The 72,089-nt window shown below is 41.1% G+C and overlaps 1 protein-coding gene across 2 annotated transcripts; it reads left to right on the forward strand.

Moving 5' to 3' along the window:
• Positions 1–1,093: 1,093 nt before the first annotated feature.
• On the forward strand, positions 1,094–28,668 carry VGLL3 (vestigial like family member 3). 2 transcript variants are annotated; one of them, XM_074813335.1, is made up of 4 exons: positions 1,094–1,206; positions 10,444–10,699; positions 15,774–16,274; positions 22,801–28,668. In XM_074813335.1, exons 1-4 carry the CDS (start codon positions 1,102–1,104, stop codon positions 22,842–22,844), a joined length of 906 nt encoding a protein of 301 aa, XP_074669436.1. In that variant the 5' UTR covers positions 1,094–1,101; the 3' UTR covers positions 22,845–28,668. The 2 variants fall into 2 exon arrangements, with proteins under 2 accessions (XP_074669436.1, XP_074669444.1); XM_074813343.1 differs by lacking the exon at positions 22,801–28,668 and adding an exon at positions 17,328–17,531.
• The last annotated feature ends 43,421 nt before the right edge of the window (positions 28,669–72,089 follow it).

Genomic DNA, 72,089 nt, shown 5'->3' on the forward strand with positions numbered 1-72,089 from the left:
CAATTTTTGGCCACTATTAAATGTACGTAAACTTCAAAACAAATTTTGTGAAAAAGAAGCTAGAAATAATTTGTCTTGGGCCAAATGAGAAGAAAACAAGAGCAAACAAGTGTAGTCATTCCCAGGCTCATAAGCTGGGATAATGCTAACAAGCCACAGGCGTAGTCTTTTCCATGTGAGGAATGGCATCAAAAGCCTTCAAGTGTGGGACTGCAGTGGAGCAGCTTGCTGGCAAAAATGTGTGTACAGAGGTAGGCCATGAATGTATTTGAGTAGGATTGGAGCCATTACAACCAGATCCTGGTTTTCCGCATATTTTTCAAGTACAGGAGTATGCTTAACCGATTTTTTTTATTTTTTTTTTTTTTTTTTTTTTTTAAAAAAACGTTGAGGAGCGAATGTGGGGAGGAAAGAGACTTCCCAGGCTAGCCACAATTGCATCCAACCTGCCACCTTCTATGAAGGACAAGTGGGTTCCTCCTTCCTCCCAGATGAATTTCCAGGATGAATCCCCCGGGAGGTGAAGCGCGGCTGATGCAGGTGACACTTGCCGACGGCGCGTCCGCGCTGCTTAAACTCGGCCGAGCTTCCCCGGCCCCGGGGCGCTTCCCGCTCCCAGCCAGCAGCAGCGGCGGGGGCTGGCACCGAAAGGGGGTCGGTACATCCTCAGGGGGCCCAGACCTGCCTCGGAGCGCGGGACGGCCGCGGGACCCCCGCCGCGGGACGCGACGGGACAGGCGCAGGTGCTGCGCGCCCGCGGAGCCGCTGCGCGGGGCTGCGAGGGAGGACGAGGGGGGGAGGACGGGGGGGGGGGCGGCGGGCGGGCGGGGCGCGGTCCCCGCCCCCGCGGGCGCTGCCGCCACCGCTGCCGCCGCCGGGGCGCCCCGGGCCGCCGCCGCGCTATAAGTGCGGGCGCGGGGCGCGGCGGGCGCCGAAGATGCGCTGGCAGCCGGGGCTGCGCGGCGCCCCGCCGCGGCCGCGCTGCGCGGAGGAGGAGAAGGAGGAGAAGAAGAAGGAGGAGGAGGAGGAAGAAGAAGAAGAAGAAGAAGAAGAAGAAGAAGGGGGAGGCGGCGGTGGCGCGGAGCGGCCGCGGCCGCGGCCATGAGCTGCTCGGACGTGGCCATGCAGCAGCCCGCCCCGGCGGCGTGCGGGGCACCCCGCTATCTGGCCGGTGCCGCGGCCGCGCCCGCGGCGGGCTGCCCGCAGGTGAGCCGCGGAGGGGAAAGGTTGCGCGGAGAACCGCGCAAGTTGTGCTGGTTGGGCTGACTGGGGGGTGGGGGGGCTTTTTGGGGAGGCCCCCCCTCGCCTTAGCGGGCTGCATAGCGCATCGCTGGCTGGCCGGGGCGGAGACCTCCGCCCCGGCCAGCCAGCGATGCGCTATGCAGCCCCCAGCCTGATTTGGAGATGCGGGGAGCTGGTGAGGGTGCCCCGGAGCAGCAGAGCCTGGTAAGACCTTTTTTTAAAAGACAAGTAATTTTTCCCCACATTCTTGTATTTGGGGGGTGGGTGTTGGCTCGCTCGGCTGGAGCGGGGCAGGGGGAGAGAGTTATTTCTTGCCTTCTTCCCCCCTTTCCTCTCCGCCGTCGCTCCTTACTTGACGAGTCTCACTGCTCGCCCGCTTTGCCGGCGCAGAGCTGCGCCTTTGCCGCCCGCCGGTGCGGTGCGGTGCGCTCCGCGGCCGCGCACACGGGCGGAACCTCCGCCCGCCGGCGGGAGGGGACCCGCGCTGCTCCCCGCGGACGGGGCGCGCCGCGCCGCTCACCCCGGCTCTCCTGGAGCATCGGCTCCGGCGAGTTTCCAGCAGAATTTGGTGATCAGATGTATTTTTAAAAAAAAAAAAAAGAAAAGAAAAAAAAAGTGAATCAGGAAATTCTTATCAGGCTGACAGCATTTTTAGACTATGCAGTGCGTGGGTGAAGTGGGACTAATATTGACTTGGCCCTAATGTAGTCATCTGAGAATACATTTTTTGGTTGTTGCTGCATTCCATAAGGTTTTATCATTATTATCCATGAAGATTGTTTTCTCCGTACATGGGAAGTGACCCCTAATATCAACTTGCCTGGGAGACACGAATATGGGCTAAAACATTAAAATTCCTATTGCGTGTTATTGGTGTTTTTCTTTATTGGGGGAGAGAGCCCGTTTGCAGAAATGATACCCCAGCCAACTTTTCCAGGTTGCTCACGGTGTGCGAGTTCTGGAAAACTTGTGAGTTTTGTCTGTTGCAGCGTGCCTTCATTATTATTTCTTCTTTAATCTAGATCACAGCTTGCAGACCCTTCCATCTCTTCAGTAATTTTAGTTACAAACTTTGTATTTGAATATCTGGAGCTCCAGTTGTTAGCCTGCGTGGTTTGGAGGGAAAATGAATAAATAATCTCAAATAACTAAGAGACCTAGAAACTGTAGTTGAAACTTTGTGAACTTTTTGGCATTTAACTCTGTAGGTGATTGGCTGTATTTCTCTTCCAGATCTGGAGTGTAGAACACATAGTACACGAAAATCTATTAAACGATCGTTAGCAGCTGTGTCACGCTCAAGTGCAATTGCTTTTTATTTTTAAACAGAATCATGCAGTTTCTCCATCAGTTGAAAGCAGCACCATGTATGAAATGTCCCAGAGGCACCCTAATGAACGCCAAAGTTTCTTGAAATTTCATTTTAAATAAACCGAGTTCTTGTGGGTTATACTATTTGAGAAAAGTGGAGGTAGATATGCAAGGCAAGAAACGTAGATAGGTCTGTTGAGCCAACACAGCTCATGAGTCGTGGCCAGCACCATATATCCTGTTTCCACCAAAAAACATCTAAACCTCACTATCCTCCATGCTATTGACAATTTGTTTTTGTTAATCCAGCTCGCGCCAGTTTTCCTGAAATATTTGGAGCTGGAGAGTCTTCACAAACTAGTCAAATGTCAGACTGAAAAACCAAGTTGTCGTTGCTGAACTAAGAATGTTGCACTCTCTAATTCTAACAGCTGCAAACTTTAGAGCAGTTTATGTATTTTCTCTGAATCCAGTGGTTTTTAAATAACAAAAAAGTAAACCTAGAATGAACTCCTCATGCATTGTAGTGCAAAGATTTATTGTTTGGGTAACATATGACATTTTGCAAGTCTCTGTTTCTTCAGAATTGTCCTGTCAGGGACATTTAATCAACTGGTAAAGAGCATAAGAAGGAAGGGTAAAGTATCTGTTGCCAGGTTTTTGTTTCTTCTTACACATGTGTTCAACATGTAAAACGCTCATGCACTCTTCATGAGGACGATGACCATTTTAAAGAATGTTCTTCTTTGCCGGAATTAAAACTGTGGTTTAAAAATAACAGTGAGGGAAGATGAATTAGTCGGATATCTTAAAAATAAAACTCTGCATTGGAGCTGATAAAGCAGAGCTCACCCTTAAAATATCTGAGCACTCCATCGAAGCATTTTTCAGTGTTGTTGTACTACTCTGGTGTCTTTCAGTATCCAGTAAATGGTTTGTTTTCTGAGAGAGAAAGCTCCTTGGTGCTGTGCTTGGCTTTCCTTTCCTTCTTAGTGTGAGGAGACGTAGGTGTGTTGTTCTAACTAAAGCTTGTGCATCTTCATAGGTATTTGTAATAAATCTGTCACAAACGTGTAGTTGGTTATATCAGCTTTTGGTATCAGTTTTGTATCCTTTAAAGAGAAAAGCAAGCTCCTTAGCTGTGGAGCTGCCGTTGCAGATGTATAGGCTCAAGTTCTGGTCTGCAGTGTCTCTGTGAAGAGGTAACCTCATCACGTTTCTATAGGTCGCATGCTGCATACATGGGTCAGGAGAAGCGTCTCCAGCAAGCGCCTGGCATTGTGTCACTGCTCTGCAGTGAAAGGGTTTGGAATGGTTGTCTTTTTTTTTTCCCCCCCCTTTTTTCTTTTTTTTTTTAAATAACAGATCTTGGATTGCTTTTAAATGATGGACTAGCATGCACCTGGGTTGTGCAGAAGTGACACATTATCTCTTTTTTTTTTTTTTTTTAGAGGATGGTTCATCATGCCTTTTTAAAATTACCCTACTCTAAAGTTATTCCCACATTTCTGTATCTGTAGTTTTCACTCCCTTAAAATCAGTGCAGAACTGATTTCTGCCTTGCACAGAAATGCAGAATTTCTGAAAGCTTAACTTTCACCAATCCTTAGCCAAGAAAGGACTTGCTGGCAAATTAATTTAGATGGGACTTTTCTGAAAAGCGCTTAATGGACTGAAGCCTGAATTCCTATTAAATGTTAATGAGAGCGGAGGCTTAGCACCTTAGATCTTTGAGGTTGCTGAAGTCCAGGGTGTTTGCTGGAGGGAACTAAGTGGAATATGGATATATACATGCTCATACAATGCCAGAAGGAACTGATGAAAATGGGGTGTGGCCCTAATTCTGCAGCTAAATCGGGGTTTCCATATTCCTTTGCCAAAAGACAGAGCGTGTGTGTGCCGGTGTTACAATATGAACTTGTTCCTGTGCATGGTAAGAAGCCATGCCTGCGGGAGGGTAAAACCCTGCAGAACAGCAAAATTAAAATGCTCTTCATCGTACACTTTCCTGAGGGGCTGTGCAGCTGTAGTAGTACATTTCGGCTTTCTTATGGGTAGGGTGAGGAATGGGTGTAACAGAACTGCTCATTTATAGAGACTCTGGAAACACATAATTGGTGAAGAATCCTGTTGTGTTCTTGGTGCACACAAAACGCCGTGATGGCTTGCTATGCCCTGTCAGTCTAGGTACAGCAAGCTGCAGAGCTGAAGCTAAGGTAGGATTCACCCAGGCTCACTAACAGCTGAGCTTAAGACCTTTGAAATGGGAAGTTACAGTAAATGGTAGTTTTGGAATTTCTCCATGGTATGTAGATGTAGAGAGCTAAGCCAACACCATCCTTGCTAAATCAAGTCTTGCATAAAGAGTTGTGATGTGCTCAAGTCAGACTTTCTGCCGTTCTGTAGACAGACTTTTTCCAGATAAGGGCTTGTCTTCATTAGCAAATTAGGTCGCTAACTCAACTCTTCCTTCCAAACGAACAACATTGCAGACAAGGATAAGTCGCGTTTAACGTTGTGTCAGCTGGCTGTAGCTAAACCCTAATTCATGTACTGTAACTTAGTTTTTCAGTAAAGTTCTTTGTATCACATGCTCACAACTTTGAGGATGGGTTTATTATACTGCTTTTACTCTGTGGCAGTCTGCAGTACCTTAACACAGCAGATAGAAGCAGAAGATGGCTTCATATTCAGTTTTTGTAGTTCAGATGCTTTCTCAAGGCTTGTTCTGAAGCCTGACTTTTGCCCTACTACTGACTTGTCTGGAAGTTGAATCTTTAAAGGCACCTCTCAAAACCCTTTAACAGCACCTCTTGGAACCCTTTAAAGGCTACTCTCAGGTTTAGAGGATGCAAACCCTGGATTAAGTCTTGCCCTGTATGTGGGACTTTTGTTGTTTTGTTTAATCCCATAAAACACTGCTGTTTTAAAAAATTTGGCTTGCTATACTTTGTTGTTCTGATTAGGACCAAATTCTATTTGATCTTCCTCTATTTATGTAAAAATAGAGCTTCAAACTTTAATGGTACACCTCTGTTTAGATGTACAGCAAAAGATGTATAAATTCATTCTTTTTCTAGTGCTTCCCTCCATCAGCAGAGCATAGCAGGAGCTCCAGGCTCTACTGCTACAAATCCAGTGGTTCACCTGAAAGCAAGCGTGTGGCTTTGCTCTTGGCTTGTTCATTTGCAAGGGTAGAAGTTAGCCTTTCTTGTTTTCAGGGCATGCTGTAAATACTGCTTTCAGGCCCAGCATTTGATGCCCTGACTGCTTGAAATTGTCTTCTTCCTTGAATACTTTCTGTGTTATCAATAGGAGCCTGCTTGGCAGACAGCTCCGCAAATGGAGGACTGTCCGTGATTTGCCTCAAGTTTGTTGCTGAAATTCCTTCTCAGAAGCTTATGTCAAATGACAGCCTTTTTCTCAGGATAGGGTCATATAGTATTTCCTCAGCGTAGTTATTCTTTATTTTTGGTTCCTGTTCTTTCTCTCATAATGGAAAATCTGTAACAGGTGGCCACAGGCACACCAGACTTTCATGCTTGGGAGCATAAAGGACCATATGCTGTATGATGGTATGTATGGAGATAATAAGTTGAAGGAATAGGCAACCAGCTTATATGAAAAATAAGAGCTGGCCTGAATTTTCAAACTGGCTAAACTAAAACTTTCTCTGTCCTCAACTGTGCTTGGTTGTTTTTCTGTTTTGCTGCTTACTAGCTGGTTTCAGCTGGAAGCGAATTTTTTTCAATTTGTGAAGAGGAGTGTTCTGACATTTTTACCAGACACCCTGGGTGAGACCCGAGAAGCCTTCAAGTCAGTTGAACTTTTGCCATTGGCTTTAACGTGGCCAGAATTTCACTGCATGAGAACCATTTTGCTTGGTTCTGCATAGGGTATGTTAGAAAATAACAGGAATCTTCAAGATGTGGGTTCTGTGTGAGATTTTGGACCACATGCTTTCTTAGTCTAAAAGTGGTCAGTTTTCCTCCAGAAGACAGAATGATGCTTATCCAGCATAAACCTTCTCTTTAAAATTCCCGTATTAGCGGTGATTTGCTACTGACCTTTAGCTTCCTTTTGTTAGACAACCTGCAGTTAAGAGTTTAAATTCTCTTTGGAAGACTCTGTGAATAGATGAAATAACAAAAATAACGTTGGTTTAAGCTGAATTCAGTCCATGCTGTACAGCACTATTTACCCAGAGGTTGTGCCACTCATCCTTCAGCCACAAATTGGGGCCTATTTTCTAAGCTGGCATCAGGTGCTATAGACACTGAATTTCCCTATTTCCCAGTATGCTAAGCTGGCTTTTAATTCTGTGTTCTGAGTCTTGGCCAAGATGAGATTTTGTGTGTTTGTTTTGTTTTTCAGAGGCTGCTTAATGTCAGCCTCTAGTTTGTAAGGAAGAAAGAGGTGGATTTCATGAATATATTAAAGTGTTTGTGATCTGAATATAGGCAAGAAATAACATTGTGTTTGGTCAGAAAATACTCTTCGTAAAGATCTTACAGATGCTGTTGACTACTTAAATATATGCCAGAACTGATCATATGATAAAAGTACAAGTGAAACTGGGCTAGCCCAGATTCGTTATCAGAAACTTAACCTGTTTTTTTTTCTGTTTTGGTCTCCCCCACCCCATGATGGTGGGACAAATTCATTTAGCAGCTGATGATCTTGCATACTTTTCCACTCACACAAGTGCAGTCAGAAATGCTGTGAGAAGATTCTGTTAAGGTCAGAACAAGTAATATGGAATTTTTATGCAGAAAGGATATTTTAAGGGAGTTCAGGGGAGAAAAACATTATTAAAGGATGTATACAATGGAAAGGATGTATATACATTGCATACAAGGAAACTTGTTGAGTCACTTTATCTCACTGTAGTCTCTTATTTAAAGAGTTCTGTAATTACGGACTGATAATTTATTCCTGAAATACAGATTAATTAGATCTGTGTCTGATCACAGGCTTGATACTGTTTTGAAAAATCTTTTAATTTAGAACTCTCATCTTTTGCAAAAAACTCGCCACAAAACACAACTTTTCACTGTAAATAACTTCAGTCCTTACACAAGACCTTGTACTTGTCCATCAGTTCTACCATCTTTTTTACTTTTTTTTTTTAAACAAAAAAAAGGTCAGATTTGGTGTTTTCAAAAGCAGCAAGTGCTCAGAATATCTTGTAATGACTGCCCATGAACTGGAAGGGAAGGGAGGAGAGTTGAAATGGAAAATGAATTAGATTCTTAGACTGTGGAAGGGGGAACATTCCTGCACAGAGAAGCGACTCTGGAGATAAGTTTTAATTTCCTGAGCTCCAGTCTCTATATAGGAACATTGAAAGACTTCCTTCCTGATAACCAAGTCAAGCCAGGGGCTGGATTAGACGATGTGTTTCTGTATATAATTGCGTGCTTGTATATATATTTGCATACTTGCAGTATAAATGCAAATAGTATACCTATAATGATAGAAGTCAACTTTTAAAGTGTGTTGCACATATTCAAGGTCTGGCATATACACTGCCTGAGATGTTGTATTAGATCAGAATCTATTTAGACTGCTATAAAGGATCTGTTTCATACTTTGTCTCTACTAAAAAAACAAAACCCAAGCAAAAACCAAAATAAAACACCCTCCCCAACCACTTGTCTTGCATTTTTAACAGGATCTGGGTTATGGTGCACCTTTAAGAATGATCCAGTCACTGAGGTAGATGTGTTACAGATTTCTAATGCATATGTCTCCTGTATATGCAATATTGTTATAACCATTTCTGCCTTACTAAGGTCTCATCGCTTTGTGATTACTTAGGCAAAACCATGAAGTTCACTATGAGTGACATCTTAGTAAGAATTTCAGGAACAAATATTAGGAGACTTTTTGTTTGTTTGTTTACAGAAGGCACAAAGCATACACCAAAAAAGTATAGGTCGCCCCAAGTTCTGCATTTGCAAAAATATGTTTCAAAGCCTAAGATTATGTTTCATTTTAGCAATTTTAGTTTCTAGTAAAACTGTTTTAATTTACTGTTTCCATCTTTTGTTCTTTTTTTTTTTTTTTTTAAAGTGAATCCCACAGTTTTTCTTTATCTGTCTAAATATGTAATACTCTTCTAAGCAGAGCCATGGTATAACTTGTTTTGTGAAGCACAGATTTACTTGAATTCCAGACTATTGTCTGGATATCCCAAACTGTAAAAGAAAATTACTTACATCCCTCATTGCAGTTCGTGCAACAGCATCAGAGTTAAAGGTATTACTGAGCTGTTTTATGTTCTGTACTGTAATGGCAGATGCATCGTTTTAATTCCACTTGTCAATAGCTCTTTCTTACAGGTGTGGGTTTTTTTTTTTCATAACCATTCATAATTAAGACATAGCAACAGAGTATCTGTTTTGTATTACAATGAGAGAAATTGTATCAGCTTATACGATTTTAGGAAGCACCGAATGTAAATATATTGATGGTATACAAGATCGGAAAATGACTTTCAATTGTTTCTAAATCAGACAAGTGTATTGTATAAATGCAGCTTTATAGACTGTGTAGTTGTTTAACTTTTTCTATAGAACAACTTTGGAAAAAGGGAAAATAGCTGTAAACTTAAAGAGATTCTGATGGCGCTAAAGTGTTGCCAAGCAAACCATAAAAGATAAGTCAAACTGTAATTCTATAGAAAAGCTATGAAATACTTCTACATATGTGCTGTAGTTGTTTTTGGGTTCCTGAAGCTGCTTTTGTGTAAAGTCAGCTGTGGAAATGGCTGGCTAGCTAAAAGCTATGATTCCTGCAGCTTGACTGTTGTGGGGAGATTTTTTTCTGTGAAAACAGTTGTAAAGTGGAACATCTGAAAAATATGTTCCATGCAAAATGGATCTTCACACACATTTATTTTGACATTTAGGTTTGATTTGAGAGAGAGAGAGAAGATTCTGAAATAGCCATTCACAGATGGCTTGTGCGGGTTTTATTTTTTTATATGCTTCTCGGTGTTTTTGGTTTGGGATGGATATTTTTGCATGTGTTTGCAGACTTGTCAATCCCCCTTTTCCCCCAGATCACATGTTTAATTTTTTATGACTTGAATTTTTGTCCTTTTTACCAGAAGCTGGTGTTTAAAAAGTAAAAAGAAAAAAAGGAGGGGAAAAAAAAAAAACACCAAAACAAACCAAACCACCCCAACCCCAAAACAACAAAACACCCCAAACCAACCAAACAAAAAAACCCTCAACCCCTCCTCAAACCCCAATCACCACCCTAAAGTATAGCTTCTTATGATAAAAATTTTCTTGGCAGTGAGTGAGAATTTATGTATTTTGTGGACTTAATACAGTGGAAAATTTTTTGGGGAGCACCAAATTCTCCCATTTTTATGCCTTCAGCAACAAGTAGATGTGGGGAGTCCAGAAGGCCACATACTCTCAGCTGGGGGAGCGCAGCCAGCAAAACTGGGTGCATGCTTAGCTAAATGGGTGAAATGCAGACATCATGTATCTGGCCACCCCTCCGCAGGGCTGGATTCGACCTTTGTAGCCTTTACTGATGGGAATATCCTTTCCAGGTGGGAGTCAGGAGTGAATTGTTTGAGCCTGTCTGTTTTCTTTTGAAGGTATTGGGTGAAAGCTGTTGCCAATGAATTGTGGTTGTGAAATGTGCCTGAGAAGCAGGTTCATCTGTGTGTGAGGAATAAAAACTCTTAAGTGGCACTGGTAATCTCTTCTTTGTGAAATATCGGTGTGAAATATCCTGGTATTCCAACTGTAATGTTATGAAATGAATATTCAATATATTCAGTTATTTTTGTTTAAGGAAACCAGATGTTGAGCTAGCACTGAATGCCGTTAGTGATACATCTCTCATTTGTTTTGTTTTTAATCCCAGAAGAAGTTATCTGTGTACAACAAGATGCAGGAGTCTCTGGAAGTGACCCTTCCCAGCAAGCAAGAGGAGGATGAGAAAGACCAGCCCACCGAGATGGAGTACCTTAACTCTCGCTGCGTCCTCTTCACTTACTTCCAGGGAGACATTGGTTCAGTAGTGGATGAACACTTCTCAAGAGCTTTGAGCCAAGCCAGTAGCTTCAATCCAGAAACTGCCCTTACCAAGAGCAAGGCAGGGCTAAGTCCTCTGTGGAGAGGTAAGAGGAGCAGTAACTTGCTGTCTGTGGTGTGGCTTACTCGATCTGTGTTGTGGTAATGCATATTGCATTGCAGCTGAAATTTTGCTCCTCTGTGGAGGTGGAAAAATCCGCCTCAAATTTGAAAGAACTGAGGAGCTTTTTGGGCTTGAGTGATCTGAAGTGTTAAAGGGGGAAAGAGGCACCAAAGGCGTGGAAGAAGCAGGCACCTCTCTTCCTTGCCATAGCCCACGGCTCCACCAAGGCCTGGAAGGAACAAGGCAGAGCTCATGTGGCTTTATGAACGTCTGCTGCACGGTTGGAGCCTTATTTTTTAAGCTCCAAGTGTGAAACTTGGCCTCTGAGGCATGAGCAAATCTGTTTGGGATGCTGGCCTTGGACACGAGGAGACTGAACCTTCTCGGGTGACTTTGCCAGGCAATTAAGATTCGTCTATGTCTGCTTTCCAGGTAGGGAGAGGCCAGCACGGGCTGGAACAGGCTCGGGTGCAAGCCCTGGCCCACGTGGCTGCAGCTGTGTGTTGTGGGGCATTGCAGCCTGCCCATAGGTGGAGCTCACAGAAGAGATATGGCCATCGTAACTGGCTTACCATGTGTAAAATGGGGATGATGTTACTCTGCTTCTGAGCAGGGAGTAGAAACATGGTAGGTACTGTGAGGCATTTGCATACTGCCGTAACATTTCTGTCATGCTGTGCATATAAGCATGATCAGTTTAACAAAGAGCAAATCTTGCCAGGTGTATTAGGTGGACTTTACAGATAAAGTTTCAAAATTGGTGACTGGAGAAAGCGCTATTTCCATTTTGTTGAATGTGCAGTCTGGGTAGTCTTTCAGATCCACAACTGCATTATTTCTGATCGTGCCCTTACGTGGGCTGGCAAAAGACACAAACTAAATATGGTGAGCAATGGCCTTGCATCGTATTGAGTGACAGAGATACCGTGAGGATCCTTGTAGGTGTGGTGGTGTTCATAATCAGTGATGTTGAGGTAAGAGTGTATTGATGAAAGTCACAGATAATAAAGAGAGACGGAATTTTTGGAAACCACTGTAAAGAGAAAAATAGCACAGAAGGACTTGCTTTCCAGAAAGATGATGACAAATCCGAGGAAGTTTAAGCAAAGGTCAGCACAAGTGGCTAGGGAGCTAGAGGAATTTATGGCTTGAGCCGGGACCATTAATGTTAATGGGAAATTTTCCGTTGACTCGACTGAGAGCAGGATTGAACCTATGCTTACTAAAAAGGAGACTGGAGCATTTATAAATGGCCCAGACAGGCTGTAAATGTTTTAGAGATGGGATAAAGGCAGTCCCCAGAGACCCCATGCCTACAGCAAGCCCTCTTCACTGAGCTTGGAGACATACCATGGGTGAGGTTGTGTGTCTTCTCTTTGGCCTCAGACACCCTGCTGTTTTTCCCTGGCTCCCACCTCCCCAGAGGGCAGGGAACAGGGTGGCCTGGCGTTAGGGTTCTTCAGCCATGCAGCCTCCTGACCCTGTGTACCTCATGCCATCGGTGGGGAACAGAGGTCTGCATGTCCTGAAAGCCTTCCGGGAATAAAGTAAGGGGATATGCTCTCTGCCGTTGCTGCACCTGCTGAAGCAGTCTGAAAATCCCCGGGGAGACTGCTGGGCAGGGCTGCTTGGTTCTGCACTGTGGACACTAAGAAAGCTGAAGGTATTTGCTTCTCTGGAGAAGAGAAGCTGACAAGAGTTTTATCAGGCCCAAATGAGTGTCTGAAAGATGCCTGCTTGAAAAAAAGTGGGGAAAGAACCATGCTAACGCCTTGGTCTTCTGGTTCATGTACAGGTGTCGGAGATGCTCTGTTACAACAAATGGATGTGAATTTGTATCCCATTACCTAAAGAAATTAAAATATCATTAGCCTGAAGATCTTTTATCAATAACCTTCATGGGTAGACAGAATTTTTGTTGATAAATTACTCAAAGACAAATTAAAACAAAAAAAGCTTTTGCGTTTTGGAAGGTACAGATTTAAATGGAAAGTGTGGGTATGAACTGGCTACTGAGCTCACTGTGTTATTTCTCCTTTACACGAAAGGAGGGATTAGTAACATTTTCTGCTTTTTTTTTTTTTTCATTTTGTTATGGAGTTTTTTAGTGTCTTGATGGAAGAGCAAACTGTAATTTCATGATTAAGGTGATACTGTGGGTTCTTTTGTTTCAAGGAGGCTTTTGCTTATGTATAGAAAATAGAACCTGTTGTCTTGAAAAGAGCAAGTTTTTGTCTTTTGTATGTGGTAAATTCTGATCAGTTTAGGCTAAAACTAACTTCAAAACACATTTGATAAAATACAGCTCCCTACAACAGGCTCTGGTAACATGGACTTTGAATATTCAATTGAGGGTGTAGCTACCTGAAATCTTTTGCAGGGGCTAATGAAAGTAATGATACCTTGAAACTAATGTTACCTTAATGGTATTTTTATCAACATATTTTTCCTAGCTGTAAGTATTGGGTTTCTTTTCTTTCTTGTTTTTTGTTTGTTTGTTTTGGGTTTTTTTCCATCCTGCCTTAGCTGAGAAGTAATGTTGTACTACAGAAAATTCCATACATTGTCTTCTTTACAGCATGTGCGCTTTGGCATTTTTTCAGTGCATGTTGGCCAGCCACCATGAACATTTGCATTAGTCACCACTTCGTGGTATCTGAGTTGTTGCCATCTCCCTGCCTCCCTGTACTTAGAATAGGAAACTGTGGTAACTGTAGTATCTTTCTTGGCAGTCAGGTTTTGTTAAATGCCTCTTTCCCCCCTCCTGAAAAGCCCGTGGAAGCTACTCAGATTATTTTTTTTTCTTTCTCAAGGACAGTGCTGAAATGGCTGTTTCTCCATGGCCATGTCCCATAAAGGCCAGGTACCTGACATGACGGTATCTGTAAAGATAATGGGTTGTGCTTGTTGTTTTAAAGGTGGGAAGGAAACGAGACCCTTCAAACACTGTGGAAATGTGTGGTGGTTGGGGGTTGTGGTTCAAGACGGTGATGGTTCTTGATGGGGTTGCTGCACACTTAATAGCACTTAGTAGTATCCTCTGTGGTCACTCAGGGTAGATGAAGTTTTCTTTCATGGTCATATAACCTGGATGAACCCTGTACCTCCAGTGATATGACTTGACCTTGACCGGTGAGGTTGGCCTCTGCAGTTACACTCAGTGGTGTCTCGGTAGGCGCTGGTCCATAACAGTTTCTGACGGGAGTAATGGCTTTGTGAAATGTGCACAGGTTTCACAAATGGAGATGACCAAACGTGTTTTCTGTGGCCTAGACCTTCTGCATGATTGGTAAAGCCAAGCTGGTATGCAATCTGGGATGAATTTGTATTGGCATAATCCAGTGGTTTAAAGTACTCTCTCCTGATATTAAAGTTGTCCTGCAGATACTTTGTGGTTTTCTGTGCCTTTCTGAAGTGAGATGGTTTGGATTTAGGGCTTTTCCATGCAGATAACAGCCAGATAGTTTCCAAAAACTCTTGATTATAGAGGTTAATTTTCCAGTATAATGGCAATGCATTGTCAAGCTGTGCTTCTCTGGTAAGCAGTGAGGAAAACAACAGACTGGACAAGAAGCAGCTTGATTTTGCTTGGGTGGTTTTTTTTTTGTTGGCCCTGCTGCCAGCACTGTAAACGGTGTGCACTCTCCATCTCAGCCTAATCCCTTGTAACAAGGAACAATTTACAAACAAGGAACAATACCAATTTTGGAGGGGTGCTGAGGCTTCTGTAATATGCTTGAAGCTCTCTCCAGTCTTCTAGCATGAATTACAATAGAAATACATTGCTTAAAAAAAAAAAAAAAAAAAAAGGCAACCTTTTGAAGAAAGTCATGTTGGAGTAGTTTGCTAGATAAGCTTGCAGCCTCTGAAGCTGTTTGGCACAAAGAGAAGTTCTCTACGTTTGTCCATAGTGCGTTTGCAAAGTTTGTTTCCAATACTGGAAGTTAATCAGGCTCAATACACTGCCTAAATCAAAGCCAATTGATGTGTGGAAAAGTTTCTGTGATTTTAATGGATTTTAAAACAGATACATGAGTGTCCTAGTGATGCAGTCAGAAAACACTTTTATACAGTTTTTGTTTCCAAAATATTTTTGTGTAAGCAAAGTTCAGAGGCAGGAGCGTTTGAAGAATCTGTTCATTCTCAATGGTGTCTTCACCCAAGCCTCATTCCAGTTGCTTATTAAACAAAGCAAAACAAAAGGTCATTTAAAAAAAATAATATAAATATTTTTGTAAATGTTATATGAGGAACAGAGGATTCTTCGCCTCATCAAATATTAAACTTCCCTGGCTTTATTTCTCCATAGGCTATTTTTATGACTGTTCTTTCATCAGAGGTGAAGTCCTGTATTTTTATGTTTCCATCGTTGACCAAAAAAAACCCCCTATTTGAGCTGAGACATATTGCATGAAGCAGTACTTTCAAACATGAGCTGGCAAGAGGATTGTGAGAATGGAGATGCCAATACTTTCCTACACATCAAAAACACTAACCGCTCCTTCAAAAGAGGAATTTTTAGAATGTGATTTCATAATGTAGAGGTATTGGAATCCATTTAAATACAAGTTGAGCCCTAGCTGTAAGAAGTACTGAGTCTTTTATTTCTGACAAAACGTTCTTGTGGAAGATCTTATCAATATGTATAAATACCTGATGGGAGGGAATGAAGACGGGGAGCCAGGCTCTCCTCAGCAATGCTTGCCAACAGGACAAGAGGCAATAGGCATGAACTGGAAAACAGAATATTCCATCTGAACACAAGAAAACAGTGGAACAGGTTTCCCAGAGAGGTTGTGGAGTTTGTATCTCAGCCAAAATTTGGCTGGACACGGTACTGGACACCTGTTCCAGGTGACCCCACTTGAGCAGGGGGGTTGGACTAGATGATCTCAAGAGGTCCCCTCCTATCTCAACTGTCCTGTGATTCTGTAATTGCTGAGGAAGCTTGAGTTCAGTGTTAACGAATTTCAGAGAGCAGAAAATCGTTGTGGGGTTTTTGTTATTAAATTTGTTGTTCAGCTTCAGTCATACTTCATTTCTCTCCTCTCCACCAGAAAGCTCAACAATTTCAAGCCAAAGGAGCAGTTTCCCAACTTCATTTTGGACCAGCTCTTATCAGCCTCCCCCTCCACCATGCCTAAGTGGAGTACACCCTGATTTCCCTGTTACTGCACCAGGCACCTTCCCAACACCAGATCCCAGCAGCTGGCCAGGACACGGCCTTCATCAGACTGCCCCGCCTCCTCCCCCTGCTGCATCTGAATCCTGGCATTATCCTTTAGCATCTCAGGTGAGCCCTTCATATGCACACATGCATGACGTGTACATGCATCGCCATCACCCTCACCCACACATGCACCATCACCATCCCAGCTCGCACCGCGACCCTCGGTACGGGTCCCTGCTGATGCCATCAGTCCGCGCAGCCAGGATTCCTGCTCCCCAGTGTGACGTGACAAAGACAGATCCTGCTGCTGTCACCAGCGCTACCTCAGCATGGGCTGGAGCCTTTCATGGAACAGTGGACATTGTGCCAAGTTTTGGGTTTGACACAGGTAAGGTGGTTCAATTGTGTCTGTGAAATGTTTTAGCAGGAAGGGTTTGAGCAAAAAGTGGGCTCCTTGCAGCTGAAGCAAGGCTTGTTCTCAGAGCCTTCTCCAAATATATTTCCAGGTGGGAATCCCTCCTGAAATTGCTGTCAGGGCAGATGAGCTGTGAAACATCCAGCTCTCACTGCCTTTTGCTGAGAGACCTTTGTCTGCCTTAGTCCCATTCAAGCCAAATGAGTTGTGACGTGATATGTTTTTTTTGGTTTAAATCTTGTGGGAAATGGTTAATTAAACCTCCATGTGGAAGCTTCCAGCTTGTTCAGCTAGTTCATGTGTGCATTCACCAAAATATAGCTCCAATGAGGACTGAACTAATAACTTGTCAGTACATGAGGATTGCATCTTACTCATCTAAATTGGAACAGATCAGCATTTCCTTCCTGTGTAGAATCCAGGTGTCACATAGAGAGTAGAGATGCTAGTTGAGCTGTGCTCACCATCGAACTAAACTTCTTTCTGTAGGGTCTAGGCAGAGGTCTGTGAATTAGATTCATTCTACTGCAGCATCCTAGCCATGAACTACACCTGCATCTGCGAGCTTTGACTGGCAGGCTCTCATCTCAGCATTAGGAGCAGTTTAGCAGCCCTCACTGTTCGTAGTTGCTTGTGATCAGGTGATGGGTGACTAAGGTTCCAGCGCATCCACCCTGGAGCTCACATGCACTATTGAGGTCTCCTTTTTCTGCTTGGTATTTGTCTCACCAGCAGCAATCCTTGCAGATCAGTACTTTTTAAACGTGTTTTGTTATTTATTAAGGAAATACTATGTTTGTATCTCTGTTCCCTTTTCCTTAAAGTATCTGTTTGTCTCTTTTTTTGATAGCTGTAGCTAACTGATTCAGTGTGTGAGAAGCACTTCCTTGCTTTGATTAGTGTGCAGGGGAACAAAGAATTGGAGGAGGAAAAAAATGCTGTTTCTTAAATATGGAATACTATGAACCCAAAACCCAATTATAACTGAGCTAACCTAATACAAATTTCTCTCTCTTCCTTTAATAGCAACTGGGAACCAATAATCTCTTCTAAATGCCATGCCACTTGCTGCCTCAAGAAATTAAGAAAAAGCATAATAGAATTCTTAACACTGGACAATTTTATATCTATTAATAACATTTCGAGCCATGCCAACGATACAAGAGGAATTACATTTTATGCTTGTAATGATCAGACAAGACTGAGATCTCAAGTTTTGCCCTTCTGATAAATTCCACAATGGGAGTGAGCTGCCTTCTCTGAAGCGTGAGAAAATTGTCACTGTCACTGTTAGAGGGGACGAGGCCCCTGGTCTGATGGTTGCCCCAACAGTCCAGCTCCAGAGCTCTGGTATTTGACTTACCTTTTGAGGGTGGAGCCAAGAGCTGCGTAAGGGATTGTTAGTCAGGAGAAACCACCACCTGGCTTAGGTATAAGTCCAGCCTAGACTGTGAGTTGTTTTAGTGCTGCGCAAGTTGGTTTGCTTACTGCTACTTCGTTGGCAGTAATGCGTCTAATAAACCAGGTGCTTTTTTCTCTTTTCTGTAAGAGCAGAGTATGTCAAAAAAAGGACTGTGGGTCCTAGCACTGCCTTACAGGACTAATATAGCCTTTACTTGGTGCTGCCTGTTCCTTGTGAAAATCCCTATGGAGGGGTACAGTTGGATGCTAATTTTGTCAGGATCCTGATTTGGCAGTGCTTAACAGTGGCCTGCATGGCTTGTAGTTGTCTACTCAGCGTGGGAAGCAGTGGAAAAGGCCTGAACTGTTAATTTCTGGCCCGTGCCTGATGTGTGGGTTTTAGTCCATGAGTTCTTGTGGGGGAAAGAAAGAGGGGAAATGTGTGACTGGTTTTCAGGAACAGAGGATCTCAGCAGACCAACGTCTCACTTGTCTGAGACTATTCAAAATGGCCATGAACTGAAACACAGCAGCAAAACCTTATCAGGCAGCCCCAGTTTGGCATGTAAGGCTTTGGAAGCAAGGGAGCAAGCAACGAAACACAGCAGGTAGTGGCAGCCTGTGACATTACAATTATTTGCTCTCTTCCCCTACACACTCATCTCTCCTGTGCAAGCAGAGGCTTGCTGTGAAGGGCAGGAGGGCTCTGAGCTCCCTTTTCAGCCTTGCCTGCAGCTTGTATATTTGAGACAAATGCTTTGGTGACAGGCAATCGAGGCGTGATCATAGTGAAAAGAGGGAGCATGATTGCCCCGGGGTTTTGCGTGCTTGTCAAATGGTGTCCTCCTAGGGAACGACACCGTGTGCTGCTGGGGAGAGGAGCGGGCTGCTGAAGCACCACACTGAGTCTCATCCAGCACAGGCGCTCTGTGTCCACTCCAGGGGAGGATTATACTGGATAAGTCTCTGCACTGCACAGAATTTCATTACATTTAACTCTAATGTGAGACGGCAATCTCAACAGAGATGCTAAAAACTGAAGGGGCTGGAAGAGTGTACTGGCTTTCTGCGGTGTAGAAGTGATTCTCCAGAGTAGGATAAGGTTGTAGTGGCAAGAAAACTTCAGATCTGGAAGTCTTTGCTCATATGTCCGTGGAGAATAAAAGACATCAACCTGTGGAGCTGTCAATATATCAGATTCCATGAGCTTCAGGTGATTTACTTAAAAAAGCTCATTTGGTATATACCTAGACATTGCTTTTCAGAGCCTTTCAGATACAAAAATTATTCCCTCCCCTCCCCTCTTACTGTGGGTCACATTTCTTGTGCTACTGTCACATGCGATTATAGAAACATTTGCAAAATTCCTCACGCTGAATTATATGGAATGGTAATGTTGAGATTGGGGCAGGCTGGCTGTAATCTTACCCTCTTCCAGCTACATTGTTGCATCTCTGCCCTCCTAAGACAAATACTCGATCTCATGAATGGATGATGCTGCATCACTTCAAAGGTTAAGAGGGGATTCCCCTTGCATGAACGGTATGGTTTAGGAATTTATGTTTCAGAACAGATTGTGTGGGACATCGGCGTATCACTGTTCATAGAGCTAACAAAGTATTGATCTGTCTTGCACATCTGTTTGAACTTACATGGTCCTGTTTTAGAGGATGAAGAGGGATTTAGCTACCTGATTCCCATTAAATGTGGCTTAATCCTCACGTTGTGTACTCCAAATTAACCCTTTTAGAAGCTTCTTTATTGGTACAAGTGGGATTAAAGAAAATGCTAGTCTGCATCAAAACCTGTTAAAACCTGTTAAATTTGTGGCTACTGGTATGAAGTGTCTTTCCAAAGCTGTAGTGCCCAAGCTATAGTGCTCCATACAAAAGTATGTTTTATATCAAACATTGATATAAGCACAGCACGTCTGTGCTTTAGGCCACAACTCCCTGCCATGCCGATGTCAAGCAAAGCCAGGTCAGCCTTTACCAGCACTGGCTGCGGTTCACTGGGTACGCACAGAGAGCATTGCTGCAGCTGTAATCCCATGGTGTCAGGGCTAAATCCTCATGTTTACGTTAAGGGTGCACAAGCCGAGTTGAGCACTTAAGACCAGCAGGGTGGGGAGGGAAATGACTGTCTTGCAGTGGAGCTGATGGCTACGGACATCAGTGTTTTCCTCAGGAGCAGGGTGGGAGGCTGCCCTGCACGCCGGGCACTTCAGGTGGTCACTCGGAGCCAGTTGCACTGGCAGATGCCAGATCTGCAGGCAGCCCACGGGGAGGAAAGCAGTGCAACTTGCCCTGCTACTGCAGAGCCTAGGAGGATATCCTGTCCTGCTGTTGGACAGATGTGCTGGAGGAGGCTTCCTGTAGCCCCAGCACACTAAAAGCAGCATGGGGTTTTAGGGCTGTAAGGGCTGTAAGTCTATCTTAAAATTTGAGGTGTTCATCCTTTATCATCCAAAGTTATGCACATTAAGGTGCGTAACTTTAAATTTAGGTGAATTAATCGACATCCTCTAGTCCTGGCTAACTATGGAAAGTCCTCTTTTGGAAATGCCTGTACACGTCAGCGTGTCGTGCTGGATATGGAATTTGAGTGGTCAGTCTGCTGCCTTCTGTAGAGTTGTCTCTGTTCACACACACCCCGCGAGTTTGGCACAACTCATTAAGTTTGTTTAGATGTTCCCACAGAACCTGCATTCTGCTTGTGTGGCAATGAGCTATAATGCTGGTATCCCAGAGACAGGGAGTTGTGGTGGTGTGGCAATACTGACTCATGCAACACAAGAGAGGATGTCCTTGCTGAGAGGAAAATGTTCTTGCAGCAGGCTGCAAGTGAAAGCGCTCGGTTACTAGCAGGGTTGCACTTGCATGACTTATTAGGACTGCAGATAGCCTTGCCATGAAGGAGATGGGAATATAATGAGGAAAAGGCATGGAAAGTGTTCCACATTCAGTTCTGTAACTAAGGCAACTTTGGTTTTTTGTATTGTTTTCTCTGGCTGTTTAGACTTAATAGCTATACCTTAAACCTCCTTGTTACAGTTATTTCTGTTGTTGCAAAGGCACCTAACTAGGAAGGTGTCTGTTCAGCTGGTTATTCCCCTTCTACCAGTTGCCACTATCAGGTGGACATTCTCTTAAACAGGTGTGTGTGTGTCATTTTTTTTTAAGCTCCTAGGAGCCATATAACCTGTTTCTCTTCTCATAGGCTTCCGTTGCCTTTAGTGTTCCACTGGTGAACTTAAATGACTTCCTTACACTCTGAAAGGTTTCTGCTGTCTGACTCCTGGTTTGGTTTTTTTCTTTTTTCTTTTTTCTTGGTCATCTTTGTTTAGAAAAATTGTAAACAGCAGGGGAAAAATAACACAAAATTGTCATCACTAACTGAGGTGCTTTGAAGGAAACTAACAGCAGTTTATGATGACTCTGCCTGTGAATGACACTGCCAGGAAAACGAGTAATTTTTAAGCAACAAGGAGACATCATTGAGTAAAGAGCCTCTGGACATGTTTTTAGGGATGCTTCAGTTGAGGGATATCCCAGGTTTTTCAATCTAAAGAATAAGTGCAAGCGCATGTGAAATGGAGCAGAAAGCCACTGAACAGGGTTTGGTATGCTATACCTGTCCTCTGCTTTCCCTGTCTGTTCACTGTTGGACACACAAATGTTTGGACACTACTTAGGAATCCTCACATGGATAGAGCCATACGCTGTCATCTTTTATGTGGCTGTTAGTTGTTCTGTAGCTCAACTCTAAAACGCTGTTGATCATCATTAAATGTTTAACTGTTTGTACTCTTAAAATTTTAATAAAAAATTAAATCTGAACCCATCATGCCTATTAGGCTTTCCGAAGACATATGGCTCTTCCTTTGTGTTTCATTATGTGATCAGATACGGAAATGAGAGATCCAGGCTTAGCACATGGATCTATCAATTTTCACAGGTTAAAGATCAAATTAACATGGAGCTTCAATGGTCGCAATGTCATTGAAGTCTGGAGTTGCACCTACTTACATTAGTGGTGAAATTGGCCTTAAATTCTTAGTAGATCAGGTAGCTGATGCATTGGTAGCTACACTATGTAGCAGGGCAATATGAGTCATATATATATGTAGTCTGTATAGCAATGATGAATTATAGAAGGAAGGGCACCTTCATTTCACAAAATGTGATTTACTTGGCTCAAATCATCAAGGGGTAGGTTTTGAATTGATGAATCCTAACTGCCTTACTACCTCTGAAAATCTGTGCCTGCAGATCTCTCCTTTTTACTTTCCCTATAAGTGAGCAAGAATGCCTCTTCTTTGGGAAGTTTCATCTGCACATCCCCCTCTATTGTCTGGATTTTAGGTATACGCCCTGTTGGGTGTAAATCTAGCGAAGCTTGAATCCCTCTGGAGCAGAGAAATCCCAGATTATAACACAGGTTCCAAGTCTATAATGCTAAAGCCACAACATAGCACCACATTTATTAGATAGCCCTCACTTTTTATAAAGGAAAATGTTAGAGGAACTCATAACAAATGCAAGCTGAAAATCATTAATTTTTCCCATGTGGAAGCACTAGCCATTCTTGGCTAAAAATCTGACACTCTGTAGGTGAAATTATTTGGGGGTTTTACATGCTGCATGAACGTTTTCCCCTCTCTCCTCTGTAAGGTGAAATGCCACAGAAACTGTGAGATCCTAAAGCATCACAGACCTTTTCTAAAAGAGGTAGGGTCTTTGGCTGGCCCCTGCCAGGAAAAATTATTCTGTTGTGTAATGAATTATCTATGCAGACCTTGCTGGAGGATTTTATCATGCCATGCTCCAAATGAGGTCAAAACAAGGATTTTATCAGCATTCCTGAACTGCTTGAGCCAGTCTAAAACTTAAGTGTGGTTTAAGCTTATCCCACATAAACCAAAAAATTGGGAGCAATAGTAATGTTACTAACAAGTCCACTAGGCTGGTAAATTGTGGAGGTTTTTTTTTTTTTTTAAATCAAAAACTGTTTATCCTTACTTCAGTTTCTTGTGGAGGGAGAAGAAAAAGCTGTATCAGATTCTAATTTATTTTTTTTTTTCTTTTCTGAAATGTAGGTCTACAGCATCAGGACAAGAGCAAGGAAACTTCTTGGTTCTGAAGTTCAGAAAAATTAAGACCAGCTAGAGCTGGAGTCAGCGCAGCTGGGCGGGCGATGTAACAGTCGTTGACTCCTGCATGGGGCAAAGGACACACATGAAGATGAAGAGCCAACCATTCTGGTTTTGCTATTGAGCCTTTTGTTTGTAAGGCCATTTATGGGTCCCACAGTGTTGAAAAAAAACAAAAACCTAACTTTTCTTTCTTTCTTCATCTGAGCCTGCTGCAGCTGGGCAACCTAACTCCTTTCTGCTCCTTTAACAGTGTTTTGTTTTGTTCAGCTTGATATTTTTATGAACAGTCTCAATTGTCAGGAAAAAGACTCTCCCTTGACTACAGTGCGCCTTTCAGGAATACAGTATTTTGTAGCTCTTTGTGCATCTATTTTTGTAGAAATACAGAAAGTTTGGGTAAGGATTGATGGGCTATTTTAGGATGACATATTTTTTTAAAAAAAATTGTAAAATTGTTAAGTTCTGTTTAAAGAACTTGCTCTCAGAGAAGCACTGGCAAAAAAAAGTATAAAATGCTATTTTTAGATGTCTGTGATGTGTTTGTGCATTTTGGGTTTTTTTGTTTGTTACCTCAAATGTCTATCTTTCCTTTCTTTTTAAAGAGCTAAACCTTCCCTTGTTTCCACATTACTAGATTTTGATGTTTTTGTCCTTTTGTCCTAGCTTAAGCAAGTATAATTCTCACCTAAAGTTTCAGCCAAATATTTTCCTGTTGTTAGATTGTAGTAAGGGTGTTTTTATTTTCTCGCTTCTAAAGGTGGCTTTGTGCTGTGCTGATTGTCAGAAACTTGCAAACACCTTTAGCATGGAGCAAAACTTGGGGTTACAGGAACTGCATTTCCAACCCAACCATTCTTTCAAAATGGACCAAATACTCTTACAGATTTAAATCAGACATGAGTTTTGGCCTCATCTATGATCCACTGCAGCTGTTGAACACAGTCACCTATGGGTTATGTTTTAGGCCCTCATAGTGCTAATAAGCATCAGTATACTCTAACTCATGAGGCAGGAGTTTCAGTTAAGCCATTTCAAGGGTGGTAACTTATAACATCAATATTCAGGAAAGAAATGTCAGTTTTATAAAAATGTGTGACTCGTGGAAACAAAATGTTTTCAACTGACCTGATCTGTCTACTGAGCACCTGAAGGAAAGAGCTGAAATTTTCAGCTCCTGTTGACTTCAAAATCTGTTTGTCTAACCTCAGTTTTGCTGTGGGCCTTATGAGACCCCAGCTGCAGCTCTTGAATTTTGTAAGAAGTTGCACGTGCTCAGCGTGCACAAATTCAGGCTTGGCTGTTGTCTGGGTTAGAATCTGAACTTGGAAATGACATGGCCATGTCTAGCCACAGTGCTCTGCAAACTGTTTGGGAAACCCCATTTCTGGCCTGGGCCTTGGGTCTGACTTGCATAATAAGGACTTCAGTTGAAGCCAAGATGAGCACAATCCAACTCTGAATAAGGGCTGCAAGATTACTCTTGGCAGCCCCAGTCCTGTGATGGGCTGGACCTGGGTCAGCGTCCATGCCCAGCCCTTGGCAACTCCAACGAGTGTCAGCATGTGCTTAGGTGGGACCAAGCACAGGACTGGGGCCTGGGTTGCCAGATCCTTGCTATTGCTTGGAGGTGTTGCCTTTCTGCTCTGTGCACCCAGGATCCCTCTGTAATATTTCCTAAGGCTCTTAACAACCTATTATATTTGTTACCACTGTTTTCAGACATCCCTGTCTGAAAGACAAACAAGTTAAATGGAAACCAAAACATAAACACATGGCTGAGATAAGAAACAGTTTAATGTTAAGGCAACGAGCATTGTAAATGTAGGTTTGTCAGGTGGAGACCACATGGATCCGCATGTGGAAGGGGAGGGGGAGTGTTGGGATGTGCACGCCACTCCGAGGTTCAGGCCTCCTTCCCTGCGCTGCTGCTTCTCTCCAGGCTTTTTGAACTTGGTCCTATGAGGTGTTGAGTGTTCTGCCTTGCCATGTGAGAGGGCTTGACATGCTGGCACTGGAGGCATTAGGGTTATGTCACAATTTGGCAAGATCCTTAAGTGTGTACCTTGCTGATTTGAAGTTTTAGACAGTGTAAAAGTGCTGAATGGACTGTGTTTAAATATTACTTTAAAATAGTAGGGTTGTAGTTTTTGTGCTGGGATGCTGAATTAAATGTGGTGGGGTTTTTCTCCTTGTCTTTATAGTCCATCAGCATTTCTTTCTCTCAATAAATTTCACTCTCATTACAGTTCTATATATTATTGCTGCTCTGGTGGAGCTAGCTCCTCAATTTGTCAATGAATTTGTAATGCAATGGGAAAACTGTATGGGAGGGAATGTAGTAATAGCTGCCATGGTTCACTTTCTTATTGGGATGGTATAGTTCAGGAAATATCTCAAGAATAAGAGTTCTGATATAGGAATTCTGACAGTATTAGGAATACTGGGAGGGAAAAAAAATCCAAGGTTTGGGGTTTTTTTTCTGTACTTGTCAAAGCTGGAAGGCAAAGAGGCTATGTATCCTCTTTGAACTTCAGGGCTGGAGAGTTTGGGTAGCAGGGGAAGCAAAAAAAAAAAGCAACAAGACTGCAAGAGCAGTCAGTTCATTGCCTTCCTCTTTGCAAGTTCAGATAATGAGGGGCCTTCTGTTTCCTAGATGTGAAAGCAGAATGGGACAGGAAAAAGCAGGCCCACAGTTGCACTGGAATTCCTTTCTGGATTGTTTTATTGAGTTGATGGGTAGTGGGGATGAATATGTGGTGAAGCTATTGCCTCTTCCACCTCAAGAACTACTGGTATGTGCCCAGTTTTCACTGCTGAACCTGTGAGTGTGCTGAAGGAACTTCTGTTGCTCTGCAGGCTCTGGGAGACAAGTGCCAATAAAAACCTGCTATTGTCTATAGCCATTCATGCACGAGTCAACTTTGAAAGTCAAATAAATTCATTTTTTTTCCCTCACTCACTAACCATCCTCTGTACTAACAAGCAAGTTGAAAATAAAAGCACAAGTGCATAGCGGTAGCCCTACTTCTATGTTCTACGATTTGAAGGATGGGAAAGAAAAAATCCTTCCCTGTGACAAACTTTTAAGTTAAATTCTGCAGATTTACTTCTCTCTCTCTCTCTCTCTCACGCACACTTATACACACGCACAAATGTGCTTATGAGAAGCAGATGCTGTGATGGTTTTGTTCTTGAAAGAGGAGGGGAGCGCTTGCTCACAATGTTGCAGTTATGGAGAATTGATGGCAGTGAGAAAGAAACAGAAATATTAAGACTGCTCATGTTTCCACAGATAGGAAAAAACGGCCCTTAAAATCAGGTCACAGACAAGTTATGTGTCTTAATGCATTACTAAAGGAGTTGTTTCATTCTTTTTGTGTGTGATGAGTTCTGATGCTGTCCCAAGAAAGTGGATGATTCATTTTGCAAGGACTTATAAAACATGATGTACTCTGTCACTATTTCTGGGAGAACACAGGGAAATCATTGTTTTATTTCAAGAAAATCTGCATACTAAACTCCAGGATTTTATTTTATTTCTATTAATGTTGAGAAATCTGCTGACAATTTTTGTGTCTTCATTTGAAGACTGGGAGAGTTCAAGCTGTCCACCAGTTTTTGAAAAGCAGATACCAGTTTTTTTCAACTGGGCATTTCCATTCCAACAAGATGATGGAATAGTGCAGCTACTGACCACCTGGCAGATTTGATTTCTGGAGAGCTGAATAAGCTATGCTTGGCAACAGTAAAATATACTTTGTTCTGATTCCTTTCCTCACCAGTTACCAGTTTATCTGATGCCTCTTTCATAGCGTGAAGATCTTCAGTGAATGGCAGTTTTCTCTCAGTTGTCTGCTTCTGCCTCAAACCATGCTTTCAAGGATGAATCTCTCATCACAGCTTTCAGAGAGAGCAGAGGTTGCGGGAGGGCAGTGTCACATTTCCTACGTGCACTTAGCATCAACTTGCCTGTACCCAGCCTTTCTGCTTCCAGACTATTGTGTATGTCTTTCTCTCCTCCCACAATTCTTTCTATGTATGTATATATTTATATACATATATATACACACACATGTAGCTATACCTGGTTCCCTCCATTCCACCCTCATGCTTCAAATGCATGTCCTTTGGAAATGAAGTGAATGACATCACTAAAGTTCATCTGAGACTGAGAAAATGTAGGCATTTTATTGCATTCTCTGTAACCTCAGGAGTGGGTGTCTCCATACTTGTAAAAAACCAGAACCAAACAACAACAAAAACCCAACCAAAACCACCCTTTTCAAAACCCCTGATTTGTTGTATCTGTAAACATGACCATGGAGTCAGCAGAGTTGAGTAAAGAGGTGCAATATATTGCCTTTCAGCAGACAAGCATATCTTCTTGAATATGATTAATTAATTTCAGGTACAAGCTTTTTCTCCATATCAATGGACCAGCAACATATATTTCTTATAAACAATTTAGAAATAGATATATTTTTTAAATTGACTTCTTGGCTTTAATATGTCAGCCTTTGAGCTTTTAAAGGGTATTTGGATGATAAATATTGTTTGTGTGTGTATTTTTAAAAGAAGTTGGTGCATGTTGTTTGGAACTGAAATCTCATGTAAAGCAGGAAAGTATTTAAAAATAAATACTGCTTTTACATGTTAGCCCTATGGGCACAATCTGACAGTTGTGATGCAGGAAGATGTCCCTTTAAAGAGTAAGGGACTCTTGCCTGAGGAAGGTCAAAATCCAGTCCCGGTGACAGGAGAGATGGGAGCAATCTTCTTGCAAAGGCTGAGCTAGTAGAGCTGTGAGCAGAGATGACCCTCTCCAGCATTGTATGTAGATGGTTGGGCAGCCACTGCTCAACATATTAAAATTAGGCTGTGTTGAGAGGTTTATAGTTGCCCCATCTTGTGGGCTGAGCTGGTTGCCAAGGGGAATTAGAGGTGTCCCTGGAAACCTGTGTTTTAGCTGCCCTTGGTCTGCACAGTGCCCATGACCTGCTCGCTGTTCTTGCTTTGCAGTCTTGCTCATGGTGGGACCTGTGAAAGCTGGGCTGGAGTTCCCTGTGATATGCAGGATGTTTTTAGCTCCCAATAAAGATAGTTTAGGTATGGGGGTAGTTAAAACACCACAGCTATGTCATGTACCTGCTCAAAGGCTCAAGCCTTCAAGATGGATCAGCTGTGCATCACTGATGGCCATTTGCATACAGGAGCCCGAATACTGCTTCCTCCCCTTGGTGTCTTTGGAAATCTTCAACGGCATGGAGATCATTGGGACCAGCCTTGAATGCCTAAATGGCAATCCAGTGTTGGCTAGCACAGCGTGGTGGCCTGGGGTCTGGTCCAACATTGGTGGACATCAATTGGAATCAGCATTGATTCCAGTGAGCTTGGGCTCAGGTAACTAGTACCTATAGACAACCGATATTTATAGCAGTTGAGGTTTACAGTAACCTAGTAAAGTATCTGCAGAACTATGCTGCACTTTCCCTGCTAGCTGTTTGTAGCTGTTGTTTAAAACCATCAGTCAAATCAGGGTCCCTCTCCTCCCCCGACCTGTTTTCTAACCCTGCTTCCCTCAAAACTCTATTGAACCTTTTTGCTCCTCTCATCAAAACTGATGGGGGGGCTTTGTATAAAGAAAAGTGTCACTGTTTTAATTACTGAATAAATAATTTAATGTGAATTTTATTGTTACATTTTTTATGTAGCATTTTTTTGTTTGGTCTGTATTTCTCAACAATTAGCTAATGCTTTCTTTTTATTCTTATGCAACTGAAGAACTCATAAATCTGTTTGTAAATTACAGCATTCTGAGTTTCTATTTTTTTTCATGAGATTAATTTTTAGAGCCAAGGGTTTGTCTTCTGTTGAAAATGTTGTAAAACAAGTGTTCTAAACTGGTTCTCTACTAAAATTGGATGGAGTGAAAGCATAGCATCAAAGGGATTTTAAACAGGGCTCTCATGAAGGCACTAGCTTTCCATTTCAGATACTGTCAATTGCTTTTGCTACTATGTTGTCTTTTTTTTTTTTAAAAAAAAAAAAACCACAACTATCTTTTTAAGTTGCATTGGCACTAGAGGCTATTTTACAATCAAACCTAGTAGAATCACTACCTGACACTTCTTAATGTAAGACCCCTTTTAATTTTAACATTTTCTAATGGTTTTGACAGTCATCAAGTAGAGACTTTCCATTCAAGTTATTTATCTCAAATTGACTTTTTTTTTGGCAAAGTTCAGATATTCCCACTAGTGAGGTAACTTTGCCCCTGCTAAAATTCTTTTACAACTGTTTAATTAAGAAATGTTTGCATGTCTGTGTCCTGGCTCAAGGGCTGAAGGTTTGGTGTTTTGGTCACAGATACATCATTTACTGTTCCAACAGAGGAGAAAAAAACCTTCCAAACTTTGGCCAAGCACTGAGCTTTTGAAAAATTGCCACTTGCACGCAATCAGCAGGGAGCTGTTAAGAGTTTAGTTGCAAAATCCTGTGAAGATCCTGACCATATGGGATGTACTCTGTTTCAGAGCATCAGGAGATGAGCAGGATTTTCCCCATACATCCTGCTCCAGGCCCTACTTCCAGGACCAGACAGCAATCAGGGTGCTTTTCCATTGCACAAAATCACTGTATTCTTCTTTCTTAGGCTGTGAGGAAGAGATGGAGAGAGCTGTCAGACAGAAACTCAAGGAGAGGAAGGCCAAGAAAGAAGGAGACTGGTTTCAAAAGTTTCCTGTAAGACAGAATGGGGTTGGGAGCTACTGGGAGAGAAGCAGTCTGCATGGACAGCAGGGATGAAGATGGGATGCAGACCACTGAAAAATAAACAAATAATGCCTAATAATCGCTTAGCTAATACATGAAAGATGTAGAGGGGGGTGTGACAGCCATCAAAAAATACCAGAATAATGTGAGGACTTAGAAATTTGGTATAAACTAAGTGTCAAGGAAAACTTAGGATAAACATTGCAGGAAATTTCCTTCTTTGAAGAGAGATATGTACACTGTGGTTTAGTCTGTGAGAAAGGACGTGGGAGCCCTGTTGCTTTAAGACAATCACAATTATCCTCAGCGAAGCAATTGTATTTTAGGAAGCAAGCATGAGTTAAGCTAGGGGATGAGCTAGCTGAAGTGCTTTTTCGTCTCCCTGTAACTTCTACTGCTCTCACCAGAGTAGTCCTCCAGCTGCGTTGCGCCACACTTGGGCTTCCAGGTGCTCATGGGGGTTATTTCTACATGCTCTCACTCCATCAAGAAATGACAGCAGGGGAAGTGATGCTCAAGTGTAAGCATTACTTTGTGACTGATTTTACTCGTGATGATCCATGTCCTTCCTTAATGTAAATCAGTATCACTCAGTTGGCTTTAGTGACCTTAAGAATCTCATCAGTTACATCCAGATAAATATTGTTTCGGGTGTTATCAGCTGGAAACTGGGTCCTGGCCTGGTGCCTGGGGGAGGTGCTTCCCTCAGAGCCACGGTCCAGATGGGTGATCTCAGTGGTGCTCAGCCCACCTGGTACGGGGGAGATGCCACAGAAAATGTGAGAAGTGGGGCTGGCATCCTCCATGCTGGTGAGGGAGGCGAGCATGACCGGGGGACAGCTATTGGGGCTGAGACTGGCTGGCCCCTCTGGGACAGGGGTGCCATAAGCCCGTTTATGGAGACCCCAGGCACGGTGGGGCTGGTCATCCCAAAAGGACCTCAGACTCCAAGGGGTTATGCTGCCTGCATGACGTGGGAAGCCGGGTGGGGACCAAGACATCTGGTGAGAATTCCTCACGGCTGAGCTGTGTGTTGGGCTGGGATGCCGATTAATTTAGCTGATTTCTTTTTTGGGGTTGTTGGGAGGAGGAGGGGGAGCTGCATGCCGCAGCCTTCCAGTAATTGTCTCTCCAGAATATCACTTTTGTTTTCTTTGAAGACAAGTGAGAAATGATATTTAAAAAAAACCCCAAACAACAAGCCAACACCAGGAACTACACCAATATCTTTGCCTTGACAATAAATGTACATCTGCAATGGTTTATCACTATGGGAAAATGAGTGGGTAGTAAAGTTTTAATGTTGACCGTTGCATGTACAGAGGTATCACAGGCTTTGAAAATGATTTGTTATGTGAATGCCCATAGTAGCACCAAGGTTCAAAGGGAGGTGGTTTGTTTTTCGTGCCCATTTAGTTATGAATAACACCAGCTCTAATTTCCTCCTCCCACCAGCAAGCAGAGAGTCCTACATTGGAAGCCAAATATAGCAACAAAGATTTCTATATCTGGCCAAAACCAAAAAATCTGTTCCCTTTTAAGAATAACACTCTATTCTTTTCTGATGGAGATGGATAAAGAGAAAATTCAACTTTAAGGAAGCCAGTTTCTCAGTGGGAAACTCCCTAGTCTCTCTCAAATGCCCAGTGTAAAGGGTATGAACTTATTCTTTGGTGTCTGTGTAGAAGCCAACAGGGGCAATTCTGTAGAGCCCCATCAGTTAAAGCACTTTTGGGGTGGCAGTCTGGATATATCTTCCTCACTCACTGGTGTGCATTTTCTGCCCTGCTTTGACTGTCTTCTCAGCAACAGAGCCAATGCTGAATGAGGACTTAATGAGTTGCACAATTACCCCTGCTTTTTCTTCAGCCTTTTCTTTCTGGTTTGCTTTTGTGGAGAAGTTAATTCCTTGGCTCTGAGGGACACCTGCTCCACCTGGCAAGTAAGCTTGATGAGGCAGTGTGGAGCAGCAGCATTGCCCCACACTCCCTTCCTCCTTGGCTTTTTCATTGGGGGAGCATGCAAGAAGCCAGCCCTATGCTCTTTCTTATGGCCAGACTTTCAAGTTGTGCAGCACCCACAGAGGGTGACCAGGGACAGTGGGGCTGCCCAGTTCCCTGACTGGCTGGTTGTGCTGGAAGAGAAAGGATGTCTTACAAATAAAACTGAGAAATGTTCATGATCAAATTCTTCCTCAGGTAATCATTTGACCTTTTCTGAATTGGACCTAATGGCACTTGAAGATGAGCACGTACATGGGTGTCACTCTATAATTTTTAAAGCTGGAATATGCTTTTAGGAGGATGCAACATCCCCCACCCTTCCACCTCTTTCTGATCTTGAGCAGTTTCTTTGACTTCTCTACACCATCTGAGGAAAGCTATTCAGCCTTCGAAGGATTTACTCCCATTCCAACCCACCCACACCACCCACCCATAAGCAACTGGTATCTGTGACGTGAGCAAAAAAATCCCTTTCTCTCATGTACCGGCTGTCCTTGTTTCAGAAGTGTGGCCTCATTCATTTTCAGACTGTTTGGCTGAAGGCCTTTGCTGTAGGGTGAATACTTCAGGATTATAGAGTTAGCTCTTTCTCCTTTGGAAACCTGGGGGTTTTTTTGGTTGACTTCAGTAGAAGCAGCCTTGGACTGCTGATGCATTTTAGAAACCAATGCAGGGAATTGTCATCCAGTGAATATATTTGCACTGAATCTGTTCTGCCAGACATGTTACTGATGGAGTTTTAAGTAAACACAGGGATGTTTGGAAATACTTTGAGTATGTAAATATGTAAAATATGCAAAACAAAGCTAACAGCTGTGGGGTGTACTTGTTGCTCACGTGAGGAGGCTTTGTGTAATGTTTTTTTTCCATCATCCCCTCTTTTTAAATCATCTGTGTCTGTTCCAAGATAATCACTTCTCTGTGATTCCCTCTGGACAAAGAGGGAGGAGGCTGCATGGGCCTATGTGATGCCCTAAAATCTGCCTGAACTTCTGTGAAGAACCTCCTACTGTATGGTGAAACCTGCTTTCCACAGAGCACAGGAGGGCAGCACACAGCAATCGCTTTTCATTAGAGGTGGGATGGCGCCTGGGTCCAATTGAACTTGTCCTTCCAAGAACGCTAATGCAAGACACAACACGTAGCACACAGTGTTCGCAGCCATCCCCGGGTGCTTCATAACTAGCCCGACAAAAGCATTAGTCACTGGTGTATGAGTCTTAATTTCCTAAATTGAATCTGTTGCTTTGGAAAGGGCGACAGTTTTGCAGCCTCAAGTCCTTTATTTAGCCAGGGAGAGCCAAAGCCTACATACGCATGTGATCCTACTGAAGACTTTGGGAGAACAGCATTAAGAAGAAAAGCAAGTCACTCAGAACAAGCTCATTCTATAGCACTATTAGGCTGTGCACAGTTGTTTTTTCTTTTTATTAAACAGTGTGCTGCTTTTCAGACATCCTTTCAGAGAGTAATTCATCCTCTATGTACAATAAGTCTCTGCACCTCCTCTGAACTCTACAGGATATTTTGTGTGATACAGCCACCTGTTGTTTTTAATTACTTTTTCTACCCTTATCCTTGCTCTTGTTTTCCAGTTCCATTGCTTTAAGGGCAGTCTTCCAAACTCTGGGCTGTCTGTCATTGCGGATGTCCAGGGACATGACAGAGTGACTCTGTGTCACACAGTTAGCATCTGTGTGCACGGCGAGTTTGACCTGTCCATAAGCCGTGATGCTTGAACTCACGGATGTCAGCAAGTGCAATACAAATACAAGCTCCATTTGCTTGTTTGGTGGTTTCAGTCACAGCAAATGGAAGTGCTTGGCAGGAACAACAACCCTGAGTAAAGGGCAAAGGGGAAGTGGAGCAGGATCCCAGGAGGCATTTTGGCTCCCTCAGAAAAAGCCACATTTACTCTGGCAAGGGAAATAGCTTAAGTGGGTCCTACAGAGACCTGCTGCTGCTTATTCTCCTTGCTCCCAGTTAACCTAGGTAGCCTTTTTGCCATGCTGTCAATGACATTTCTGTATAAACAGGCTTGAGGGGATCTTTGTGAGATCTAGTGCTGTTAGGAACCTCATCCCCACCTTACCTGTGTCCTAATGCAAAAAGAGCACCAAGGGGACAGTGTACTCTGGCAGTATATAGGATTTTACAATGCCTTAATGCTGTATTCTCCTAGTTTAAAAAGTGACAGGTTCCTTAACTCTTGTTTTCTCAGCTCTTGTCCCACAGGACATCTTCCAGTGATGGCATATATTCTACCACCAGTTTCCCCTTGCAGTGACTGGAAATTGCTGCCAGACTGGATGATGCAGTAAAGGCTTTGAGGCCACTGTTAAAGCCCATGACTTGAAAAAAATTTACTGGTTTGTGGCTCATATGTGGCCTGGTTAATTTTCTGCTGTTTTCTGTGATGGAGAAATAGTTGCTTTTTGTATGAAAGTAGATACTAAAAGACCAGAACACCCTACTTGTGCAGAGAGCCACAGACATGGGTGAGCCAAGCAGAAACTCACAGACAGAAACAACTCAAGAACAGGGCACTGAACTTCTCACCTTCCCCCTTGCTGCAATATCTGCGTGTTGTCCTGATGAGACCAGCATAACAAGAGATGCCGTTTCATTCTTCACTCCTATATCTCTAGGCAGAAAGTAATTTATTTTTGTTGCTTTGTATTTATGATACTTTGCAGCATGTGCTGCTCTCATCAAACATGTGGACAGCAAGCACTGAAACCAGTTCGCTTGTGATTTACCTGCAATAGCTGATGTTCTCCATAAACTAATTCATCATTCACGATGTGCACTTGCAAAGTAGCATTTGCAATGCAGGGAGTTGGTAACAGGGAATTGCATCAATTTTTTATTTGGGGTTTGAAACATAGAGAAGCTTAGAGGAACACTGAAATGAAGTAGGATCCTCAAGCTTCAAATCTGTCCCTTCAGAAATTATTCCCTTCTAATATTTTGGACTGTATTTCAGTGATTCTTGACAAAGGTTCTCCTTAGTAAAGGAAAAAAAGGGTCTGCCATCCGTGACAGACATTGATGATTATTTTTCATGTGGCTGTTTGCTGATTTGAAGAGATCTGAGAGGAAGTATAGAGAACCCAGATGAACTGGTAAAACCTCCAGTTCTCCCATGCACAGTTTAATTCATCATTGCAAGGACTCTTCTGCAAATCTCAAACCTGTTATTTTCTTTATATGAAATCAGCAATCATTATAATTTCTTCTCAGCTGGAATATTATTTTTCCCTTTTTGTTTTTTCTTCTTCTTTTGATGGGTCAGATTTAAACCATCTGCAGGCAGATGGAAAGGAGAAGTGGAATTATTGTTTTCACCAAAAAATTTTGCAGCTGTCAGGGTGTGTTTGACACAAGCCTGATGGCTGAAAACAAAGACAGGACACATTGTCCCGGCTGGATATCAGAGAGCATAAGAACTCTTCATGGCCAGCTCTTACTTGGAGAACTTGGGGCTAAATGAGGTAAACAAGATCATTACTTAGCCATACTCAAGGGCTTTTCAGAGAGAATTCTTCACTGAGTTATGTACTGCTTTTCCTGGGCCTCAGTGAAACCCTGTTGGTTTCGGCACAAGGGGGGTGACTCTCTAAGTGATAGTTGCAATATATCATACAGACCACTGCTACGTAGACCTACCCCATGACAGAGGCTGCAGCCATTGCTTCCAGTACCTGTCATGATGTATTGCTTTTATAATTTAGTTTAATTTATGGCTCCATCATTAACAACTGCTGCCAATGAAAAAGGGCTTAAAGCAGAACTTTCAAGGAGGGACACCAGGAGCTATGACTCAAACCCTCCCAGCGTGGACTAGATTATTTCACTGCTTTGTGTCTGAACACTAGTGGTTCCTTGGTGATACCAACACTGCTTCTTTTCAAAGAAGGCCTTTCCACAGGAGCTGTCTATCTGAAAGCCAGATCCGCCGCTGGGAGCTCATGCATCCTGCTGCTGGTGTTCTTGTTAGGGTTTGTAAGAGTAACTGTTCCTTCTGCTTGCATCAAGCTAGGCATCTTCAAGAAACATAAATTAATTTCCAAAATGGACTAAAACTCAAATCTTCATCTGCACTTGTAGGTGGGTTTGCCTGTAGAAGTGTTACTTTTCATTGGCATTGTGAAGCTTGTAAGTGCAAGGCATTCCTGGTATTTTTTGTTTTTTTTTTTCCATTTAATGGCAGAGTTTTGCTGTGGTTTTGTGTGTTTTGAGATTTTTTTTTTTTTTAACTACTTCAACAGTAACATCAGCAATGTGGACTAAGACAGTTAATAAAATTTTTGTCCTTTTCATCATAAGGTTTGAGAATGATAATCTTATGAAGTCATTGGGAGTTGTGTTTTTCTGCTCTGAAGTTAAAACCATATATTATTTCCATCTCCCAGGGCTGACACTGTCATGTTGGTATTTATTCGTGTTGTGTTTTTTTCCCCAAATAATTTGTCTGCATACATCTGTAGAAGAATGTGCTTGAGCTAAACTAAAATTAAGAGAATAAGACATTCATAAACTGTGAGATATTATCTATCATTAAGTCATCTGAACCCTTGCAGTGCACTAGTTTTGAGTTGCACTCTTGTTATTCTGTGGTTACTGAATGTGTTGTGCAACAGCTCAAACTGAAAGCAATTTTGGAAATAGTACATCAGATAGCTGGTCTTTTGAAACGGCTCAGAAGACCCAGCTTCACACTGATCCTGGATCAAGGTAAGATGGCAACATGCTGCTGCACTTGTTATAATTTGGCTAGTTTTTGAGGAAACAAAAGCCCTGAAGATGTTTCCATTCTTTTATTTCACCAAGAAAACCAAGAAATCAGAGATCTAATGGCAATATCATCACAGGGAGCCCAGAAAAGGCAGATCACATAGGCTAGAGGCCAAATCCTATTGATGTCACTGTCATTAATCCAGCAAATATAAACCTGTTGGAAAGAGTAATGAGATTTAGCATTAAGTGCATCAAAAATGACTTTTTCAAAGGGAATATTTTTTCCTACCTCTGTGCTTGATATACAGTGCTTGGACGTGTACTATTTACAGCCTTAGCAGGAGGATGTAAGGGCCCATGTTCCCGACTAAGGACTTTGCTTAGTTATTTACACCTGCACAAAGTGGGTGTGAAATGTTCCCCTTCAGCACTGGTTACGTTCATTCGCACCCACTTAACACTGATGCCAAGGAGCACAGAAGTGGCCAAACAGTGGAAAACCATCCCCAGCATCCTGCTGTCCCTGGCTCACCCAGACTCCTCAGGACAAGCCGTGCCATTGCTGCGGGTCGGATCTCCGCCACCTCCCGCAGGGAGCAGTGGAAGAGCAAAGCAAAGGAGAAACGTCCAGCCAACTCACCTCTGCTCCCCTGGCAGTCGTGCTGCTGCAGGACATTTGGTTTCTACGTTGTTTTCTTTGCAGGTCTGGAAAAAGAAGCTAATATTCACTTGCATGTTTGTTCCTTTGCTGCCCATTGCTGTCTTTGTAAATGGAAAAGAGAGAGGATACAGAATGCTCTCAAGGAGCGGAGGCTGTCCTGGTCTCTCAGAGCCATTCATTTGCATGGGGTCTTCTGCTCTCTGTAGGTCTGATTAAGTCCCATATGGCAGATCCGGTTGCAAGTGCCTCACAGTGATCTCTGAGCAGGTGCATCTGTAGCAATCCCTGTCCCTCCTCCAGAGAAGGAGGCTAACAGTCTCAAATAACAAGAGAACCTGAAAGAAACTAAGACAGTGGCATAAGAGGTGCTAACTTAATGAGCTCCGAACTGATCTGTTAGACATTTGAAGGAGAGAAAAACCTGAGGGCATCCAAAAGCAGTTAGTAGAGAAAGCATTGTGGGATACAAATGCATCTTGTAGCTGCTACAAACAGCGCTCAGCATCTGCCTCTCAGGAGAAAGACACAGATTTGCACAGCCCCTGAAAACAGCCAGATGTAGAGGTGTGCAGTTCTGTCAGTGGTGCAGCTGTGCTCCTTGGTGATATATACACTTGCCTCCATGCTGCCACCCTAGCCACGGGCTCTAAAAGTTCAAATGGGAACAAGAAAACAGTTTTCAGATTACGTTTTCTCCCCTCAAGCTGATTTACTAGGGGGAAGCAGTCTATGACAATTTCACAAAAGTTCAGCAAAACAATTCCTCCCCTTTGTTCTTTCTGTCCTATTATGGAAATGTTTAATACCAAGATGTTATCTAAAAGTAGTACCACCATTGATTCTGGCTGTTTTGTGCACTTCAGAGTCCTGTAATGGGTGTGGCCTTTCTCAGTACACAGCTGAATATGGTCCGGCTCTTAGCAGCAGTGATATGATGTCTGGAGGGGGTGAAACACTGATTAGAAAAACCAGTGTGATGGATGCTGCTTTGTTTTTATAGGTGTTGGTTCACTGAATGGGTATCACTAAAGGAGACTTCATTTTCAGGATGGTGATTGACATTATACTTTGTGATCGCTACATTCTAATATAAAGCAAAGTAGCTTGATTAACTAATTAAAGGTCAGGGTAATGGCATGGAAATTCCTGGCTGAGCTGAGCACACTGTTGACCAAGCTGAAAGAAGAGAGAAGAGGTTTTGTTGTATTTCATCAGACCATTGCTGACAAAGATGAAAACTCAGGTAGGCTGTCACCTGTTTTTCACCAGTAAAACTGCCTTCTCTGTATTTTGCAGGGACTCGTTGGGGGCACTGAACTCAGCTAAGCAAATGACACTGATCTGAATGGTTCTTACGTTTTCTGTGATTCTACTCATGAAGCTGAGGAAGTTACTTGGTTTCTCAATAACTACCCTAACAACTGTTCACTTAGTAAAACTTACAAAAGCTGCCTGAGATTCTTAAGTAGGAGGAAGCTTAGAGGCGTAGCATGATACTACCATTGGTGTGTTTCCTCTGTTTTGAGATATGGTTATTGCTTTAGTATTTAGTTTCTTTACTGAGGGAATCATGCAGTCTTCTAGATTTGAGGTTCTCTCTCGTGCCTCTTTTTTTAATTTTATTTTTTCCTCTGGGGAATTTTTAGAGAAGCTTGCATTTGAATTGAAATCTTTAAGGGGTGCAGTCCTTTATTTTGCTGGATGCACAATAATAGGTGTGCTTCTGGGAATGTGTGTGACAACACAAAATCTGCTGTTAGAGTCCTTGAGTAAAATTGTAGCCCAGCTGAAGGTAGATGGTATTTTGATATTGACTTTGATAAGGTCCTTTTTTTTTTTTTCCCCTTTATTTGCTTTCCCAAACTGCTTGTATCTAACTGCGAGAAGCAAGGGCTTCTGTCCACCCCTTCAGAAAAAAACACATGTAATTTAAGACTTTAAGCTTGTTATAAGGTTAAATATCTATTTTCTGAGGATAGCATGTATCAGTTACTTGGTTGTGTATTTAGACTATTAATACGGAGACTGTGCATGCAAAAAGATGTGTAAATATGTCAGTGGACAATATTATTAATATTAATTCTTACATTGTAGTTTTACATTAAAGGTTCTAGTATGACCAGAGGCTCATGCTGTGTTAACTGCTGTATGTGAATACAGTTCTTTATGTTGGAAAAGTCGCCTTCTGTCTGTAAGTGTAGCTGAGAGGAGCTCGAAGAACAGGGAGGTCCCCCTGCTGTCAGGAGGCAGGTGAATGCAGACAGGGACTGTGGAATAGCACATTATAATACCTTGTGAAACAAATGGCTTGTTGACAGGCAACAACAGATAACATTAATTACGGAGGCAGGAGATTTAAACAAAACAAGCAGATTGAAATCCTGAGAAAGGATTATTCAAAATTTACCTCTATCAGTTTTTGTGTGGATGGCTATATAACCACTAGGCATGGCCTGTGCAACAGCTTGGCTGTTACCATTTACAAGCAATTATTAATAACACTGTTTAATTGCAAGCTAATTACCTCTAAGGCGGCTTATGCTTGAAGCTTCTGTGATTTAAATGTGAAATGACCCCATTATTCCTTTATTTAATTGATATTAACTGAGACTAATTAACATACAAAAGTTAAATCAGCTTTAATTAGAAAACCATTACTGGCACCTCTCTAATTAGTATTGGAGGCAGTAGTGTTTTCAGTGGCACCAAACTGTTGACATGAGAAGTAGCTGAATGAGCCACATTGAAAGTAAATGGTTTTGGACCAAATATACCTATAGAGGTTTTGTCTTCAATTTTTTAAAAGATAGTGATTTAAACTCTAAATCTACCCTTAAAGACTATGTAGAGGCTCTCGTATTTATAAACTACTTTGAAGACACCTGTAGATGTATTTTGCTTTCGTGGTGCACTACTCCAGCAGGCTGCTTTTCTGTATTTAACAGAGAAGTTAAGATTGAGCTAATTTTCCCCAGTTACACAAACAAAATCTCATTCACAGCAGGGTAAATTTCTCCAGCTGTTTATGGACTGGATATGAACAGCCGATCTCATCTAAAGGAGTCAAGCTGGGAAACAAGGGGGGAAAAAAGCTGTTGAGCAGGAGGTGAAATGGGTAATGATGTAACTTATTATGAAATTGGTCATTCAAGAAATCCATGTGCTTTACCTGTACCTGCTTTTACAGTACTGTTTGGTTTGCTTTTTGTTTTTATTTTTTTGATATGACCATTTTACAACTGTAGAATAGCTCTGTGCTATTATAACCACCTTGATATGCCAATAGAGACACACAGCATGGTCTCAGATGTGGCCTTAAAAAGGAAAGTTTTTACATTGGTTAAAAATCGAGTGCATGTGCAAGAAGGGGAATGCAGCAGCAAAAAGAATAGAAGTTGTATAGCTTTTGAAGCAAGAAAAGAGCTTACTATATGGGAGAGCTTCTCTAAGCTAGACTTGTAGCACCAGGAAGGGTTATGCCTGTAAGCAGCCTGTCCACAGCTGTCCACCGAAAACTCCCAGCTCTGCTGTTGGGGGAAGGCTCCCAGCAGAGGCAGGGCTGAGGACAAAAACTAAAGCATGGCCTGATGTTGCCATTGGTACCATCATTTTGGGGCTGTGGATCACAGACACCATCTCCTCCCGCTAGCATTAACTGAGATGTCAACCTTTACCGGTGAAGGTTTCACAGAACGCACTCAAACCCTCCCTAAACTGTCATTTCTGCAAGCAGCAGTGTTCATCACTGATATCTTTTTCTGTATAAAACTTCTTTGTGCTGGAAAGATCCTATCTGAACCTCTTTTGAATAACTGCAGCACTATTAGAGAAAGCCAGCAAATCAGATTCACTCTCTGACACTGATTTTTTTTTTTTTTTTTTGTGAAACAGATAGAAAACATGATTTAACTAGTTGCATGGAAGTCTCTGATACATCAGTCCATCTCTAGGAGATGTAGTGGAAAGACACAGTCCTACCACGTGTATGAAAAGAGGAAAAAGTACCTTTTGCATATTTGCCTCTTTTTGTCCCTTGTATTTTGTTCATGTAAGAGACTAACCTCTAACACAAGGGTTGAATCTGAAGCTTAAAAAGAGATTCTATGTCATTAGAAAGGTGTACTGCTCTAGATCAATATTTATTAGTAAATAAGCACAGTTAAGCTGGCGTGCATGGCTCGGTGGGTACACTGGGCTGAGGTGCCCAGCACATCTCTGGTGACAGCCAGGCAGGCAGTGGCAAGTGGCACCTTGTTAAGCTGCAGGATCTGGGTGGCCATGGGGCTCCAGCCTGGGGCTCCCAGCAGCTTTACATAAGTTTGCCTTGTAGCTGTTGTGGACTTACCTTTTTCTGTTTACACTCTGTCACTTTTAAATTGAAATGATATGTATTGTGAATATCAATTTCAGAAGCCAGCACAGTGCAACTTTCTTTGAAATCAAGGCCTTAATGAGACCAAGATATCTTTTGGTAAAGAAAAGGGGTTTGCACTTGTGCTCTGCAAACCGTATCATGTGAATCACTGTCACAGTGCTACACAAGAGCAGAAAAGAAGCTGAAGAGTATGGAAAAATACAATATTAGTTTCTGAGAGCAATTTCAGTCTGTTCCAGTAAAATCATTAATGGAAAAACTACAATAACCAATTAACTACATTCACAAACTAGGCTTGCAAAACAAGATAGACTTCACATCAGAAACTGGAAAGAATTTTATAGTATAGGAACGCATTTGATAAGCTGTGAGATACTTGAAAAGACTTCTGAATTCCTGTTATAAAACTGGAAATAATAGGAAGTACCTATTAGCGCAATTTCAAGGATGCATCCTCCAAATGCCTATTACTAGGGTGTTAAGAAAACATTCTGAATCATTAAAAATGAATATCATATACCTGTTTTAAATTTCTGTGACTCCTCTCAGTAAATGTCATCCATCACTATAGTTGCAGAAATAAATACAAGAATTTTGGTGACCAAAGAAATGTTGTGAAGAGAAATGGAGCAACTGAACATCCATTTCATGCTAATAACTGATGGGCCAATGAGACAATCTAACTAATGATACAACTGATGTAAATTTTACAGCATATTACAAATTGTAACAGGTATTTAAGATGACATTCTCATCTCTTGTATATATTCTCTCTTTTAATGCATATTTTGAAAGTACTGACAACAACTTTGTATACCTTTGAAAGGACATTACTTTCAATTTTCATTACAAGACATTCAAAGGTGTGTGGTTGTTATCATAGCTAGACAAAATGGAGAAGGAAATTCCAGGGAAAGTGAGAGCACTAAAGAATCGATGGGCATAAAATGGTAATAGAAAAATCTTATTGAAAGATCAGTTCAATTACTCCTATAAGCCATGTTTTTCAAAAAGTATTTGAGTATAAACTGTAAGTGTCTTCTTATTTTCAAGTTCACATCTTTTCAGCCTGTTATCTAAACTTGGGAGAAGTGTAGAGCTAATATAAGTGGATGTATTTAGGCACGAGTCCTTGGGTGAATCAGGATCTTTGCTCTTACCTAAGTAGGGTTAAGCTACTGAACAACCAATCAACCAAAAAAAAGGAACCTCCCTTATCAACATTCATGTTTGTAAATGCTAAATTAAAAGGAGTCCTTTGGATATAGAGCCAAAATTACTTGTATGCCATGTGTGAACACAGATAAATGGTTCTTGCTTGAACCATCTCACTTTGAAATGACAGACTTGCAATACCGAGCATAACCCTTCTTCCAGCTGAGGCTTCAATTGTGCAGCTGTCATTGAGCAGAGCTTCTGGGTACAAATAACCTCAATGCAGGGATTTAAAAATAAAAAATGCCTGTGCAAACTTGGCTTTCTTTGACTTTGAACTAAACTACCTAGGCAAGTCTTTTCTGTGGAAAAACATTCTGTGCAATTTCAAACAAGAAAATTGAATTGCCAGGTGTTGTGGAATAGACTCAGACAAACACCAACACTGAGATCCAAAAATGTTTGAAAAACTTTATTTACACTCTCATAAATGAGATTTGAATTCACATACTATTATGCTTGTACAGTGGAAATGTAATTCTATTTTAAAATGTGAACAAGAGGGTGGTGGAAAAGATAAGATGTGAATGCTACAGTGCAGCGGTAAAAGAAATGTAGCAGAGGCAAAAAGCTCATTCCATTTCATTACAAAGAAAATAGTTTAGGCCAAATCCAATTGCACTGGAGTGAGGGAAAAGATCCCCATTAACCTCTGTGCAGCTGGATTAAGCTTTCAACTGGAATAACCGACTTAGTGGATCATATTCTACATCTCATCCTGTATATTGTTAAGGTTTTTTAGATGCATGCTGCTTTAAATAACATTGGTAGTGCTCAGCATTTTGTCTAATTTTTTTTCTTAATCATGGGAGATGTCACTGAGTCCGAGAAAGAAGAAATCCGTCACCAGTGGAGAGATCTTGGATCAGTGCATTGAAAACTGATTGCTGTGGGAGTTAGATCCCTTTGTGCAAAGGTACATAGAGCCACTGACTTAAACCCTTCAGATTGATTGTGAACTTCTGGAAATGAGAATATCTTCGTTCATCATCAGGAATTCATGTTAAGATTCATGACAGGTTTTGCATGTTTATAGAAACCAAGGGATATAATTGAAAAAACAGAAAAGAAGTGCTGACTGACAAAAAGATCTTTAATTTTGTTTATATATCATGAATGTGATCCAAAGAAAGTTGCTTTAGCTAAAGGAGGCTAGATTTCTTGTAGAAAAAAAAGTACCTTTACGACAAAAATAAGTCTATATCCCATTGCTGAGCAGTAATTAGTTTTTACAAGTTCCTTCCTGTTTCGAGGTTCTAATTGGTGGCCTGTTGGGAGCCCTGAGCACAGAGCTGTCAAAGCAACCCTCTTTTTTACTTTTTTGTCACATTCCAATATAATTAGACAGATGATTATAGTAACAAACACAGTACCAGCTGTTTGAAGCTTAATACTCTTTAAGTATTACCATGCCTTTATTTTAAAGGTACCGAAACATATGGGAATCATAAGCCATTTCTCTCTCTCCTTTCTCCGCTAAGCTAAACTTTTGTATTCAGATGCTAAGCCTGTGTTTGAAGAAAGGGGGAAAGAAATAATATTTCTGAAATACCCTGTAATAAGTCCAACTCATCTGTCTCATTTGTGCAACTCCAATTCCCCTTTCTACTCAATCTCTTTACTGTCAGTATTTCTCTGGACAGAGAGTGACAATAATACAGGAACAGGTTGATGCAGCTTTAGCAGTCTAAGACTCAATTAATGGCAATAAAAAGAGTCATAACAGTAATAAATATTTCTGGAATGCTCTTTTTCTTGAAAAACTCCTTGAGGCAGCAGATGTATTCTTTCTAGATGGGGCTACATCACTGCTTGGGCGGCTACTGGAACTAATTTCTCTCCCAGGATTCAGATTTTCTTCAGTGGAAGTAGCCGTCTGTTTTCAGATACAGGAGAAGTGAGAAAAATAAGTATGTTTTAAAAGGAAAGCTTATATAAAAGACCAAAAAGTCAAGAAAGGAAAATACAGCAGTAAGTAATTTAAAGATATCAAAAAATTACAGCCAAACTCACCCTGTGCAATATTACTCAGAAATCTGCAGAGCTATTCCAAGGATTAAACTAACCACAGAGCTTGCATTCTTGGTTATGCAGAGCTCGCTTTCTGCCAAAGTACTTTAAGACTTTGGCATCTTTTGCTTTCATGTAACCGGGAATCAGGTCCTATAGCTTTATCCCCTCCACTCAGAGCTCTGTTCAGTGAAATCCCTGGGCTTTGCTTTCCGTGTTTATGATGGGTGGGAGGAATGTGCAGTGGGAGGCTTGAAGGAAGAGTGAAGCCAAGGATAATAGCGGACTTGGTATTGCAGTATATAATCAGGTTCCTATGCTGTGCCTGTCACTGGGGCATCTCAGTGTCTCACAGTAGTGTAACAAAGCGGTGTACTTAGTGCCTGCTGGGTACAAGTGCTAATATTCCCACCATTCATAGCAATACATTTTCTGCTGCATAAGAAGATTGTGGGTCTTGGTGATTTATTCTCTTTAAATACTGCCTATGTTCACATACGTGCATTCACAAGCCAGCAAAATATCTCTGCGCTTGGAACCAAATATCTGGGGCTGTCAGCGGAGGTTTTATGGTGCAGTTTTGGCTGGGCCCCCAGGAGAACTGCCCCCTGCCCTGCTTGGGTGGCAGCGCGGGGCTGCTGGTGGCTGGGCTCATTGGGACTGCCAGCGCCGAGAACGCGCAGCAGGTGCCGTCACCCCGTGTCAGCTGGGCGTCCCACCGCGCCTCCAAAACAGTTTATGGTTTTGCTTGAACTAGAGATTAAAATCTCGTTGAATGAGCTCTGCGTTTTGGTTTCTTTTAAAGGATTGTAAGGCTATGGCCGGTCTCCTTTTAAATATGGAACGAAAATAAATATGAAAACTTCTGCTACCCTAGCCAACTGCAGAAAGTAGCGCCTGCTTGTTCTCAGAGGTACCCGAGTTCAGATTGTATGGTGGGGATTACTTCCTGTAAATTCTAATTAAGGATGATTGTATCAACAAATGCTTTATAAATACTAGTAAAAAGCTGAAAGGAAAGAGAAATTTAACATAACATAAAAATATTCTGGTTCATTTTGGGGAAAAAAAAAGTTTATCATGTGTGTCAATGTTTTCAACAGAGCATTATGAATGGATACTCAGCTGCATAAAAGATGAAGTGCTTTTTTCTTTTCTGTCTTCCTTTTTTCCCTCTCCTCACCTCCTTACCACTTTAAGTTTTGAAAATGAATCCTTTCCAAAAGGCTGATCTTTTTTTGATGTTGAGTCAGTGGACAACTGAGCTATTTCACACTTGGGGAGCCAAATTTTGTCTCCTATTGCACATGTTTAAGACTAAATTTGGGCCTCAGATGTTTCAACAGAGAAAAGATTACTGCAGGCACAGGGTGTAGAAATTTACACTGAGGCTTGCGTAGGTATGCTAGGGAGATAATACTTTCCAGGATGGGAAATCATTTCACCTTCAGTGAACAGTGTTGGAGAAATAAATCAGCTTAAAAAAACCCAACAGAATTAGAGAATAGAAGATGTGGTTTAATTGCTCATGGGAAGGCTGAAGGGAACTTTCAAGTCATCCTCTTCCATTTGCAAGGCATAAATAAGAGGAGCTTAAAGAGTGCTAAAGTCAGTGTTGTGGGTTACCGCTATCCCAACAGCACTCCTGTGCTCTGGCCTGACCCTTCCTTGCCCCCAGAAGAGGGTGACACAGTGATCTTCATACCATTTCAGGTTGAGAAGTCTGACCCTTGCTCTACTGAGACAGAAGTGAGGGAAGACAGGGGGCTGGCTGTGGCCAAAGGCAAAGTAGTACAGACTCTCCCGATACACTGGACATGTGAGATTAAGATAACTCTCTGAAAATATATATATATATGCTATTGGAATTTATCTGTGAACTGAATGTCTTTAACCTGTAGTTTGGCCCAAAGCAGTTTATTTAATAGTGGTACTGCAGTGAAACCACAAACACAGCTGTCACTTTATGCATAGCAGTTGCTCGTGCACAGCCCTAAACAAGCAAAAACATTCTCTCAAGATACTAGGAAGGATGCTGAGGTGACCCTTATTCTCTCTCTGCATAAACTCTGACCCCCACAAGACAACATTCAGCAATGGATCAACAGATGAACTCAGTGTAAAACTTAATCTAAATAATGGTGCGTTTGCCAGCTCAGTGTTGCTTTCTGTTTTGGTTTTTGGTTGTGTTTTTTGTTTGGTTTTTTTTTTTTTTTTTTTCCCCTGAATCTTCCCTGCTAGGAGTAAGATGATCTCCTCCTGGGATGATTAAAATCAGTTGGTTGACTCTGAAGTGAGCACACTATACAGTATAGCACAAGACATGAGATGCTCCGAGAAAGCTTTTTCTCATCTATCTGCTCTACTATTGCACCAATTAAAAAAGCAATCATGTTTATCTTGAGAAAGCCATATTGAATACTGAAGCACTTGAATTATTTTGACATCAGTCTTAAAGCTGAACTGTAGTCATCTTCATTTGTCTTTTAATTGCACTAAAAGATACTCTGTGCATGGAATTTTGAAATGAAGGATTAAAAATATAAAGCAAAACATGTAGATTGCTGAGAGAGGGTGCTTTTGTTCCAAGTGGACTAGAAGGATAACATTAGCAGAGAAGTATAAGATTTGATATTCAAGACTTTATTTACTTTCTTAAAGAAAAAGAAATAAAATCATTATTCTGAGGATATGCAAATACAGTACCACACAAATCCATGAATGACAGTACTTGGAGTGTGTAATACCTGCCTATTAAAAATAAGTAGATTGCATGTTCTCCCTAGTGCTCCCTTCTAGATTTTTATTCTGTCACCTTTTAACATGAAGTGGAGTGAAAATCATAACCAGCTATTCCACACTATGCATGCAAGGAGGTGAGATGCCAAGACAGAAGCATAAGGCCATACAATTTGTGCAACTACTTTAATTAAGCTTCCCAATGACTCCTTGGGAGGAAGCTGACAAAGTAGGACCTGTGTGTATGAGAGTGATAAAACAAGTGGCTTGTGGCATACCTGACCGTCAGGGGAAAAATGCTTGGTGCACAATACAAAAATTATTCATACTTGCTGAGAACTTAGCTGCATTTAGATGGCACAGATTATTTTACGGAAGATACCTGGAAATGTAATAGTATCCAGTCCATTTTCATAACAAATTGTTTTTCACCAATATGAATTGCTTAGTATTTCTCTTACTGGAATACAGCCGCTTTTTATGTCTGGATGATAAACCAGACAGATTGAGTTTAGATCACAAAGATGCACCTCAGATGTTAAAATGTCCCTGTCTGGAGACTGATCACAGTGTAGCCAGAGCACTAGAGGACCCAACACACAGGCTAGCATTACTGGAGCCAGATGGAAAATACAAGTGGGTTTTGGCCTGTGTTGAGCCCTGGTGCTGTTTAAATATTCGTACCTGAAATAATCTGGTTGGGTTCAGTACCAGCACAACCTGCAGCTGCACCTGTGTATTTGTGGGTAACAGTTGGTTTGAGAGTAAAATGTGAACTTTTAATTTTGCTTGGAATGTGCTCTGGTCAGAATTCAGAGATGTTGTTTTCTCATCTCCCTGTCTCTGAATGCTGTCAAAATGCTGTTATGATTTTGATGATAAAATCTAGTATGAGGCCATTATCAGAATTCTGGAGAGAGACAGCAATGTAACTCTTCCATTTCAAAGGTATTTGGAATTTTCTGTGGATTAGCTTTGGTTCCGCAATTGTCTATTTAAAAGACCAGTATGGTTTCTTCTCTGTGCTTCTTAGCATGAGACTGGCTCATAATACAATATATGTTAACCATGAGAGGAAAGAAAAAGACCACTTCTGCTAAGCCACAAGCATTTTGTACAGAGATATTTTTTGATTTAGCTTCCTTCATCCACCCCAGACTATAATTTTCTTTGCTGAAAGCTCTGTAGGACTATGCACAACATGTGTATATTTTTGGCTAGTTATTTCAAAACAATCTTTAAAGCTTACAGAAGACAACTTTGAATTTTAGTGGGAGAGAGAAAAGGAGAAAAAGACTTTACTTGGAAATAATCATAGTACATGCCCAGTTAATGTTTCTGTTCAAAATATTAGGGATGGCTAAGTTCAGCTCTAAAGACCCATATAGACAGACTTGGTGGGGGTGTGGAACATTGCTACTTCACTTTTTCACAGAATGGTTGAGGTTAGAAGGGAATTCTGGAGGTCATCTAGTTCAACCTTCCTCCTCAAACAGTGTCACCTAGACCTGGTTGCCCAGGACTATGTCCAGGTGGCTTTTGAATACCTCCAAGATGGGAGACTCCATGACCTCTCTGGGTAACGTGTGCCAGTGCTCAGCCACCCTCACAGTAAAAAAAAGTGTGCTGATTCACATCCTTTTGGATTGTAATTATTCCATGAGGCATCAGTGAGAATTCCAATTGACTTTAGTGTCATCTATTGGGTGGACAGTAGGAGGGAGGCAGTCAAGGCCTTGTAGTTAAGGCTGCTGAGGGTGAGTGTTCATTACCTTGAATTGCTTACTCTTTTCCTTGGGCTGCTGCACGGACTGAGAGTCAGCAGTGACCTCCTTGATGAGCAAGGCTGTCTTTGTAATTGTGGCTCCCTGCTCTTTCCCCACCTGTCTTCCTCTCCTGTTACCAGGAAACAATGCTGACACTCCTGCACGTGGGTATGATTATCCACCTCTCCTAATCATCATGTGTATCCAGTGGTTATTACCCATTTCCAAACTTCCCTTAGTTTGAAAACAAATTTGACATAAATCCTGTGAAGTGAGAGGAATGGTGTGCGTGTTTGACCACCTTAGCAGGTAGAGAGCAGAGGTAATGAGTGTCTCTTCTCCTTGTGCTCAGTGCATTCATTCATTTCTCTCTCTGCAGAAGAGGGGGGAAGTGATTTATACTCTAGTTTCACAGGCATCAGTAGTTAGATGGAGGGCTTAAACCTTATTAAAATATGTCCACTGTTGCAAAGCAGAGGGAACACCTGTAAGAGTTGTTAACTTTAGATTTATACCCGCATTAAGTCTCTGTGCAACTTTAGTGAAATGCTCTTAATGTCAGAATGGGGCTGGAGGTGGCAAGCAGCTGGGAATCAAGCTTTGATCCGAAGTCAGCTGGCTAAGAATTTTTTTGTTGGTTGTTTTTGTTTTTTAACATGTGTCCTTCTTTTACGCACTCAAACACTTCCTTACTTTTAGGGAACCTGTCTGAGATGCCCATTGCAAAGCATGCAGTGCATATCCAGAAGAAGCATCAGCAGTTCAAGTCTATGCGAAATACTTTGGCTACTTGCCATTTTTTTTTTTCACATGTATTTAATAGCTTTCTTAATGTCCTGGCTTTCTGGATTAGCAGAGAGACCTAGCAAATGGAAGCCCAAGAGCTCTGTGTGCATGCTCATGGGTGATAGGCACAAATTAAAAGGCCTGTGGGAAAGAAGCCCCCTGACGAACAGCTGTCGTGCCATATGCACAGCCGTGTTGGGGAGGGGGAAAGCAGGTGGTTTTCTGATCAATAATGGTCAGAGTCATCTTGTGGATGCAGTTATGGATTATGTCCCTTTCACATAATATGAATTTATGCCTCTATCCCCATAGGAGGGTTGGACTGCAGTGAATTATACTTGCATAGCTACAGTATGGTTCAAATTATGTGAGTAGACAAGACTTATTTCCAGTTTTTAATGAAACAATAGGGACAGATCCAAAGACTGTCAAAATTAATGGCAGGATTCCTGTGGGCTGCTTTCCATTTATTCAAGAGCCACCTAAGAGGGCACTTTACCCTCTAGAAAGAATTTTAAATATAATTTTCTATGACTCGAGCTTATTTTCCCTCCCAGGCTAGTGGAGAGGATCCCTGTCATTGCTTTTGGGAGGTGGCTCAGGCTCTGGTACTGGATGTGAATTCTTTGAGAATGTAATTAGGAAATATGTCACTTCAGCATTTTTTATTGTAAGCATACATCACTGTAATATGCCACTGTTATGAAATAAATATATGATATTCTGGAAATATGGAACAATTCCATTTGTTTTAAAAACAGAAGGAAGGCAACTTTTCTTTAAGATCACAAAAATAAGCCTCTTGCTGCTGAAAGCATGCTTTGCATTAAATTCTAGAGTCAGTGGGTCTAGGCCCACGTATGTGTTGGCAAGAGCATGCCTGACTGTTGGATGTATAGCGTATGGAGATGGCAGCAATTCTGTGAGACTGATTAACGAAGATGGGCACAACTTCTGGCTCTCCTTGAGAAGCAAAACCATTCTTTTCCCTGCCAGTCTTGTAGATTTTTTGAAAGGCATCTGTGGAGCTTGCCTGTATGCTGTGTTTTGTGTTGCTTCTGTGCGCCAGTGTTGTGTCCCAGCGGACATAAGTATCTGATACTGTTGTATCAATTATTGTACAAGTACCAAGTATTGTACAAGTATCTGCGCTGTTTTCCTTCCATAATCTGTTTTTCTGTTTCAAACCCTTCCAGTGCAACAGAAATCATTGGCCTAGTCAGAAATCAGTGGCACACTGCGTAGGCATAAAGGCTTATGTAAATCTTTCTGTGCTTTCATGAGTTAGAAATTTAAACTACTATTTGCCTGGTCTAAGACACAGACTGCTTGAACCTGTGTGTTTGTAGCAGTTTTACTTGACCTAGTGTTTCCTCTTTAGTTATTTGCCACCTTTGATTTCCTGCTTTTTGCTCATTTCAGTGCTAGCTCCTGATGTAACTATCATTTTTGAGCAGTGGGTCCCATGAACATGGTTCTGCCTTATGCCAGCACAGCTGGTCGCTGATCTTCCCCTAGAAAATGTTAATTTGTCAAAATAAAAGCATTTAGTGGAGATGAGTTTGAGGCATTGTTGTTTTTTATAGCATTTTTAAACTAAAATACTCTGCTTGCCCAAAATACATATTCATGGTTTCTTCTTTTCTTCTACCTTTCATAGATCTGTCTTTACTTGAAAAAATAGTCACAATTCAGGCAAAAGTGGACCTTTTTTTGTCCAATCAGATATTTAAGTTGAGGCCAGAGGAATTATTTTCAGAATTTCCTTTTATGAGAAATCAGATTTCTTTCAGTCTAAATCCACAGAAATGGCCAACATCAGAATGGTTGAATTGACACACAAGCCAATTCTAGATGCTTTTCTCTGAAAGTCATTTGTCTGGTGCCATGGTGATCTAACTTTAACTGAGGCAACAGTCTAGCTGAGATTATGCAGAGCCCAACATTTGAGGTAAATGGTACCCTCCACATGCAGGTGTTGCCATGACAATAGTTGGCTCCTGCAGCTTTGACAAGGAACACTGTAAAGATGCACTCCTGTCCAGTCCGGAGCACAGGTGAACTTAAAGATGCCCGTGGTCCTGGAAAGGTGATGCTTCAGGACATCCTACAACAACTGCTATACCGCTTTCTGATCTCCTGCATCTTGCTTGATGTGAAGGCTGTGCTGCAAAACTGCACTGTCAATGGAGTGCAAGACCCAGTCACAAAAACCATGTGGTGTCCTGAGGTGAAGCTGTGACCAGGACACAGTGTCCTGCTGAGCAATAGCAGATTACAGCAAAAAAGGGAGCTGTCTTATCCTGGGCTGTACCCCAACTGACTGTGACCCTGTCTGCTGCGTGATGTTGAGGACCAGCATTTCTGGTTTGACCCTGGGTCTGCCTCCATTACTCCCTCCATGTTTTACCTTGCATGGCTCTATTTGAGCAGTAGGATGAGGCTCAAAAGTGAGGAAAGAGGGCAAATTTATCCCTGCTGTAAATTGATTCCAGACATAGCCCCCTGGGGAAGGGCATACATGGTGGCAGTGGCCTTTGGCCAAGAAAAGGGTTTAAATGTAATCATGCCCTTTCCCATGCACTTTAAAATCACATTCGAAGTGAGGGTTATCACTAACAGTGTAAACAACTTGCAGGCCCTCATGCTGCCCTGTGAATTGGAAACAAGCTCTTCAGCCTGTCCTCTTCTCCTGTCTTCCTTACCATGCAAATATGGGAGGATTGCAGGGAGCAGAAGCAAGAACTAAACATCAAAAATGCTTCTTCCTCTGAGGGGTCATGTATTGAGGAAAGGTACCACACTGAGATTTTTTTTACTTTTGGAGCAGGAGTTCATCTGCACCCTACCAGGAAACCACTGTACTACTTGCTCTGTGACAGATTCCATGGTCACCCAGAAACTTCACAAACAGAAAGGCCCTTCTGTTGTCCCACTGCTTCCAGAGAGCAATATGAAAAACAAACATAAAAAAATGAAGTGACAGCTCAGAAATTAGCTGTGCTTTAATACAACTACACGGATACCTCAAAATGGTATTTGGCTATAGCAGGAGTGACTTTTAGATCAGTCAGTTCCTCACTTGGTCTATCTATATGCCTTCTCATTAGCTCAGTTTTTACAGGAAAATGTAATGCATAATTCATTGTTTCCAATTAATTTTGCATACATTTTTCACAGTGAATTTACCAGTTCACAGTTAAGTTTCTTGAAGTGTAGGCTTGGAGTTCATTGCTTTTTGTTGTTGTTTCCTTAGCAATCATATTTATTTAAAGCAATCCACTGGGAATGGGATATTCATCTTTCAAATTTACAAACAGAAACTCTTGGGATCACAAGGAAACTCTTTCCTGGAAGCATACAGACTATGTGGTTAACATGTGTTCTTATCTTCCTGAGGCCCGTGCTTTAGGATGGGGGAAAAAAAACCTGTGTTAAGACTATATATTATTTTCTTATTTCCCACACATTATAAAAATATACATGCACCTTTACTGTATACAACATTCATTGCTTTGTCTGAAAAGTCTGGCTTTCCTTATCATTACCTTTGTGCTCTTAAATCTTAGAAAGTGAGTATGCATCAAGCTAAGCATGGGAGTCCTAGGTTCCTTCCTCCACTTGTTATGGGCTTTAACTTCCTCAGAACAACTACTTGGTGTTTAACAAAAAACGTAATTCAACCTGACAGCTAAGCACCTGAAGTTGTTTAAAAATCCTATTCTGTGCAGTGTCTAGTCTTTATCATGGTAGCATTTGAGCACTCTCCACAGCTAGAAATGAACCAGAAGACTTCTGTTAGTCAATATAAATTCAATGTACTCAACAAAGTTTTGTTACCATCTCTTTCCAGAGAAAAGTTGCTGAGTTATTTACCTGATTACGTGTTTTTCAAGATCTGAGTGTGCGTCTGCACAGAACACCAAAAGTTTGAGTGCCTTAGTGTTGTTGTCAATCTTCAGCTGATAATGAATCGCATGGGTTTTGGCCTGAGCCTGAAAAAGATGAAGGACCCATATTCAAGAGGTATCAGTGCTGAACAGGGCTAATGATAGCAAATAAGAACACAGTGCAAGGCTTAAATGCATAGGTAAACCCAAGGCTAACGTTGAAGGCTGTTACCAAGTGGCAGACTTAAACCTCAGGATTCCTGGAGGAGCAACTTGAGAAAATATCGAGTTTTGCATTTTTTTTGTTTAGATTGCTAATTCTCTAATTCAGATTAATTCCAGATCCATAATCTTGTATGTAAAGGACGAGAACTGGTGTAATTAGAGTCAGATCATCGGCAGTGAGGAGCTGATGGAGTCTCCGACCTGCCATGGCCTATTACAGGCAGCACTGCCTGCGAGTCAGTGAGGAATGCAGGTCTCAAACTTGTGGTCTCTCCTTGAGGATCTGTTGGTGCACGCCCTTAACCATTGGAGACAGCTATGTGGCAACTGCCTCCCAGAAATTATATTTTCTTTTGCTTGCAAATGTAACTCTTCTTGCGTGGGTTTAATTCTGGCCAACAGTTTCTGGGCCATGTGATGAGCTCAACCTGGCACCCATGAGTAATGGTGTTTAAACTCTGACCCAAGTTACTGAAGAATTCCAGTAATATCCTTGAATCACCATTCGACCTCTTTTCCCATTTCCCCTGAGAGAGCAGTGAAGTAGTTGAGGAAACCAAGAAGGACTTAAGGTTTCATCTCATCGCTCTTTTGTGAAACTGAACCAGAGTAAGGTGGGCATACAGCCGACTATTTTCTCCTCCTGCCGAGGGAGCAACATTGTCTATGCAATACTCAGCCATCCTCAGTGGTGCAGGTGTGGTGTAGTGCAGGGATACCAGAGTAGCCCAGAACTGCCACTTGGTTTAAATGTTTTGGTGGGAGTCACTATCATTGCCCTTGGAAGTTTGTTCCAGTGATTAATTACTCTGTTGGCTGCCCAAATTCTAGTCTAAATTTAGATGGCAATCCTGCTGCTGCAGAGATTAAGCCAGCCCTAGGAGCCAGTCTCTGCCACCTTTGCTCATGTTGACTCATACTTTGTAATACATAGGAACTACTCAGGATGAGGAAATTCGTCAAAAACAGGCCTGGCTGTATATTCATAGTAATCTACATAAGAGATTTGGCTTCTGGCATTCTTTGTATCCTGGAAAAGTGAAGAAAATACTTGCTTTCATAAAAATGAAAAGCATGTTTATCAATTACTGCAGTTTAAAGTGAGTCAATTACTTTCCCTGGGATCACAGAGGACTAGCAGCTTTCCCTGAACTGGTTTGATGGGAATTGTGAAAATCATATCCGCAGAGCTAGAAGCAAAAGGCAGGAGGTGGTTCTGCCTTTACTGGGTTAGCTCCTGGATGCTGATTTTTATACTTATGTTCTTGGATGACATTGCTTCTAATTCAGGAATGTGTAAAATATTAATAAAATACAGTAAAATATACGTATTTCAATGATAATTAATCCCTTGTAAATTTTGAGATTTCTAGGCTGAAGCACCTGGTACAGCTCACAAATCCTGCTTGATAGAAACAACTTGTTTTACTAGCAGCCAGTCCTTGGTAGGTTCATCAAAGAATAACTTCTTTTTTCTTCTCTGATTCACTGTAACCACACAGGCAGAAAGATGGTTCGAGGTTCTGATAGTGCCATCTTGAACAAATTACTGATCTTTCCCTACTCCATAAGAAAAGACCACAGTGGTATTCGTGACATACCACATGGACCAAAAACTGCTTTGACTAGACCTAAACTTTGATATGTTTTGGCAAACCAGACATCTGTCTGAATGAACGGCAGGATTTATCTGTGTATCAACTCCACTGGATAAGTAAAGAAGACTTTTGCAATTACTTCCTTTTTTAAGTGATTTAAGATAACTAAGATAAATACTCCCTGGGCAATATTTATTAATATTGGAAAGAGTGTTTGAAAATCTTCAGGATATAGTATACACTTGCACTTTGATAACAGGTTCTTCCTCAGCTGCACAGAAATAGTATTGACTAAAAAATGTGATTCTGTGTTTTGAGGCTAGTAAAGCTCAACACACCCGTTCAACAAAACAAAGGTTTTACCTGGAAACCATTCATATTATTCCAGACCACAAATCTACCTAATTAATATAGGATTTATAAGACCATGTGAAATTTTGTTTTTTTCCAGAAAAAAAGGCTTACTTTATGGAATTATAAAAAATTTACTATCACTTTAATATTCTGTAGCATCAAGTTACACCAAGAAAGTAACATCAAGATTTACAGCAGTTAAATATTGCTTTTGTTAATAAAATGCCTGCAGACATATATAAAGAAAGTGGAGAAATTGATGTTTGGAGTCTTGTAGTCAAAGAATTCATGTTTAGAATTAATGTAGGATGGGTGTATAAATAAATTGATTATATATTTTTCAAAAATGTTTATCCCAAAAAACATTTTTGAATCACAATTAACAAATTATTTTCTGACTTCAGGATTAGTTTTGATTACATCATTGCTGAGAACTACAGAAGCCAGAAGTTGTGGAAACTTTTCTGAAAGACAGCTAAAGACATATGAGGGATTCATAGTTCTGTAATGCCACCAAATCACGTGTACAGGAAGCTCAGAGTTAGAACAATAGTATAGTATATAGTATTACTGTGTACATGGACCTTCTTACAAGAATCTAATTCACCATAATTTGATATATTGTTTCTTGACAAATGGGAACTCTGTGGTTTTTATTAATCCAAGCTTTATACACGCTGTTCTTTCTTACTTACTTTCTTACTTTCAACAAATTTAAACTTTAGACTGTTTTAAGATAAACTTAAACATTCACGTGTCTAAGTTAGTTACTCTCAGAGCAAAAGAACTTAAAATACCTAAAATACTTAAAATTAAAATACCATATATATTCAGCCAGTTAAAGCATTTTAAGAAATTTGTATTAGGCACCCTCACAGTGTTCAAGAGGATTTTTCTTTTTCCTTCAACCAGTAGGCCCACATCATGCAGTGCTATTGCTCTTGGACAACTTCTTCAGTACTTGCAAGAGTTTCCCCGAGTACAAGAGTTCCTTGATAACTGCTCTTATCCACTTGCCAGACCTGGACACCAGTAGTGAAACTCCCCAGTAGTTCGGTGCAGCCAATGGGTGACTCTCAGAATAAAAATAATTGATTTTTTTGTTGGTTTTGCCCATGCAATGGAAGTATCTTGCAGACTCCACCAATTATTCTCTCATCCATAATCTACAGGGGTTTATTTTTCATTTCTCCTTATCGCCTCTTTGATTACCTACTTAAAAAGTATAGTGGGTTCAGTGACACTTGTGGTTAAAATGATTCAAACCAGAAGACAAATAGGAAAATAAGAATTTGAAGTGGCTTCTTTTGTGCTTATGAGGATTTGGGACTTGTATACATGGATGCTTGTGTGACTCAGAATAGGTCATTTCATGTTACCAGATGTGTTAAAATAACAATCTCAAAGATGTTTATTTAAGAATCAAAATTAGTTCATTATTTTGGGTTTACTTTAGTAAGTAAGTAGGTCTTTAAGCAAGCCAGTCTGCTTATTTTGACTGAAGTATCCAACTTTCTCCTCTCCTTGTAAGAGAACGAAGGGTAATCATGCTGCAGCAATGCCAAGCAAGGTCACCCACATGCTTTCAGAAGGACTTTGTTATTTAGAATATTTTGGAATATGGGTTGAGCCAATGTTTATTTTCTACATTAAAAGTGCCTGTCCTCAAACACCAGATACTTACACAGATGATTACAAATACAGAGAAAACATAAATAATGACAAAGCCTTTCAGATTAAGCTGGATTCTAAAACATAAGTAACCAGCAAGAAGAAAAATGTCTTCCAGCAGTTGTATGATTTGACTTGTTTCCATACAGTTTTCTCCTTGCCAAGGATTTCAGCAGGTAAAGTTGTTTTACAGGGTTCCTTGAAAGTTAACAGGTTTTGGGGTGGGCCTGAGATGGCTGAAGAGGGGATGAGTAGTGGGTGACCCTGAATGGAAACATCACCCCCACCAGTCTCCCCTCTGCAACTGGGAACCTGATAGCATTAGTAGTCCTGCCAGTTTGAACTGCAGCAGTAAGTCAAAGATAATTTCACAGGCTACTGAGTTTCAGACCACACAGGTCACAGAAAGCAGAACTGGCAAATTGCTTGTTCAGAGTATGCTTTTGTCCCCTAGAATTTCTGCCTGCATCAACCCTGCCTTCCTGTGTGTTTACAAGAGAAGAGTCTCCTCCAGATGTGACTTGAAGTATCTATACTGGAAGGTTACCTCTCACTATTGTCATAGGAGAGAGCCAATGCTCAGGTAACAAAGTTAGAAGGTGCAACAACAGCCTTCGGTATGAAACACCAACCCCACTGTGAACTACCTGATGCAAGCGATTTGAAATATATCCTTCAGCACTGACTTTTTCTCCCAGTTTCCATGGAGATGGATGATCTGCCTTCTCATTTTTAACTACAGCTCTTCTGGAGAGGGAGGAACACAAATGAAAATGCACAATAACTTTGGTCAGTATATTTTTTACTTAATAAAAGAGATATTCCCTGTTCTTGAGACAAAGTCAAGAGATCATATTGAGGATAAGTCGATTCTGGCAATGTTTGTTTTCCATAATTCTGAAGTTGCAGCAAAGGGCTAACTTTATGTGTCTTTCTTTTAAAGAAATAAAGTTACAAATTACGTTTGGCTCTGCTGAAGAAAATGACGTTGACCACAATGCACTGGGCAAATTTCACTGGCATCAGAGCAACCAGGTTTTGCCCAAACTGAGACCGAGGGGATTTCTTACAATGAATCAGAGGATGAAAATCAACATTGCTCTAGTGTGTCTTAGACCTCAAGCAAACAATAATAAAACCTATTTGAGTTAAGTTGGATAAGTTGTGACTGGGCTGTGAAAGCCGTCTCAGTTGTAGCAGCACTGAAATCCTAGATATGATTTTCAGCTGAAGGAAATGAAGTTGTGTATTATAGCTTTTTGATTCTGGGTTTCTTGTTCCTTCTTAGTATGTGTCCTCTACCTTTTTGAACCAGATAAGTCATGAAGAGTTTTTATCACTGCATTTGGACTGGGCATCATTTTGGACAGCGATGAGTGTATAACATAAGTCATCTCATACCATGCCAGTAAGACAGTCTTAGTCTTTCGCGTCACTTATGACAATCAAAATGGGTTTACTAAGCTCAGAGTTTCAGGATATATTTTTCTGGGATTGTTTTTCTGTTTCTCTAAAATCTGTTACTCAGTTACCACAAGTCTACTGGATTTCACAGAAGTGGAATTGTACATGCTGCTGGCTTCTCTCAGTACCCTGACAAAGTTGAGAAGCTTTGTTAAAAATGGTGCATGTTCCTGGTCTTGAAATACAAGAATTAGACATGCAGAAAATTGATTAACAGGCTGAATTCAGGTAAAAAGCTAATGCAAAGTGAAATTTTCTTTTTTATGAAGTAAAGTACAACTAAAGCAAACTTGGGACAAGGTGTGCACTTGGTTTTTGCCAAAATTTCTCCAAGTGACAAACCAGCCAGTTTGACTTGTGAAGTCTGGAGGAAAGCCAAGGCTTTGCAACCTCATTACATACTACTACAACTTTTTCACCCTACCTTCACCTATAGAAATGTGGTATGTTCATGCCTACAAAGTTGGTGGGGGAGGTTGTCTATTTTTATAGTTATGTAATATTAACCTAGACATAAGCATCTTCACCTAACTTTTTTCTTGGTTCATTCTGTGCATGAATATGGAACTGTTTCGTGAAGTGGAGGAAGGAAATCAAAACAGGGGAAAGGCAAGGGTGTTTTGAACTGCATCAGGAAGATGAGTTGGAGGAAGGGGATAAAACCTCACTCTCCTGGGACAGGGATAGAAAGATTTTCTTTGCCAGTCAGTGAGATCATTTGTCTATTTTGAGCCTGTATCTACTTGGAGACGTGCACCTTGCTCTGTTTCCATAAGGTCCAGGAAAAAAGAAAAGCTAACTGCATACTTAATTTTCACTATTCCTGACACACTATTCCTGTGTTCTGTGAAATCAAAATTTTTCAACTGGGGCAAGGCATGAGTTCAGTAGTCATTAGTAAGTACTTGCCAAATCTGAAGCCTTAAAAAAGAGAGAGAGGAGGAGAGAAGGGGAGCTGATTTATTCCAGGTCAAGAAAGAATTTGACTGTATGTAACAGATGGACAACCTATTATTTTTTACACGTGGACAGCCCGAGAAGTATCCAGAAATAATAATGCAACTTGGGTATTCAATGAATATGAGAAATTTTTATCCAAAACAGTAAAGAGGGAGGGGAAGTTACAAGTCTTTTCAAATGAGGTTTTGCATGAAAATACTGTCACAAATAGCTACTGCATGGCAGCAGCAATAAGCTAATGCTAGGGGACAGCAATTATGAACGTCACAGTAACCTCTGACAGGTGCCAAATGAAATCATTAAATCAACATCTGCTTTCAGAGGCTGCATGTTCCCAAAAAGAATATTCCCTCTTCTGCTCTTATCTGCTGCTCCATCTTCTTCTACCTGCCAACAGCTGTGAAGGCTGGCAAGCTGCCTAGAAGGCTCTGTGTAGTCTAAATTAAAGAGGCATGTTAATTTAGGAAGACTTCTTCAAATCTCTAGTAGGTGGTAGATATGCTATAATTCTGCCTCATTCATGCTCTTCTTGTGAAGAGATCCTCTTTCAAAACATACGTATATTGAGACACATCTGATGGGCCAAGGTTGATTTTTCTGTTCCCCAGGTTAACTATTCTCTGATCAGATGCTGGCAACATGGCACCCAGGATTGTACCCATGCGCTGATTTTATTTTATTTATTTTTCTGGCACATGATTCTATTGACAGTATTGGTATGAAGTAGTTTTACAAAGGCAGGAATAGCTGCTCTCATTTTGGAGACTACGTCTGGAGCCAGAGAAGGTGCAGCCAGGATGGGAATGACAGTCCTCAGTGAGCAAGAAGTCCTCTGGGCACAATTTAGAGCAGCCTTGACACTATTCTAACCTGTAGTATGGGAAGGTAAAATATCTTCCAGCTGTCTGCTGGATCTGAAAGCAAGAAACATTAGCAGCCTTCCCCGTGAGGCCCTGCAGAAACTGTGTGCAGTAGCAGAGAGAGTTGCTTAATTTTAAAGGACCAAAATCTGGTAATTTTTAGAAAAGTTTCAGAAAAGAATTTTTTTGGGTTTTGAAGTTCAGAAGAAAGCAAGAGATGGAAACTCTTTGAAAAAAAGGAAAAGAGATAGTGTGAGTCTCAGTTTAGCTTTCCAAAACTTCGGAGTTTGCCAGGGAGGTCTATACAGGATTGCAAACCCACGGGAACAACAAACCCAGTTGGCTTAAACTGGCTTTCCTGCCAGCTCACTAAGACAAGTGGGAAGTCCGAGGTGTGGGAAGTCCAAGGTTTGTAAACTCCTTTTAAGTTTTCTCTGGATTTAAGTTGCTTAGAGTTTGTTTGCTTACTCCCTTCCCCCTACCTCCCTGCCATTTAATAGAAAACCAAGGATAAAATGTTAAGTCTCTCCTCTCTTATTAAAATACCCCAAAACAAGTACAGAACAGAACGGAGAGAAATAACCCCAGTGACCATTAGCCAAAACTCACAAGTAGTATGTGCATATCTGAAATAGTTGGTGCACTCGCATAGGAAATCGCTGGATATTTTACACCTCTTGCAGCGGTTTAGTAACTGGCTGTGGAAGCTCATTCCCCACTTGAGAAAGTCATGAATTATACAGTTTTTACATCTGTTGAGCATGTTGTGCTTCTCAATCATCCAACTATACTGAGCCCTAAGTTTTCAGCCTTCACAATGAGATCACTGTTTTCAAGCACGTTCTAGTGGCATTTTGTCAAGCCATGTGTGTTTTCAGGATGGGGGCAGGGAGGGAGGAACAAAAGTATGCTGCCATTTCACAGGATTACAATCTACTTTTCAGCCTACATAAAACTGCAACTGACCCATCAACAAGAAATATTCTTTGTTTACTACTTCTTCTCCCCCTTGAAATGGTCTGACTGTTGTTAGGAAGAAGAGCGTAAAAGGGAGGAATATATGTTTCTTACTTTGGATTTCAATACCCTGTAAATAACAAAACAAAGCCACAAAACTTCAGTTATCCCTAATCCTCCTCTTAATGTATTTATTTTACTGTGCAAAGACTCATTTTTGCTTCAGCTGCCTGGTGTTTTTAGTGAAACTCTGCTAGTAAACAAGGGCTGACCATATGAACCCTATCACAGAGATAAAGGGAGATACAGTATTTTAATTTACTTAGGCACAGGCATAAGGAAATTGCATACAGTAATTAACAGATTTTAAATCAAAGTACTCCAGGTTCATAATAGCAGGAGGTGGATTCCATAGAACTAAGAACAAACAACTTGGGAAGAGGCAAAGAGGGAAAATCTTTGTAGAAATTATCCATGGATAATCTGCTGCAGTGGAGATAAACACAGAAATTAATACGTTTATCTTGAGTCACCCAGGACTCCCTGAGATCCCTCCAGGCTGAACAATTCACAGGCAGATAATAATTCCTTTCACTGAATGGGTTTGATCATTGCTATACAAAGATTTAGTTTCTTTCTGGACATGGACACTCATCACCTAAACAACAGTCAGCCATGGTAATACTTCCATGGGCCAAAATTCAGATACAGAGAACACAAAAGCAATATGTGTGATGAACGTTGACTACTTGATGCATAGGGGCAGTTTAAGGTCTTATGCATCTTTTTTACTAACTTTTTGGTTTTGGACTAAAATCCACTTTCTTGTCCAGTTTACATCATTTGAAAAAGAATTATGGGCATTCCCATCTAAATAGATAACAAACACGGCATTGATGGAAAGACACTGAAAATTATAGCCTCATGTAAAATAAGCTGGACTAGCAGTTGGATCAAGAATGTTTCTGTATTCTTGCTGAGAAATAAAGCATACAGAGAAAGTCCCTCTAAAGGCAAAACTCTTCTAAAGCGGTTAGACCCTCAGTGCTTAATTCAGGTAGTCTAAGTGACTGTAATTCATATGTTTTCCCAGTCCTGTCAGTGTGTAGGGCCAGCTGGACCCAGCTGGGCTGTGGGTATGTGAGGAGTGAAAAGCTACACCGCTCCCTTCTGTGTCCTGGGACAGATGTCAGACCTGGCTGCAGCATTTGCTTTCCCCACTGCCGTGCAGAGGAACAGGCGAGAAGAAAGCAGCCCCTTCCTGAAGTGCCCAGATTGGCTGCGGCTGCTGCTTTGTGTCTGTGTTGACATGCCCAGGGAAGAGTCTTGGCTCAAGGACTAATCTTGACAGGGAGTTCTAGCTTAAGTTAGGCTGATCAGGGTTCACAGCCACCAGCTAAACCTGGCCAATTTCAGCAGTTTTCTCCATTAAACTCAGGATAAGCCATGCTATGTGTGGACTGGAGAAAGTGATCTCTTAGCCTATGTTTATAATACACTTATTTTTCTTTTTTAATATTTTTTCTTTTTTCTATTCTTTTCCCTCTCTTCTCTTTTTCCCTCTCAGTCTCTTTTTTTTTTTTTTTTTTTGGCTTGCTAGCACATTCTAGCTATGCTCAGCAACATCTCAGTGAAATTTTTAAGAGGATCAAAGACGAGTTGTCTTTACCCTGCTCTGGGATGTGATTATAGCACTTCTGGGGGTAATCAACACCGTATAGCCGACAACCCCCTTCAGCAGGCTGGGCAGCAGGTTTTGTCACTGAAACTGCCAGCCCAAAGAAGGGGCTCTGAGTTGCACAGCTCAGATATGGCCCCCACATGGGGTTGGCTCTAACAGCAGGGCACCCCGATACACATAGGGTGCTACTAACCATGTTGTTGATCCATGACTGCCTAAAATGTTCTCTGCCTAGAGAGTGAGAGAGCCCACACCAGTGGTTTCTACAGACAGGCTGGAGAGTGGTGACTTGTTACCACCCAATAATGTGACTGTGGAAGCAAGGGCTAGGCCAAGGTATAGGAAAAATCCCTCTTTGAGCACGATATGGTTGTGGTTAAAGTTCAAAAAATGCTTGCCTACCTGCAGCTAAACACAAGCTGTATGTTGTTTACATTTTAATTAAATGAGCAAATCCCTTTTCATATAGAATGAGACAAGGCTGAGGTCTCTGCTGGTTCCAACTGCTACAGCTAAATGTCCTCATACTGTATTTAAGTTTTGCCTACATAAGCTCGCTATGGGATTTTGATTAAACTTTTAACATCTGTGGTGCCTCTGCCTTTTCTGTTTAGATCGTAACATTCAGTGTTTCCTTTATATGTATGGACAATACCCTGACCCTGGTATGATTTCTTTATCCTATCACAAAACATCCTGTGTACCCAGTTTTGCCAGGATGCAGAAATAGGGATAAAAATACTCTGACTTGTATTCTACTTGGCACACAACAACTGAATGTAAACTGATGTGTAAAAATCAAAGCTGGCTGGTAAAAATATCTGAAAAGGGATGAAGCTCATCAAAGAAATTGTCCACTGTAAATAACTAAACTACATTTTGATTTTATGGTATTTATGTTGAGCTCAGTCACGACAGGAGTTAAGAAAAGAGATGAAGACTTGAGGTGGGGGACAAGCCTACAGGCTAATATTAGCTGCGCTGTTTTGTTTCAGGACACTGTCACAAGGAGGATGAGAAGCTAAAGCATCTTTGGTATTACCACTTGCATGTTAAATGGGATTCCCTCCTTGAAGATATTTTCTGCGTTGTCAGAGGAAGGAAACAGCAGCTGCGAAGTCGGGCTCCTCTCATGCCGACCGCAGATCTCCTCCCACCCCCCTGGAAATCTATGCCAGATGCGGGAAAGAATGAGCAAGGTTTTCAAAGTGGACACTCAGCATATGGGAGGGAATATTTAAGCAACTAGAAAGCCTTGCATAAACTCAACAACTCTCAGTACTTGAAGTGATTCTTTAAGAAAATCCGCTCCAAGGCTCTCAATGGTGTAAAATAAAGAGCTGTATGTCTTCTTCTTGTCTGCGTGGAAAATGAGTTTAAAACTGGCCTGCTGAAAGCCTCTTTTTATGTGTTGTATGCATGTTTGCTGTGAAACAGTAGTAAATGCTGGGTTTGGAGGAACAGTAAGCTGAGGTAGTGAGGTATCTATGAGAAAGCAAAGGTCTTTGACTGGTCTCTGAGACAGCTAGGCCTTTTCTAGCTCCTTGGCCCAAAGTGACTACTTGGCCCAAAGCCATAGCTATTATAACTGGGGTTGATTAGAAAATGGTAAGCATTCTGCATATAACAGAAAAACTCAAGAAATTCTTTGTTTAAAAATATTAACAGAGAGGTTCCACTAAAACAGCTGAGCACCCAGAAGTCCAGCTTTATTTTCCAATTTTTTGAAATGTTTTGATAAAATCTTGGCTTTTACAAATACAGATGAAATATTTTGGGCTCACGTAGCTATAGACAAAAAAGAAAAACCTGAACAAAACACAGTGTCTCCAGAAGTATTCATGTCAGGAGAGGCCTTTTCCTTCTTTTGCTGAAAAATGTTTTGACTGAAAAAATGTGACCATAGAAAGCTAATACAGGACACCTCGGCTCTGCCATGATCACTCCTGGTGAATGGGCTCGCTTTGTCCCTTGCTTGGGAACAAACCCAGCCAGTGAACATAGCTTTTGGTGCACTGCACAGCCAAAAGTAGATACAAGCTGAAGAAAAAGAAATTAAATAGGTGTATAAGGAGCAGAAGAAAGAAGAATGAGGGCAGACACTGGAACAAGGTTAGATCTGCTGAGAAAGAAAGTTATACTTAGCTAGGAAGTAAACTACAGGTAGAAAGGAGAGATAAAACAAGGTTACATGCTTAAAGGAAAATGTGTGTTTGCTGATTCCTGAGCTTCAGTAGATAGACATGTTCTCTGGTCCTACACAACAGCCATCTTTTTAGTGCCCTAATTTCTTGACTCACTAACTGATAAACAATTTTAATGACATGGTATTAGGGATGTTTTCTGAAGAGCTTTTCATATTTTCTATCTTCCAGTGTTGTAGCAAATTGCAGTTACTTAGGTACAGCTGCTGCCTGCTCCAAGGATGCTTATGGTGTCAAGGTAGGTTGTATGTTCAAATCTGAAGGTCGGGCCACAGAGCTCCTGCCATCAGTAATACACTTGTTTTTCTCTTGTACAATGTGCACTTTATTCTTCTTCATGAACAATGAATTAAAGCTATACCCTTATTTCAATTTATATCAGCATTGGATGTAAGTGGAAATATTATATCTCATTGTAAGTGGGGATATTTAATTTTATATTTGGTTTTGTCTGTCTATCATGGATATACTTAATATCTGAGCTGCACACAATATAGAAAATTATGTTAGGAATAACTTCTTTCTTGGGTTTCTCAGCTGGAAGCAATAAATCTTTTTCTAGAAACCATACCCAGGTATTCCTGGGCACCCAGAATCAGGAAGGTGCTGCAGTTCTCAGGTAGCAGAATGGATCTTGGTAGAAAAGTTCTGCTTTGCCTTTCAAATTCAGTAAGGACAAGGACTGACCTTTTGAAAACTACCCAAGCTAAACGGTGTGTTAGAAACTCTTGCTCAAATAGTTCATAGCAGAGTTCAAATACAGTGCTCAACAAACATTAGCTCTGAGCTGTAGCCTGACAACTGAGAATTACACTTCCAACAGTCATTTAAACACAAGCTTACATAGAGATATTCTTTTAGTCCAACACAAAGACACTCAGACCATTATCATAATGATAGAAAATGATGGGTAGTCTGGGAAAAACTGTTATGATCATCCTTGATTAGAATACATATTTAAATGCATTAGTGAGCGTTAAGAGTTCAAACTGATCTGCTAAGTCATATCCTTCTCTCTGTTGCTATAGGTCATCTCTAATTTGAGTTGTAGTTGGTACAAAACTTTTCAGCACCTTCTGGGAAGTGGGTCATTCCTCATCTTCATTTGGAAAGGCTTAATTCTATGATGTCAGTACAATAGTACTGGTAACTAATCTGTAAACAGTATATTTATTAAAGGCTGAACTTTAAGGACATCACATGCAGGATTCTGCTTTTAGCAATGTCTGCTTTGAGTTGATCCTGTTCCTTTTAAGTCTTGTTTCTTCCATATCTTTTGAAATCCCCACTTTTTTTTGCCACAGAATCATAAATGTGATGGAGTACTGAATTAAAGGGTACAAAGAAACTTTTTTCCTGAAGGATTTTCAGCCTACAAGGTCTGGACACTGGAAGCAGACCAAGCAAATCTCTTCTGCATAGTGGAAATAGTGCAGTAGCATAACAGTTCAGTTTGTCATGTCTTAACAGTATATTTGTCTAGGTCATGCTTACTTGACTCTCAGATTCGGAGGACAAGGCACTTAATGGCATTAAAATTTAAGCTAGGTGAGGTCTAGAAATAAAGAGTATATTTTGACCAATGGCATCTAAATATAGATGATTCCATTAAAAAAAAAACAAACACAAAAAAACCCCAAAAAAACAAAAAACAAAAACAAACCCAGAGAAAAGAGCTGTTTCTCTTTATTTTTAGTTATTTGAGTTTTCTCTTTTTTCCCCTTAGTAGTTTTAAGTTCAAAAACTTAATACCTTTTGCAGAAAAACCCCATAGTATTACAATAGCAAAAACACCATGTCCTTTATAATGGAACACCTATTCAGGATATCAATGGGTTAGATGAGCCTTTCATAAAAGCATAACAAAAAAAAAGGAGAACTGTGCTTATCATTTATAGGAACACCTCCTAGATAAATTACAAATAAGGGCTGCTCTGATACTGCATTCCATTGCAGTCACTTCTACCAAATATATAGGAAGGGATGTTGAGCATGCTCATGATCTGGATTAAATCAGAAAGGTCATCTAAAGACAAATTTAGATCTAAGGAGAACTAGGACTTAGTAAATTCACTTTAATCTGGCCTGTGATACAGTAACAGCTTTATGAAGAATGTCATTTGAGGGACTTCTGAATGCTGCTGCTCAGAAAATAAAGCTCTTTGGGGTTTCTTTTTCCTGCTGAGAGGAGTGCCCCCCTTCCTTTTGTCAGATGCTTTAAAAGAAAACTTGTGTTGCAAACTGAAGTATTTAGGAGTAGACTATTTCCATTAAAACTCTTCATGGAGACTACCATTTCCATAGCTGTCTTAAATTCTCTTCTGCTTTCGAAAGAAAAAGAAAATCCTGCTAACACAACATGACTAAAGCAATTCTCCAGGAAGGAAGAAGATTCTGTATGAAATGTGGCCTTGCATTGCTTTTAATATGAAATTGCATGGAGTCATGGCAGGGATGAAGGAGAGACAGTGATTTCAGCAGATTTTACCCTTGCATTGTGACATACCCTGTAGTGACATTTGCCATACAGTAAAAGGGCTGGAAGTTTTTGTCTGCGGTACTACAAAACTGAGAACAACATATTCAAATAAAACCAAATTAGAACTAAAACCCAAACCCCAGAACAAACCAAAAGGGTTCTTTTAGTCATTGGTGGGAAGAAAGCTGAGCACCATAATCTGTTTGGAGATTTTATCCAATTTATGTGTAATTTTTCCCCTCCACACCTTCCCCCAAGTCTCTTCCCAGGATACTTGAACATGAAGAATCGGGCCAGGTGGAAGTCAAACCACTTCTTCACACTCTGCATACAGAGTTACTCCTTTGTGTTACTCCTTCGTGTGTTACAAAATTAACCTTCAGGTGGTGAGCTGAGCTATCTCTATAATCCCTTCATGGCACTGGAATTGTCTAGATGGAGCTGTGTAGGGGCCAAGATCTTGGTATCAACTAGTTCCTCTTACTTCAAAATACTTCCAGCATTCCCATTTCTACATCTATATTAATGCCCCAGGTATAATTTCTGGATGAAGTCTAGTGTTCAATTCTCTTTTACTATGAGAACTACTCTTCAGGGCATTAGCTTCAGTGAGACATAGGCATGAACTAAAGAGCTGCTATGTATAGGGCCCTTTTCCAGAATAACATTCAGAACAGACTTTCTAACTGGCCTCTGTAATTATTCTCTGAGCACAAATAGATTGCTTTACAAAGTTGCCAAAATCAGGGATATCATGAGTTTTTGTCACATACTATACTGTTAAATTGGTCATACAAATAAAAATTAAGTTCTGCACCCAGATCTGTAGGAAGTTTGGAGCAGAAACTGGATCAAGCTTACTTATTCGGATTTAGGTTTTCTTTTCTTCCTATTCTTTTGGACTCACACATGTTCTCACATATGCCATATGAGTACGGTAAAGCAGAGCCAAAAATTAAAGTGGTAGTTTTTCTGCCATTTTTTTCTGCCAAAATTAAAACTGTTCAGTCATACACATGCTTACACAAGATGTTACTGTTTTTAGTTTAGGCCCCCATTGTAGTAATAGCTTATGCCTGATAGATAATTCATCCTTGAAGTTATTGAAACTAAGGTTTGCCTACAGAGATGGTCTCAGTCAACAAAAAGTTATAGGGTTGATTTAGGAATCAGGTGATACAAACCTATATCCTCTGTTATTTAAAGGGTGTGATGAGTCGTTCACTGTTGTCCTTTCTCACTTAAGTAGCAGTGAATCTATGAACAGTAATAATATTAAGTATTCAGTCTGGCTTCAACTGTGTTTCCAACTTTGTCTGCAGGCAAACTCATTTACACTTCTTAACATTTTAGATGTGTCAGCCTTTGCATTTTCCCTGCCTAAGAGCTGTAGACATCTGCATAACTAAATGCTAACATACTGTTGTTAGAAATGAAACATCTTCATCAATCTGCTGACATACTCTGCTGTCACATTTTGCTTGTAATCACACTGATAGCTCTTCTGAGTAAGACCCCTCCAGTGAGAACAAGGGAACATCAATACCTCACAGAGTATACTCACATCCTTTCTGTGGAAGCCCTAAGTGATAATCACCAGGAAGAGCATCAAGAACTGGTAAGTAATGATGTTAAACAAAGCCCATAGATCTGCCCATTATCCAAACCCCTCTGAGGCTACTACCAGAGGGTTTTCACAGGCTTCATCAGGCTCTAGATCATGCCTAAGTAGGCTTTGGTCTCAAAAAAGATTAATACCAGTAAAAACTGTACCACCCATCTGTTCTTCAGCTAGCTATAGCAATATCCTTGTCAGATGAATGTTGGGCAAGGAGAGGGACATTATAGTGGTCTGCTTCTTGGGCAAATTGAAAGCCATAGTAAGATAATTTTCTAAAGTATACTGAGAAGATGTGCTTCTTAACATCCTTGTTGACCACACAGTAACTAATATGTTTTAATTAGGCATCAAATAGGTTGCTGTTTGCTCCCAATGTATTCATCTGTCAACAGTATCTTCACAGCAGCAGCTGCATCAAGCTGATTTTATTTTTACGGCAAAGGTGTATTGAAAAGGAGAAGAAACAAAACCAAAAACAATCTTACCTTTGCTAGGTCTGGATTTTCTGAGGGGTGAAACTTGATAATCAATAACAACAGAAAATACCGGGTGGGGGAAAAGCATGACGCATATCCTGAGAGGAATAATAAAATATGCCCAGTTTATATGGTTAATCTTCTCTGTAGGCTTGCTCTGCAAATTTAAGGAAGATTAAATTTCAGATATGCTGTTTCTTGTTTTTTCTGGCAACAATAAACTTCAGTTTGGGGGAGGTGGGGGAGGGAGAGGCTGAGTGGGGAGAAAGAGCCACAGTAAAGTGTCTGCTGTCCATGTAGTTTTGCCAGACTGCTGTCTCAATTGAGAGCTGTGATCGAGATTTATTGGGCTTAAAATATGAAACAGACCTTTCATGTTGGAATTCTAAATATCTTCTTAAGCAGTAGTGAGTACCACCAAATGCTTAAAGGCAACACACTAGAGTTCAAACCCACACAATAGTTTCTTCTCTCTTGTGAACCAGCAGATTGTAGGAATCCTGTTCCATCTTCTCATTTTTGAACTGGGGAAAGAGTATGTTGGATGTTATCATCATCATGTGAAAATCACTTTGGTTTTTTATATTACATTTTGGCTCAGATGGTCAAGATTGCTAGTATTTGAACATGTGCATTGAATGGGCAGGTTTATCACTTAAGTTAATAAAGAAAATGCTTGAATGCATGCAAGATGTTTGCATCTTGGTAGCACATTTTATTAAGCTCTTAGTTATGTAGTGGCAGCAGGAACAGCTTGGAAAAGATCTAGACTATTTGTTTCATGCCATTTTGCCAGCCTCCTGTTCCTCTATTATGCCAACAGCTATGTTCTACAGGAAAAATAAAGCTGTCTGCCGGAGAAATAAAACCGGAGCCAAAGTTTTCTCTGTGGACCCCAGGGGTTAGATAGCAAAATGCAAAACCTGCCTTCTTTCACTAGTTTTCCATCATTATGATGTAAAAGTGTATTCGGAAGGACTTGTTTTCTGCTTCAACTTAATTAGGAGGTTCAGCAATGAGAATATATTAGGACTGTTAGGCTGTACAGTATCATTTATGCTGAGATCTGACTAGGCTGCAGGTCTGGTAGCAGTTACATTGAATTTTTAGTGTAAAATCAATAGATTTGATTATTGCAGATTTTAATTACTGAATGGAGTTCCAACCAGCAATTGGAGCCTGGATGGTTGTTTTTTAGAGACTTACAAGAAATGGGTCTTAAGTAGCAGTTCTATCAATGATATGTAGACCAGGCAAATTATTGAGTGCTCATTGCATGTGTGCTCAAGGACTTTCTTTTCACCAGCTGTCCCAGTGGCACGAGGTAATTGAGAAAACATGGGAGAGTAGTACTTACAAGCCATAGGAAAAAGAAAGAGTACAAATTTGCATATTTTTCTTCCCTTCACAAACAATGTCACTTACAAAGAATGAAAAGAGATTGAGATGAGTAGAAAAGTCCCTTTCTCTGCTGACTTGATAGGTACATAACGTCTGATACACAAGATTCATCACCTGAGTTGAATTTCTTCTTTGAAGATGCTACACTCATAGACTTTTACATCCCTTTTCATTGCCAGGTATACACTTTTCAGTGCTTCAGTCTAGGTAACTAGACTGTGTCTCATGATTAGTCAATATTAGTCTCCCATAGTAGACTACCATGGATACAGAATCCCAGTGGCTTTGTCATGTGTAATTCTGTTATTAGCTCCTGAAGTAAACA

This window comes from Strix aluco, chromosome 2 (genome assembly GCF_031877795.1).
Source record: "Strix aluco isolate bStrAlu1 chromosome 2, bStrAlu1.hap1, whole genome shotgun sequence".
NCBI lineage: Eukaryota > Metazoa > Chordata > Aves > Strigiformes > Strigidae > Strix > Strix aluco.

What these genes read in the sequence shown, in the direction of transcription:
- VGLL3 (XM_074813335.1), top strand. Translation starts at nt 1,102, where the DNA reads ATGAGCTGCTCGGACGTGGCCATGCAGCAGCCCGCCCCGGCGGCGTGC. An exon ending in CCGCGGCGGGCTGCCCGCAG is followed by an intron (nt 1,207 to 10,443) that starts GTGAGCCGCGGA and finishes TTTTAATCCCAG; the next exon opens with AAGAAGTTATCTGTGTACAA. An exon ending in GCTAAGTCCTCTGTGGAGAG is followed by an intron (nt 10,700 to 15,773) that starts GTAAGAGGAGCA and finishes CCTCTCCACCAG; the next exon opens with AAAGCTCAACAATTTCAAGC.